General features: G+C 36.5%; 1 protein-coding gene across 1 annotated transcript; it reads left to right on the plus strand.

Moving 5' to 3' along the window:
* The first annotated feature begins 16,241 nt into the window (after positions 1 to 16,241).
* Positions 16,242 to 19,257, plus strand: LOC131060702 (beta-glucosidase 12). Its single transcript, XM_057994035.2, has 13 exons — positions 16,242 to 16,376; positions 16,574 to 16,640; positions 16,759 to 16,817; positions 16,951 to 17,026; positions 17,115 to 17,186; positions 17,379 to 17,466; positions 17,654 to 17,906; positions 17,997 to 18,112; positions 18,198 to 18,418; positions 18,565 to 18,596; positions 18,686 to 18,788; positions 18,888 to 18,996; positions 19,089 to 19,257. The coding sequence occupies exons 1-13, from the start codon at positions 16,242 to 16,244 to the stop codon at positions 19,255 to 19,257; spliced, it is 1,500 nt and encodes a 499-aa protein (XP_057850018.2).
* Positions 19,258 to 72,089: the final 52,832 nt, after the last annotated feature.

Raw genomic sequence — 72,089 nt, forward strand, 5'->3', positions numbered from 1 at the left:
ACAGTGGGAGCTAGGCATGAAAGAGGAGATGGACTCCTTGATGAAAAATAAGACTTGGGACTTAGTCCCTTTACCTGTAGAAAAAAGAGCCTTGCCTAACAAATGGGTTTATCGGCTAAAGGAGGAGGAAGGAGGTCAGAAAAGATATAAGGCCAGACTTGTGGTAAAAGGTTTTGCACAGAAAAAGGGTATAGATTATGATGAAATATTTTCTCCAGTTGTAAAAATGACTTCAATTAGAACTGTACTTAGTCTTGTGGCTGCAGATGATTTACATCTTGAACAATTAGATGTGAAAACAACTTTTCTCCATGGAGATTTGGAGAAGGAAATTTACATGCTGCAACCACAGGGATATGAGGTCAAAGGTAAGGAGAACTTGGTGTGCAGGTTGAAGAAAAGTTTGTATGGCCTAAAGCAAGCACCTCGACAATGGTACTTAAAATTTGATAGTTTCATGGCTGAACACGATTATCATAGATGTCATTCTGATCATTGTGTATATTTTAAGAGATTGGATAATGGCATTTATATTATCCTGTTGCTTTATGTTGATGACATGCTTGTTGCTGGGTCTAACATGGAACACATAAATGATCTTAAACAAAAATTAGCCAGGTCATTTGCTATGAAGGATTTGGGTGCAGCTAAGCAAATTCTCGGTATGAGGATTACACGGGACAGGAAAAATAGAACCTTGAATTTGTCCCAAAGTGAGTATATAAAGAAGGTGTTGAAAAGATTTAACATGCAGGATGCAAAAGCAGTTAGTACACCTTTGGCTAGTCATTTCAAATTGACTAAGGAGATGTGCCCAAAGGCACAGGAAGAGGTTAATAAAATGTCTAACATCCCGTATTCATCAACTGTTGGCAGTCTGATGTATGCAATGGTATACACAAGGCCAGATATTGCACATGCAGTAGGAGTTGTGAGCAGGTTTATGAGTAATCCGGGTATGGAACATTGGAATGCTGTGAAATGGATCCTTCGGTATTTGAAAGGAACCACTACGAAGGCATTATGTTTCAAAGGATCTAATGCTGCTCTGAGTGGATTTGTTGACTCTGATCTGGCAGGTGATATTGATTCATGGAGGAGCACTACAGGGTATGTTTTTACTATAGGGGGAACTGTGGTTAGTTGGATTTCTAGGCTGCAAAATGTTGTTGCACTTTCAACCACTGAAGCTGAGTATGTTGCTGCTACAGAAGCCAGCAGGGAGATGATTTGGTTACAATGTTTTCTGGAGGAATTGGGTCAGACACAGGAGGATCGCCCATTGTATACTGATAGCCAGAGTGCCATTCATCTTGCGAAGAACTCTACTTTTCATTCAAGGACAAAGCACATTCAGCTCAGGTACCACTTCATCTGGACTGTTTTGGAGGAGGGTTAGTTACGGCTTGAGAAGATTCACACAAGTTAGAATCCTGCTGATATGTTCACGAAGACAGTTCCACAGGAGAAGCTAATTTCTTCATCAGTTTCTATTGGTCTTCTTGATTGATAATTGTGGAATTTATACCAGTCGAGTCCTAGTGTTTTATCCAGCGGATGTTGCATGTACAGTGGTGTCGTGTAGTATCAGTCTCCAAGTGGGAGATTGTTGAGGTGTGGTGACTGATCAACAAAGTACTGTACACTCAACATGTATCCTTGCCGGGGTCCGGGGTCGGGCTGGGCCTCGGGCAGGGGCGCCCCTAACAAAATTTTTTTTGGGTATTTTTTTTTGATGAAAACCGACATTGTAATAAAACCCTAAAAAGGCCGACTTTTTTTTTACCCTAAAAACACATGTTATAAGCGGTTGGGATGCTTAAGGCATTGTAAGGTTGATGTACTATTTTTGCTGGATAATAAGAAAGATTGGACGACTGTGTATGGTGGATGTAACCCATTTTGGGTGAACCATGTTAAATCTCTGTATTATCTATGTCCTGTTTTATTTCTTTATCTTTTGTATTTAAATCTGCATATAATTGTTAGTTCATATTTGCTTCGGATATGCTTGAAACCCTAACAATAAGAGAATGGTGGATGATCTCAAGAAATACTTTACTTTTGTATCATTTCAGCAGATCCCTAGATCAACAAATAGAGCAGTGAATGCCATGGCCACCTTGGCGTCTATACCACAGCTATAGGAATCTAATTTTCGCTTTGAATTTTTGGTGGAAGAGTTACATTATCACGCCCATGATTCTCCTGAGTCCTAGATGGTCCATTCTATTATTGGACATGACTAATCTCGCTACAACCACATTTAATCTTACTTGTGTGACCAAGATATCCCTGCCAATCTTTCCCGTAATGAGAAAAGGAACCTAATCCGAAATGCTTCACTCTACGTTATCATCGCTAACGACCTATTTAGGCGAGGTTTGGATAGTAATTTGCTTAGGTGTCTATAAACTGAAGAGTCCCAACGCGCATTATCCAAGGTTCATGAAGATGTTTGTGGATCCCATTTGAATGATCTAACTTTAGCACATAAAATACTAAGGGATGGCTACTATTGGTCAGACATGGAGAAAGAGGCTATAAAATTTGCTAAAACTTGTGAGAAGTTTCAGTTACATGGGAACCTTATACACGCTCCAACAAGGGATCTCATACCCTTTGTTACACATTGGCCCTTTCAACAATGGGCGTTTGATCTCATTGGCCAAATATATCCTGCATCATCTAACAGACACAAGTTTATTCTAACTGCCACTGAGTACTTCAGTAACTGGGTAGAAGCGGTTTCGCTCATCAAAGAAACTGGTAAAAAAGTAGCTCTGTTCATCCTTAACTATATCATTTGCAGATATGGTATACCTTCATCCATTGTGACTGACAATGAAGGGCAGTTCAAGAACAAAGATCTAGATGAACTCTGTGAAAAATTCAAAATAAAACAACACTGGTCATCCATTTACTACCCTCAAGGTAATGGACAAGCCGAAGCATCTAACAATAATCTATTGACTATCTTACACAAAACAATAAATTAATCTGGAAAGGATTGGCATCTGCAGCTCAATCCTGCCCTGTGGGCTTATAGAACAAGTATTAGAACACCTACTTGGGCTACACCTTTTTCTTTGGTTTATGGGTCTGAAGCAGTCTTACCTATTGAGGTAGAGATACCATCTTTAAGAGTTTCTTTGCAAGGTCTTGTTACCATTGAAGACTACAAAATATCTAGATTGCAATAACTCGAGTTGTTGGATGAATGTCGGTAGGTGGCGTTTGGATGAAGGTTTGACAACGAGAATTTCAGGTCGGTGACCTTGTTCTGAGAGAAAATACTAGAAATCAATAGTTTCGAGACAAAAAAAGGAAGTTTGAACCCAACTGGCTAGCTCCCTACATCGTTATTGCAGTCTTTGGCTTTGGTGCCTATCAATTCTCAACATCGGAAGGAGAACAACTTTGTGAACCAATCAAAACCATCCACTTGAAGAAATTTTTCACTTAGTATTCTCTTCTCCAGCAACTTGTACAGCTAAAATATCCTGAAGAAATCCTAAAAATCATAAAATGTACAAAAAAATAAAAAAAATCCTTGCTAAGTAGGTGAAAACCTGGTAAATAGGCACCTCTTGTACTCAAGCGCTCCATCTATCAACGCTACATTGGCATTTTCCATTTTCATTCCCGCTTTCCTGCATCTTTGCTTTCGCTTGTACATATCTTTTAGTCACTTTCGTGACATCCTGGTTCTTTTGGAACCCTCATGGCTTGAAACCGATCAATGTCCTAGTCTTAGGGTAATCGATTGAGCAATTTACATGTCCTAAGCAGTATCAACCAAGTCATCTTTCAGTCAGTGGTACCTGGTCATCCACTCTGAGTCAGTCACCTGTCTCCTAACTACTGAAGAGTTTTATCACTGAGTACACAAGCAAAACAAGATTATTGAAAACAATCACTAAACTGTTTGAGATATGCATGAAATTCTTTGTGTGCTGTCTTTTACATTAGCTTTCATTTATTATTCCCTCTGAGTAACTCGAGGAAGTCTATCTTGACTAAGAGGAGCAAGGATTGGGGGCATAATACTTTTCTTTGTTTTCTTCTTGTAGGAATGAATCCGATGATCTGGAAACATCTAAATCAGCTGGGTGTCTGTGATAAGTGCCTTCACATCAAGGTGAAATCACCACACACACCTCGACTCCACTTATTTGTATGCTACAGGGAGGTTGGAGTCATTTCTTTGTCTTTTGAGGGAATTTCTTTAATGTGCAATCCAGATCCATGCATAATCTATCCAAGGATATGAATGAACAAAGGGTCATTGCAGACAAGATAGTTAATATTGCATATGAAAAGAAAGGAACTCTATTATGCTTGCTGTGTTTGTAAAACGCTCAGTGATGAAGATTAAGCACTCCAAATCCAATGAATAGATTTAGGTTGCATTCATTCTAAATTTTATGCATTTCGAGTGATTTCGACATAATAACAATGATCTCTTTATCTTCTGAATGATAGTTTGAAGGATCATCATTTCTCAGCTAAGTGGTCTCTTTTTCATCATCATTTCTCCAATCAAGTACTTGTGTATTGAGATGTTGGCTGCATACATGAGCATCTTTTATAGATCCATACATTTCATTATTACTTATTTGCATTCATATTATTGCATGAAGAAAAATAAACATTTGCATTACTCATTACTTATTTTCATCATTTATTTGCATATGAAAAAGAAACAAAAACAAACATCCATACACATCTCCATTGCATACATCCATACTGAAAAATATGCATACATATAGAATAAAGCATAGAGAAAGACATCTCATAATCAATCAACACAAGTACGATGAAATCAAATCAAGATCTCGTATATATTATCATAAAAGTCTCAGAGTACAAATGATATCCACTTCCATATACAATGTCTCATCGGAGCAAGCATCAAATAAGGCTACAAAAATAGGATATATAACAAAATCTAAGAGATGTAACAAGCTAGCTCTCTACCTCTTCCTCATCTCCAGGTGGTGGAGGAGGTGGTGCCGGATGACCGACGTCCTGTCTGGGTTCTCGAGCTCCCTCAGATTGAGCCACATACTGTGAATATTAAACAACCTGCTGTGCCACTAGGACTGCTATGCTATACGCGGCAACATAATAGGCTGCCCGACTTGTCAGATGCAAAACCTCTCGCTGGAGAGTATCTTGCTCTGCTTTGACCTCAGCAAGCTGTCGGTCCCGCTCTGGAAGCTATGTCTACATCATTGTCAACTATGACTGCGAATCTCCCAATCTAGACCTTAGAGACTGTGCTGCATGCACTTCCCCCTACTCTCCCCCCCTCTAACTCATCCTCCAACACCCTGCTCTCTCATAGGCTCTTTGCCTCCCTCTTCACCTCCTTGCTCATCTCTCCGCTGTCTCACCTACAGAGGAGCTACTCTCTCCTCCTCCCCTCCACCCTCTACTACCTTGGCACTACCAAGCTCAACTCCAACAACTCCTAACAATCCACCCTCCCCTCTCTGCCACTGTCTCCCTCCGGTTGGTATCCTACTGCTGCTAGCCCCAGGATCACCTCCTACTTGCCTAGGTGCATCTTCTCTCGGACCCTGCACTTGTCCTCACCCCTGTACCTGACTTGGTACATGTGCTTGGGCTGGTGCCTCATCCTCAGCCTCCTCTATAAGAGGTGCGTGCTTTGCAGGATCTGTGAATCTAGGAAATAGATGCCTTTGGAACCAATCCCTGTACTGGGGCAATACCCCTGCATCTGCAACATCCTCCAAGTAATCCCATCTCATTCACTGTAAACCGACGAGCTTCTACATGCTTAGCACATAGGATAACCTTGGAGCCCATCCTCATCTCTCCTCATCTCCATATCGGGCATAGGCTGTAAACTCCTATGACATACCCTGTAGTCTGCCATACTACCTCATAACCCTGGAAACTACGAACCGCTCAATAATGGACACTGACATACCAATAAGAGGACGCATCATAAACATATCCTTCATCTACCCTCTCCAATCATCCCATAGCTCCAAGCCCCTATATGGTCTCCATACTACCGAAAATAAAATCATCAAGATGTCTCCTCTAGTAATCTGTCTTGCCCAGATGGGGCTGAGTGACATAACCTGAATAGCAATATACAATAGGCTTGTGTGGCTCTCTAACATCATCTACTATTGGCCTGCATACTGGGATGTGCTCCCATGCCCATATCTGTAAAACTAAGACTCTCGCTACCATGATCTTCCCATCCCTAAATGCAACCTCGTGCATCTCATGATACATATGGGCTAACAAACAAGATCCCCACCCTAATCTCTTAGGATGAGTCAATAGTCTCTCGAGCATCCTATCCCAGCCACATAGAAAGCCCTATTGTCCCCTGTCTGGAATAACAAAACACCCAATGATACCTGCTAACACACATGCCAGGGGAAAAAACTCACTATATCTAGCCATCATAACATCCCATGTAATGGTCCGCTCAAGAACAGTCTCATCATGAAATATACATCTCAAAGCTAAAATACGAGGCCGTTGAGCAAAATCATAATTGACCTTGTTGCCAGCAAATGGGATCTTGAGAATCCGGTAAACATCCTTAGGTGTGATAGTCATCTCTCCTACAAGTAATGGAAAGTGTTATGCCCTGAATGAAACCGCTCTGCTAATGTGGTCAACATCCCGTTATTTACACAGATATCTGGCATCTGTAGAAGATGTCCAAAACTGCACAAATTGATATGATTCCTATTTGCGTCTGATAAAATGCGAACTAATCCCATCGTAGGTGGATACCCACATCAAAACAAGATATTTGGTAATCGAACTTGCAAAATCAGCCATAAACACTGTCAGCACACGATCCAAATTGCGCTACAATATGCTAAACATGCTCATGAAGCCAAAAATACAAAATGCAAAATCAAAATTTGATATTTTGACCCTAAAACATGCTTGTTTTTCATACAAGTTTTCACAGAAAGGTAGAATTTCGTACAAATCAGGATTACAGTTAGTACGGAAAACTAACTCCATACGAAAGAACATTAGATATCGCACAACAAAATAGGCACTAAAGCACAAGTTCGTACGAGACGTGGGCCCACTTCATACAACAAACCCTACATGCCCATATGATAAACCACAAAATAAACAATTTATCGTTCGATAAATATACTTAAACCGCACAATAAACTGTGAGACACAACCTTACACGACTCAAAAATGCAAAAAAAAAATGAAAATTCAAAATTTGAGAACTCAAATAGGCTTAAGATCGATCACTTACTGCCGGGTCGTAGTTCTGCGGTCGATTGTGACGTCTCTGGCACTCAAAACGGTGATCCTGGATTGGAATGGCCATTTTTCTTCGCAGAGGGCTTTTAAAATTTCAAACTTGGAGAGGTGAAAATGACTTGAAAATTACACATGGACCCCTTATATAGCCAAAACCCTAATTTTTCAACTTGCTCCGATAGACGTCAAACTTGCACCCTAAGCTAAATCGACGGTCCTGATTCCATTTTCAGGATCGAAATCAAAATCCGAGATCAACCTCCTAGTCAATTTTGCACAATTGAGACCACTTAGCGCTTTCATCACCTGCTCATTCTCTTCTTCAATTTGCGCTCAATTTCTCGTTAATCAATGCTAAAGCTCAATTTAATTCTCACATCAACTCTAATTTTAATCATCAACATTAATCTTTGTGCTCAAATAACTTATCATCGCTCAAATAATTATTTGAAATCACTGCACAACCCTCGCTATCTTTCGCTTTCGCTCCTGAGGGGGCATACTCATGATCTCAAAGTCAAGAATTTCTTTCAAAAATCTTCGTTACAAGTTGAGCAACTAAGCTTTATCAAATCAATCTTTAGGGGTATATTAGTTTCATCGCTTCAAATCAAGCTGACATTGTCTTTGTCTGAATCAATCTCTTAACGTTGATCAGTTGCATCATTTTTCATCAAGCTGATTATTCATTTAAACTCAATCAAGGGTTTAAAGAGTATCTTTGATCACACACTCAATCTAAGTAGGTGTTCAGTTTCATCGCATCGAATCAAGCTGGACAATTTATCTTCGCTTCTCATATCTTGATCCATCAAGTTCAAGATCGGTTTTATCTTCGCTCACTGTGTCTAGTTCAATCAAGTTCTAGATTAGTAAGATCCACTTCTTGATCAATCAAGTTCAAGTTTGGTATCTTTGCTCTTCATCGGTCCTAGTTCAATCGAGTTCGGGATCGGTTTTGCTTTCAATCACTCTGTTCAGTTTCATCGCTTCAAAACAAGTTGAATACCTCGCTCTTCATCTAGTTTGTGATCAATCAAGTTTAGAACTGGTATCTCCTAGACATCAACTATTCTTTGAACCAACGCGCTGCTCACACATTAATTCAAATAGGGGCAAATGTAATACCCTAAAAATGGTCATCTAAACCATGGGCCCCTAGTCTCGACAACATCACCAAGGTCCTAACCAAAGGCAATTAAAATTAATCTTGAGCACACAATTAATTTCTTAAATCACCAATGTCACATGGCAAATTAATCAACCAATATTAATTAAATATTTATTTAATGAATTGATCATTTCAAGTAAATCATTTTTAAACAATTAAACCTATTTATTTTATTAAATATCCTAGCATATTTAATTAAATAAATCAATTTGCCATTAAATCATCAAAAAAAGAATTAATTGGAAAAACAAATAATCTCAGAGAAAGCAATTAAAACAATTAAATATCAAAATTGAATGAAATAGAGAATAAATCAGTTTTTTCTGATTTTATCTTAATTTTAGTTCAATTTCCTTTAAAACTGAGAAAAACAACCAATCACATCAATTCACCTGGATTGTGTTTTCTCTTGGAAAATATTGACCGCTCATCATCATTTGATCTCAGCCGTTGGTTTCTTTCTGAATTCTCTATAAATTCAGGCTCTCATCTTTCATTAAAGGATCCTGGAGAATATATTGTTATTATGTTGTTTTTGCTCTAGGTTCATTGAGATTTTACATTGAGATATTACATATTAGTCATTGCATATTTATTAAATCATCTAGCTTAATATTGCTTAAATCATGTTAAATTAATCTTGCATATCTAGCTTAAATCTTGCATTCATCTAGCTTAAATCTTGCATTCATCTAGCTCAATTTCATGCTCATATAGATTAAATCCTTCGTTTAGGTGTCGTCTAGTCATTGGTGTTGCATATGAAATCTGAGAGCAAGACTAAAATCGCATCTACTAGAAGACAATAGGTCGCTTTGTAATGGTTTATTGTTCATTATTGATTATTGATTTACTAACCATGCATCTAATGACTTAATTGAAGTGTTGTGTATTCAGATACAGATACAGGTCCACTTTTCACACACACAGTGCACACTACAAGGTAGTTGTAAGTATAACATATAACAAAATCATTTTATGTGCTTTGATAGATGCTCATATCCCGTTTCAAACCTCCATAAGACACCATGAAACCACATTTCAATAATGCACATTTTATCTTGTTTGTTTGATTAGTCTTAAATAACCATATTAAATATAGAAAATGCCAGTCAATTCTAAATATTTAAGACTTTTAAACCTAGAAATCAAAACTTAATGTATATTCAACTTGTGTTCATGTACACCAAGACATTCACAAACACTATTTAATATCACCTCTTCATCATTCATTATTTGATAGATATCTATTTGTTGCTTTAGAAATTCTACTTTGGCACGGGATGATGCTGGCAAAAGACAAGGAACTTGGCATTGTAATTTTCATTACATTTTCTTGAAAACTTGTAAATCCTTTTCAATAATTTATTTTGTATGGAGCATGCAATTATCGTATCTCATTAGATTACATCTCTATGAGGCATTTTGTCCATGTCTTAACGCTGGTGAAGGCCACAAAAATCAGCCTTTATAGGCCTGTCGATTTATCCACGCGAGGGTTCCTAAATCTTTTTAACAAACCTATTGAATGGATATCCCGTGATATCTCATATCCTGAAGCCGCTTCTGTAACAAGGACTGCAAATCTGATTCATCAACCTGCAGGATTGTAGCAGGAAAAACAATATAGAGCTCATTTGAATTTGCATGCCCCGTTGCTTGACCATTTCCTTGAACTCGTAGTCTTGCGATGGGACCACCATATAGCATTTAATCAACATATATCTCAATAATAATTATAATAATGTTTAGAATGTATTCAAGAAAGCAACGTCTGACATGGGACGTGGCTAATGTGGCTTCAAAACAACTGACTAACCTTCGTGTTATACACAGTCGGAAATAAAAAACGTAGCTAGTTTTGCCAAGCACGACCAAGATCTGTAATTTTTGACTTACCCTCATGTTATGTGGAAATCGTGATATTTTTGGAGCCAGATTAGCTACAGCCACGGACATGAAGGTCAATCATGGACACTTATTGATCAATTATATATGTAGTGCAATCCTTGTGATCGGAGTATGTGCAACCTTCATCCATTAACCAGAAGTAAATAAAGCTCACAAAGTTAGGATGCATTCCAGAGTGCTTCAGTAATTCAAAAATTCTGAGAGCTTCCTTGCTCCCCAACATTTTGTATTCCTTGAGACACTCTATCACACAATTCATATTCGTTGTTTACTCTTTCATGTCCGCATGGATATCAACCAGAGCATTGTCAACAACATATAGAGTGTAGACAAAGGTTGGATAAATTAACTTTACAATGATCAATATCTTTTTAATAATTTGATTTTTGGAGTAGTTAACATAATTACTTTTGGTTACATTTTGATCATTCACAACTTTGAGTTGTGAAAATGCATTTCACAACTCATTCACATTTAAATTCTACAACTTACAGTCATACTCGCATTCTTTTTTCACCATTCACAACTTATTCAACATTCACTTTTCACCTTTCTAAACTTATGTGCATTCAATTTTATAACCCATTAATGTTCCCTTTTTACGATTGTGAGTTGTGAGTTTTGATTTCACAATCCACAACCTTTAGTCACAACCCCTGCATTTGAATTTTTTCAAAATCAAAACCTAGTTGTGGAACGACTTAAACCACACACACTAAGCTTACATTTCTAGGCTTAAAAGTGTTAAACACTCAGAGTTGACTGGCATTTTATAGGCTTAATATGTTGTTTAATGAGTGTTGTCACACTAAGAATACACTTCTAGGCTTAAAAGTGTTAAACACCCAGAGTTGACTAACATTGCCCAAGCTTAATATGTTGCCTAGTGTGTGTGGTTTAAAGCTGGCCCCTAGTTGTGGAACTTGAATTTAGAACTCACAACTTTTTGCATTCAGTTTTCAAAACCCATAATTCACAATCTCTAGTTGTGAGTTGTGATTTTTAGAACTTATTTTATTTAAATTTAAATTTAATTTTGTTTCTTCACTTCTTTTTGCCTCTTGCCCTTCTTTCACTTATTTTAGAGACCCTGCCATTACTTTTGATTGAAGAGGAGTTTAGACTTGAAATTTTGACCAAACACTAAGAGGGATGAGGTGACCATACCTCATAAGAATTTATTCATGATGAAGCATTAATAATGATATTTTAACATTTTTAAAAAATAGGCTCATAAAAATGTAAATGTTAAAATCTCATAGATGGTGAAGTGGGCCTTAATGGAAAATTGGTCCCATAACTCAAAATGGTATTAAAAACATGTCCATTGGATTTTTTTCCTTGACACGTTATAATTTTCAAAATTTTAATGTTTTCAAGTTTTGGCCAATAAATGACAGAGCTTGGAGCTGATGACTTTGAGTTGAAACCACATTATTAAATATCCCAAAAAATTTGGACAAGTACACACTTCAAGTAAGATAGATATTGGATTTAATGTAAAATTTTAAAATTTGAGTATTTAAACATTGGGGCCAACAAGATTGCAATGATGAGTAGAAGTGATCACTTGCATAGCATGAATCCAAGGTCTACCTAGAAGAAGGTTTTATGTGAGAGTATCAAGCATGGCATGAATAAGTGTGGGTATAATTGAAGGTCCTATTTTAATAGGCAATGTAATTATCCCTAATGATGACTACCAACATTATCAAAGCCACAAATAGATTTTTTGTTGTTGTGTAAAACAAGAGAAGTATCCACATTAATATTATGCAACAAGTCAATACCACACACATTAAGACTTGAACCATTATTATCTAGAGTACGTTGTGTGGTGATAACATTGATGATAATAATAATCATGAGAGGATCATATTGATTTTGAATCTCTACAAGAGGCAACTCATGTTGAGAGAACACATTGTCAACTTTAGTTGCATGCATACATTCCAACAAATAAGTCACATCATTAGGTCTTGCAGAAGGTTGAATATCTATCTTCTTTTAATATTATTGTATCATTTCATGATATGTGGGTGAGGTTTGAATCAAGTCCTAAAGGGAAATATTAGCTAGGGAGGGTGGCGAGAAGCTTCTCAACAAGATCATACTTCTTACTAGAACATGTTGTGAAAGACGAGGGGGTGGAGGAAGAAAAGGTTGGGAAGAGGGAAGAACATTAGAATCTTTCTTGTTGTTTCAAGTGTTATATGTGTGAGATACTACATGATAATAGGGTCATTGATTCACTCCATCTTAATAACAATGACTTGTATGTTTTGAGGTTGAGAGACATCTTGACAAAGGTGGACAACAATTTTAGGCTTCTCATAACTAGCAACATGAATAACATTGGCTTGATCTTAGTTAGGTTATTTATCCACTAAAGATTCATCTTTAGGAGAGAGAGCATCAAGGAAAGTGTTAATGATATCATCTTCTTGTTCCAAGATATCCTCATGAGTAGGACAAACTTTAGGAGAGGGACAAACATAAATCATTAATACTTCATCTCTAGAGAAAGGTCATAAAAATGAAAAGAAGATAAGGTATCATTAGGAAAATAAGCCAAAATATCATCCTCGTTCCCCAAATGATATCCATGAGGGAGGTAAATTTTAGGAGAAAGATCAATGCCATTGTTAAAAGCTTCATCCATAGGAGGGAGATCTTTGATTTTGAACAAAGTGCTAATAATCTCTTCTTGCACCAAAGTGTCTTCATGGGTTGGACCAATTCTAGGAGAGGGTAAATAATAACCATGAATGAAAGGAAGATCTAAGTTATCATCATATGCATAAAAGGGAACATCATTCAAACATCCTAAATAAAACTTGAAATTGAATTAGCAAAAGAAGATAACAACTCCATTCATCAAATGCACTTATAACCAAACACGATACTTATATGCTATATTAATCAACAATGATGTAATCAAAGCAATCTTCAAATAATGTATGCAATGATATTATGCAAAAATCAAAATATATATGCAAGTGTAGGATATGTTGGGTTCACCAAAATGTAATGTAGTGAAATAGGGATTCACTATTCTGAGTTACATGAAAATTAAAACTAGGAATCAACCTTAATCTCACCAATTACATTATAGAACAACCAATAGGCCCAACTATAAACCCTTGGGAGAGATGGGAACTTTGATTTGATTGAAGTTGGATACAAGAACTAAGCTAAAAGGTGCAAAATTGATAGTAAACAACATAAACAAACAAATACAAAACTAAAAATGAACTAACATTTATAGAATTGGAAAGGGGATGCAAAGAGGAACCTGAATCTAAAACTTGCAAAGTTGGAATTGGGTGGACACTGTTGTTAAGCACCCTAGTCCAGACAACTATCGAGGTGTAGACATGTATCAAATTGAACTCAAGAGTTTCCTACCTTTTGTCTGGTCAAATTTTACATTGAACCACCTAGTCTATGGCACTAGGTGCCCCAGTCTTGGTGGAAAGTGGTGCTAAGTGCCCTAGTATTTTTGTTTTCTAATGAACTAGCTCTTATTGGTCCTTTCTTAGTCTGCACTACACTCTTGTGTACTCCCTTTGAACTTGAAACCTATTTTTTAGCCCGAATCTTCACAAAGGAGGAGAAAAAATGGTGTTTGGGTTGTATAAGGGTTTTCCTTGGTCAAAACTTGGGTTGGAATTAACCCTACAATAATGATGAATAGGAAATAGAAGTCTAAATTAAAATATTTAAGTGAAAATGATTGATTGAAATTAATTATACCTTCAATTGATGAGGCAATTCTCTTCGGATAGTTCCTCCATCTGTGGATGCAATAACATGATGAAATCATCATAACATCCATTATAAATTCATTATGAAACATAATGGAATATGCCTTGCTATAGCTTGTTGCTCCTTGAGCTCAGATATGCTCTTGGAGAAGAATAGTTGCCTTTGAATTAGAATGACAACATAATGATGAGATGAAGAAATGAATTTGGGGTCATGTCTTATATAGTGATCTTAAGGTAAACTAAACAAGTTTGGTTGACTTAAATTAAACATTTTTTCACATTCAAGATAGATCCAAAAATGGTAAAAATGACATATTATCCTCTCAAAATTTTGGCCAAAAAACATTGGGCACTGTTCATCGATTGCTTGTTCAGACAAAATAGGTCCAAATTTTTAGGGTCACGAGATAATAGGGCCTTGATACTAGAACTGTAATTTATATGAAAAAGACAATATTTAAGTGGAAGAAAAAATGCATTGAACTTTAAAATGATATACGACCCATATAAGATTAAAATGATATAAGATAAAGGGTACAGTTAAAACAAGGGCCCAAATAACAAAGTATTGATTTATTAATGTAAAATATGACTCATAATATTGAATTAAATATTAATCTAATGTACTAAATGGTCCTATAATATATAAAGGAATGATAAAATTAAAATGCGTGCCAAGAGAGTGTGAAATCATACTCATAATTAAAGGAGTATAATCTAGGACACTACACAAATATTAATGCAATTCTTATTGATGCTTTCTAAATGATAATGTGATAATTGCATAAGAGATTGATATATTGCTATATTGAATTTATTGTTTTTTCCATTTATTTAACACCATAACAAACAATTTCATATTCAAGTTGACAAGTGACAACTAATCAAAACGGGGTCAACATGGATTCATTTTAAAATTTGAATTTGAATGTTCAAGGATAAAACTAGCTACTATTTTTAACCACGTTGAAAGCCACATTTACAAATTCAATCTAGTAAACTTAAAAAATACAAGATCTAAAGATTTGATTAGGATTGTTGAGATGTTTAAAATTAGATTCAATCAAGAATCATGTGAAATGTCAAATTTTATGTATAAATAGATGCCTTATAGATTAATTATTATATATGAAACAAATAAATCAAAATAAATAAAAAAATATAAAATATAAACATTTTGTCTTTATAATAATTTATAATCTTAGAATAAAAACCAAGTGACAAGTTTTCAATTTAACAAAACAAAATAATCATATATTAAATATATATATATTTAAAATTATCTCTATAAAGTAATAGAACCATGACACACGAGAGTTAAATATCTTAATACCAATGGATATTAATATTCTTATATTCTAGGTATGAAAGGGTTACCTTGGCCTTCAAAAGTCTTCAACCAATTAAATATTTGAAAATGGTAAACGGGAGAGTAATTTATCAAATGATTGAAGGGACAAATGATTGGTAGTTCATTTTAAAAACATATAAATCCATAAATAAAAATCACAATATTGTGAAAATCTTAATATTCTAGTTTATCTTCTTAGTACTTGCTTTCAACATACCAGATTAATCCACAAAGCAGCCATCAGATGTTTACTGCTAGTTTAAAATTAAAACATGTTTTATTAAAAAGAATAAAAGAACAAAAGAAATAGAATTAAAACAGCTTAGTTTTTTCCAATTGCACCATGTGGGTAATGGGTATCTTGATTATTTTGGTTTGTGCTTATCCTTCTTCAAAGAAGCTTTCTTCTTATAAAACTTTGATTGATGGGAATTCAAGCACGGCTTTCAAATTATTTTAAAATGCCATTTTGGAAGATTCGTTTCTGCAAGTTTAAAATACTCAAGTTCTGAGCTTCTGAGAAATAAAATATTGACAGGATGGGTGCACGTTAATCTTGCACTCTGAATATATAACTCCTATGATTTGAACATTCAAGTATTAAATACATATGAGATAAGATTTGCCAGACAATAAAATCTTGATCGATTTGACAACTTATTATTGAATATGGAAGTAATAGAGATTAGCTTGAAGAAAAAGATTGTATAAATTTATGCCAAGCTTAAACAGAAGATCACAGATCAAGATGAAGAGTGCTAGCAAATGGGTGCTTATGTTTTGCTGGCTAGGGGCATTATCCTTAGTCACAGGTTATACCAGATTTGGAAGAAAGGCCTTCCCACCAGACTTTGTTTTTGGTCTTGGATCTGCAGCCTATCAGGTTTGCTCATTCTCTTTATTCACTGTGTTTGCTTAATTGATAACAATGGTTTACTTTTATAGTAGTTGACGAGAGTTTATTATACTTATAAATTTGTGATCATGTTATTCTGAGATAAACTGTCTAAAAAGCTAGTTTTTGTAGTCTTCTTTTTTCATCAAGGGAAGGATTAACACAGTGAATGTTTTGGCATTTAGTATGAAGGAGCAGCTCGAGAGGATGGAAAGGGTCAAAGCATTTGGGATACATTTGCCCACACACCAGGTTTTATTTGAGGATGGGGACGACACCAGATATTACATTTACTATAAAATAATTAGTGGTAGCATTTGTTAGTATTATTTTTTATTTTATTTTCCCTTGAATGCTAATGCTTTTGCAGGGAAAATTGTTGACAATAGCAATGGAGATGTTGCTGATGATCAGTACCACCGTTATAAGGTTTGCATTATAGAATGACTCATCGGATTCAGAGGAAGGATATTGGCAATGTTGTACAATTGCTCTCTTTACTTCTTAGATAGTGGATTGGATTAAAGGACTGACTATTGATTGATGTAAATAAACTTCTCAGGACGATGTGAAACTTTTGGCCGATCTGGGAGTTGATTCATATAGATTTTCAATTGCCTGGACTCGCATATTCCCAAGTATGTCTTAGAATTTTCTCTCTACTTTGATGTTGTTATATGCTTTATCTTTAGAGGTTGACAATGGTCATCCATTTTGTTTGGGCAGATGGAAGAGGAAAGGTGAATACGAAGGGAATAGCTTATTACAACAATCTTATTGATGAACTTCTTAAGCATGGTATATTTATATTTAAGCTTATTTTGTTCGCAGTAGTTTGTGTTTCTGTACGTGGGGTTAGCTCTGATTATCTAACAGAGGAATAACGGTCATGTAAATGGTAGTATGGTAAAAATACATTAGAGATTGGAGAAATCCATCAGATAAAATCTATGCATATGTATGCTCAGATATTTTATGGCAAAATTGTAGGCATCCGTCCATTCGTGACTATATTCCATTGGGATCTTCCACAGGCTCTTCAAGACGAGTATGGAGGTTTCTTAAGCGAAAAAATTATGTAAGTTAACAATTTTATTTTGAATTTTAAGTTTTGACTCATGTCAAATCACAATAACTCTTCCAATAGAATCTATTTCAAAGTGGTTTCAGATGAACCACCTTAACCAGTCAAAAAGTAAAATTTACTGTTTAAGGTTGCCGACCTAATAAAATGTTCCATGCTTATGTTTTTCTTGTGTGTGCAGAAAAGATTTTGTCAACTATGCAGACGTATGCTTTAAAGCATTTGGTGATCGAGTGAAGAATTGGGTAACAATAAATGAGCTGATAAGCGTGAGCGTGTATGGATACAACTATGGAAGCCTTGCGCCTGGCCGCTGCTCCAAAGCAGTTGGAAATTGCAGCGCTGGAAATTCAGCCATTGAAACATATATTGTCAACCACAATTTGATTCTTTCACATGCTGCTACTGTAAAACTATACAGAGACAATTATCAAGTATGCCAATTATTCAGATTTCACACAATTTTATCTATTATTTTCCTTTAAATACAATAAATTGTTTATCACTTGTCTTCTTTAATGCAGAAAACACAGAAGGGAATCATTGGTATCACGCTTGTAACCCACTGGTTTTTACCTCACAGCAATACATTAGCCGACCAAAGAGCCAGTCGACGGGCTCTTGATTTTTTCTTTGGCTGGTCTGTAGAGATCCTTTATCAAGCATGGTTTTTTGTGCGTTTGAGTGATTGAATAATTATCATAATATTGTTATGGGTTAAACAGGTATATGGATCCTCTAACAAGAGGTGAATATCCAACTACAATGCGAGCTATATTGGGTGCCCGTCTGCCTCGTTTCACCGAAGAGCAGTCCAAGCTAGTGAAAGGTTCATTTGATTTCTTGGGCATTAATTATTATACTGGAATGTATGCCATAGATGACAGCTCTATTCAAAATCCCTTGAACAACAATTTCACACAGGATGCCCGGGCCACATTAGTCTGTGAGTGAAGCATATCATCAATAACCAGTTTTATACTTGGGAGATTTTTCTTTCTAGTGTCCAAAAGTTGGGCTGAGTAAAGTGGATTCCAATAAAACAGTAGATGATATTATTTTTTTGTTTAACACTCTTCTTTCTTTCTGCAGATGAACGTAATGGTGTTCTGATTGGACCCCAGGTAAGCTTGGAAAACTAGTTGTGAAAGTAATTCAGTATTTTCGAGGCAGTAATTTGATTCAAATTGGAATGAACTTTATGATTTATCAGGGGGGAGCAGATTGGCTGCATGTTTATCCAAGAGGAATCAGGGAGTTGCTCAACTATGTGAAAGACAAATACAACAATCCACCTGTTTACCTCACAGAGAATGGTATAATAAGACATATGAAGCCTCAATGACTATAATTTTTGTTCTTTTTATCTAGACTGTGGAAGCAACTAAGTGAGTTAAAATGTGTGCATTGTGCAGGGATCGATGATTCGTACAATTTAAGCATGACTATGCAGGAGAGACTGAATGATACATGGCGAATTAACTATCATTCAAAACATTTGTTATATCTTGCATTGGCAATAAAGTACTCCGCATGTCATCTCTTGCAATATATTATCATACAGTTTCCTTGCACTCTATTGTAGTTTAATATATTTTTTTTATGTGATTGAACAGGGACGGATGTAACGTGAAGGGTTATTATGGGTGGACATTTATGGATGATTTTGAATGGAGTGGAGGATTCCAAAGCAAGATGGGCTTTTATTATGTTGAACGTAATAACAACTTGACCAGACGTGCAAGAGCATCTGCTCACTGGTTCAAGGACTTTTTGCATAACTAGAAGATTGAAATCTATTATCATTATTACCTTATAATAATGGCGACGTATCGCTGTATTATAAAGCTGCTAGTACCCATTCTAAACAGGTTTTTCCATATATTATATATTATTATAATCTTTCACGTGAAATGACATACATGTGTGTATCTATCTATCTATATATATAAGAAAGGGATTGTTTTAAAGATTAAAAAAATAAATAAAAGTTTATGGAGTATAACAAATATGTATCTACTATTCAACAATGATGATATCATCTTTCGATGATCAAGATATACAAGTAGTCAAAATTATATCTCTCATCTATGATAAGAATATAATAGATCATGAGACCAATCAAACATATACAAGTGGTCTAAAAATAATATACACCACAATAGCATATGAAGAACTCCAATCTTAATCTACGAGTCAATCCTCCAAGACCCCTTTTCCCGTGTTACTAATTGAGGAAGGGTTTGAACCCACTATGTTGATGTCCCTTTCCTCCCCATCCATCAAGAAGGTGAAGAAGTACCAATCATAATTCAAAGGTGGGAGTACGGTATATTATTAATGTTTGGATCTTTATTAGTTCATCCCTTTAGTAACATACATCATACATACGAAAGAACATATACAAAACATTCAAAATACATGGAATAGATCTCACAATTAATATTATTAATAATAGGCACAACCAAATAATCAAATCAAGACAACAATTTCAAAACATATCCTTTCCAATGTATCTAATGCATATAAGAATTTAAGGATATGAACAAGCCAAAATATGGCTTTAAATGAAAACATAAGTCATTTCAACCTCATAATATTGTATGACTTAGTACAACACATCTAAGATCACACACAACATCCATATAAATAGTGACAAACACACATGGTCCTTAAAATCTATTTAGAAGGCATCTCACAACTGTACAGTGTATCCAACTACCATTACCTCATATAAGACAAGAATGTTAAGTATAGATACGAACCATAGAGCACAACAAGCGATGAGACTTATCTTCAAGATCTCCTAGCTTTAGTGGTACAAGATAGTCATAACATAAATTTCTTGTGGACCGTCTACCAATGAGATCCCTAGATCCTATGGTGATGTGGCACCTATATCAAAATTAAAAAGATCAAGTCTTTGCTAACTTTCTCAAGGGAAATAATGTATCAAGGTATTGAGACTCAAGTATAAAAATCATATATTAACCATCCTAAATCATATGAATTACATTCAATTCTTTCAAATAAAATCCATGAGTTAAAGCTCTCATACAAATCATGTTTCATCCTTTCAAATAAAATGTATGATATTAATAATTTGAGGTAAAATATCCTTAAAAATAGAACCTTACTCTCATGAGTAGAATCATGACACAAAAGATTTCATATATATACAATCAACCATGACAAAATAGAAGTCACACATAAAACATGAAGCAAAATACATTAGAAATCAAGTATGACATAAAATGGTACATATAAACATAAATCAATGATTACATTGAAGATGTGATATATTAACATAAATAAAACATGATGCAAAATATGTTACAACTTCAACATAGATAAACCCTAACAAGATGTCACAAATGAATAGGTTTATCTTGCCAAGAAAACAAAATAGCAACAAATTGAGTTGTATTTACATAAATACGAAAGGCCAAAAAATATTACACAATATAAAAATATAATCCATCAACCCTAGTCATTGATGTGATCAAAATATAGTCATACAAACACTTAGGTAGTGTATAAAATTCTAGAAACCTCTAAGAGGTAAGACTATATTCACTTATATTTATTCAACCTTTTTGATGAAGGACTTCTAGAGGTCATAACTTTTGACTCAGTTGTTTGATTGGGCTGAAATTTTACTTGGAGAAGTGTCTCAAAGAGTTCAAGAAAATACCAATAAAATTTATTTAATTGGACCAAATATTAACTTTGTTTGGGGGCTAAATTCCTTCATATGAGGCATCAAATTGGGCTTTTGTGTTTTTTCAATATTTTTTCTAATTTATGGTTTTGATTTATATTTTAATTCCTACATGTTATTAGTATTTGAAGTTGACAAATAGTGTTACTATAGTTATATTTTTATAATTAGTTACTTTTGTAGCCATGCAAATAAGCATGCATTATTAGCAACCATGAAAAAAAATCTAGTAAAAATCTACCAAAAAGGGTGATTTTTGGATTGTTGGTATAAAGTGTTTATTTTTAGTTGTAGAAGCAGAATGGAAGGAGAAAAATTGAATTTTAACATACCTTTGTAGAATTGTTAAAATATATATATATAATCATATACCCAACTTTTATCAATTAACTTGAGAATGGCAGATGTCTTGTGTAGGTGGCACTCCCCATGGGTAGCCAGACCAACCACCTAGTAGAAGCCATGGGCGCCTACCAAATGTTGGAAATTGCAAGGCATGTTAATTGCAGAATGGTATGTATTGAAGGTGATTCTAACAACATTATAAAATGTCTTAAAGGGGAGAATAAAGCCTCATGGACTATTGAAAATATTATAAAATCCTCAATTGAGATAATTCAATTCTTTGAAAGATGCTTCATTTCTCATGCCTATAGGGAAATAAATACCATGTCTGATTGTCTTGCTAATTTGGGGGTGAAATCTAAATCAAAATGCACTTGGTACGGGGAGGACACCCTGGCGGGAGACGTTAAAGCCCTTTTATCTTATGATCAAACACATGGTAATATTAGTAATTTGCCCACTTCTTTTGATGATGCAAATATTTGATTATGTGATCATTATTGTGAATGGAAATTGTTAGAAAGCCCTGGATATTAGTGTCTTCATATTGATTTCACATTATTTTTGGGTTATTCCTAGCTTTATTGGGTTTGCTGGCTCTTCAGAGACTGGTTTGGCTTTCTATCTTTTTCGGGTGTATCTTTCTCTATTCTAAAAGATGGGTGGCAATAGACGAAGAGTGGAGCCTGCGAACTGTGAAGAGTGGAAAAATAATGATACCATTTGGTATCGCCTGCAGCAAGGTGGGGTTATGCCTTTCCCGGAGAGGCTTCATGGAAACACCCAGAGTAGTGACAAAGATTTTTGTGAAGGATTGGAAGAATCGGAAGATCAATCTTTTTGGTAAGGCATTTGTGGTGGATGAGAGCCTTGTTGCAAAGGTTATTGGCATTTCTATGGAAGGAATTAAATTTTGCAGGGACGGGAAGCTTTTCGATGGTGCTATCAAGAAATTCCCTAAGAGGACAAAGGAGAAGGCGGATTTGGTTAAGGTTAACAAGTCCAACTTTGAGCCAAAGAAAATTAAGCCCATTTGGAGTGAACTTTTGAAAGCTATCATGAAGTTCTTTACTCTGGACGACAAGTTTACAAAGATTTATGGATACCACTTCGTTATGCTTAGCCACTTCAGGCATAAGGTGGATATTTCTTTCCCCTTTTACTTGCTATCTTCTCTGAATTCTACCATGAATGAACATAGAGAGAACCCCCACATTAATTTGGTTCTTCATCAAGGGTTAATTTTGCTAATGTATGAGCATTGTAAGGCTAAGACCTCTGAGAACACTAATAAGGCTCTCTCAATCTTTGATTTTGATGGGGAGGGCAGTGGTAGCTCTGAGAATGGGGGATGGGAGACTAAGGATGATGAAAAAGAGGCTTCCCCCCCCCCCAACCCAAGAAACCTAAAAGGGAGCAAAAGCATTTGTCTTCTGGGACTAGCAAGGGAAAGGGTTCTCCTTTAGCATGGGGAGATAAGTTTGCGAAGAAAACTAAATGGAAAGGTAAACACTCTACATTTGTGATTTTTGAAAGCTCCCTGGAGCATGACGATCCTGTATCCCCTTATGACTTTGAGGAATCTCTTTCTCCTCATGATAAGGAGGGGAATTCTCAGGAGTCTGTGGACTTGAGTTTTCAGGATTATCAACCCAAGCAAGAGATGGCTATTGGGGTTTTGGAGACTGCCAAAAACAACTTTTTTTATCTCTATTGACTCTTAAGATGAGATTTTCACGAGATTAAAATCCTCAATCTAAATTAGCGAGCCCTTTCCTCAAAATTTGAAGATTTACGGGTTAAGGAGGATTTGGGGGAGAAGCTATAGGGTACTGCTGAGTTGATGCAATCTGGTGGTGTGAAGGAGAAACATCAAGGGACCTTTGTTTGTGCCCTTTGGAATGAGAATGAGAAGAAAATGATGGCATATTGTTTAACCAAGAATGTGGAGGCTATTGAGAAAATGAAAGATAGGTATGATAACAAGTTCAGGGAAGCATAATAGAGGATTAACAAATGTGAAACTACCCTATGGAAAATTATGGAAGACAGTCATAAAATTGTTGTCTGCAGTGGATAATATGAAAACTGTGGTGGATAAGTTGGAAAACTTTCACTAGGATAGGATATTTGTTGACTTGGACCAGGATAAGGACCTGGGTACTGAGGACACTTCAGGTCCGAGCAAGAGAACTAGGGCTAGTACAAAAAAGAGGTCTGCTAAATTGCCCCAAGATATCTTGGATTTGAAGGATATGGTCCAGAAGATGGATCGATTCAAAGATGAAGTTGTTGAAACTTTAAAGAACCTAGGTTAGTGTTGTCCCTTTTGTTGGTGTTGTTCTCTCTGCTAGCTTTTTGTTGTTGTTGGTAGTGTGTTTCTTTGTTTCTCTCATTTTCCTATCTATCCTATTGTCTTTTTGGTCTGCTTTATTTTGAGGGGCTTAAATGATATATCACATGTAACTTTTGTGTAAAGGGTTTCGGGTCCCTTCAAAACCTGTTTTTGCCTTAATAAAAAACCTTTATCAATTAACTACAAAAATATAATCTAACTTTATACACAAAAATGTTAAGATACTTTGCATCTATAATAAGTCAATAAAACACTTGTAATTTTATCATAAAATTGAAACATCATAAAATTATAAAGGGAATATCTAAATGAGGGATGTTACATCCCCCCTTAGGGAATTAATATTGGCTTCAAACTTTATTTAATTTTAGAAATGCATAACACTGATAGAAAACTCCCAAGAAAGAAAAAATAACCAACCCCAATGATTACACCATCAAATATTTAAACCAAATAATGAGAATCCATATTTACACATGAACGTGAAAAGTTTTTAAAATTCTAAAAATAATCCCATTTAAAGAACTTTAATCAAGGAAAAAAAAAGAATAGTTTCAAAAAGGTACATCAACTCAATAGAATTTCATCAAAATATTGCTAGTGATGCAAATCTCAAGGCATCAACCAAATGGTCAAAGATTTTTTAAATAAATTTAATAAAATTTAACCATCATATAAAGTATAATGCATCTTAAGTAGTTATTTTTAGTCTTGTTGATGGTCAAATTGACACATGCAACATAGTACAAAGTATATTTACCTCACCTCTCCTAAGAAAGGTAGAAAATCCTAAGAACTACTATCTTCCAAGGTCCAAGGATTTAGATAATGATTGTGTTGTGCAAACTAGAGAACATTGTGTTTATTAAAGGGGCCTATAGATTATCTTTTTATTAAAACTAGAATGATCTTCTAAATCATCCTCTATTCTAATATGTTAGGGTTTCAAGCAGATCCGAAGCAAATATGAACTAACAATTATATGCAGATTTAAATACAAAAGATAAAGAAATAAAACAAGACATAGATAACACAGAGATTTAACGTGGTTCACCTAGAATGGGTTACATCCACCATACATAGTCGTCCAATCTTTCTTATTATCCAGCAAAAATAGTACATCAACCTTACAATGCCTTAAGCATCCCAGCCACTTATAACATGCATTTTTAGGGCAAAAACAAAGTCGGCCTTTTTAGGGTTTTATTACAATGTCAGTTTTCTTCAAAAAAAAATCCCCAAAAAATACCCCGACAAGGATACGTGCTGAGTGTACAATACTTTGCTGATCAGTCACCACATTTCAACAATATCCCACTTGGAGACTGATCAGGATCCACACCAAACAATCTCCCACTTGGAGACTGATACTACACAACACCACTGTACATGCAACATCCGCTGGATAAAACACTAGGACTCGACTGGTATAAATTTCACAATTATCAATCAAGAAGACCAATAGAAACTGATGAAGAAATTAGCTTCTCCTGTGGAACTGGCTTCGTGAATATATCGACAGGATTCTCACTTGTGTGAATCTTCTCAAGCCGTAACTGACCCTCCTCCAAAATAGTCCGGATGAAGTGGTACTTGAGCTGAATGTGCTTTGTCCTTGAATGAAAAGCAGAGTTCTTCGCAAGATGAATGTCACTCTAGCTATCAGTATACAATGGGCTATCCTCTTGTGTCTGACCCAATTCCTCCAAAAAACATTGCAACCAAATCATCTCTTTGCTGGCTTCTGTAGCAACAACATACTCAGCTTCAGTGGTTGAAAGTGGAACAACCTTTTGCAACCTAGAAATCCAACTGATTGTAGTTCCCCCTATAGTAAAAACATACCTTGTAGTGCTCTTTCGTGAATCAATATCACCTGCCAGATCAAAGTCAACAAATCCACCCAGAGCAGCATTAGATCCTTTGAAACATAATGCCTTCGTAGTAGTTCCTTTGAAATATCGAAGAATCCATTTCACAGCATTCCAATGTTCCATACCCGGATTACTCATAAACCTGCTCACAACTCCCACTGCATGTGCAATATCTGGCCTTGTGCATACCATTGCATACATCAGACTGCCAACAGTTGATGAGTATGGGATGTTAGACATTTTATTAACCTCTTCCTGTGCCTTTGGGCACATCTCCTTAGTCAATTTGAAATGACTAGCCAAAGGTGTACTAACTGCTTTTGCATCCTGCATGTTAAATCTTTTCAACACCTTCTTTATATACTCACTTTGGGACAAATTCAAGGTTCTATTTTTCCTGTCCCATGTAATCCTCATACCGAGAATTTGCTTAGCTGCACCCAAATCCTTCATAGCAAATGACCTGGCTAATTTCTGTTTAAGATCATTTATATGTTGCATGTTAGACCTAGCAACAAGCATGTCATCAACATAAAGCAACAGGATAATATAACTGCCATTATCAAATCTCTTAAAATATACACAATGATCAGAATGACATCTATGATAACCGTGTTCAGCCATGAAACTATCAAATTTTAAATACCATTGTGGGGGTGCTTGCTTTAGGCCATACAAACTTTTCTTCAACCTGCACAACAAGTTCTCCTTACCTTTGACCTCATATCCCTGTGGTTGCAACATGTAAATTTCTTCCTCCAAATCTCCATGGAGAAAAGCTGTTTTGACATCTAATTGTTCAAGATGTAAATCATCTGCAGCCACAAGACTAAGTACAGTTCTAATTGAAATCATTTTTACAACTGGAGAAAATATTTCATCATAATCTATACCCTTTTTCTATGCAAAACCTTTTACCACAAGTTTGGCCTTATATCTTTTCTGACCTCCTTCCTCCTCCTTCAGCCTATAAACCCATTTGTTAGGCAAAGCTCTTTTTTCTGCAGGTAAAGGGACTAAGTCCCAAGTCTTATTTTTCATCAAGGAGTCCATGTCCTCTTTCATGCCTAGCTCCCACTATTGTTTGACATCCACCTGCATTGCTTCTTCATATTCTTCGGGTTCACCAGGATCAGTTAATAAAATAGAATACAAAGAAGGAGAAAATATTTCAGGGGGTCTACTTGACCTCGTAGAACATCTAACACTTTTAGGTTTTTGTGGGACAATATGTTGTTGTTGAGCATCAGGTACCTATGACATTTCATTTTCAGGAATCTCATCCAACACTACATATTCTTGTTTGTCCTGTTCATGCTTCTTTTCTTGCATCTGTTCTTTATACATAACCTTCTCATTGAATATAACATCTCTACTTCTAGTTATTTTCTTATTTTCAAAATCCCATAACTGATAGCCATATTCATCTATCCCATATCCAATGAAGGTACATTTCTGAGATTTAGCATCAAGCTTGGTTATGTTTTCTTTATCAACATGGACAAAAGCTTCACAACCAAAGGTTTTCAGAAAAGAATAATTTACCTTTTTACCAGTCCATGCCTCCTCTGGAATACCACCATCCAAAGGGGTTGAAGGTCCTCTATTTATCAAATAGACAGCAGTATGTACAGCATCTGCCCAAAAATGTAAGGGCAATCTAGCATGCAATCTCATGCTCCTCGCGCGTTCCATGATAGTCCTATTCATTCTCTCTGACACACCATTTTCCTATGGAGTTCCTGGAACTATCTTTTGCTTTCTAATCCCATTTAAGGAGTAGTAATCTTCAAATGCTTTGCTGCAATACTCACCTCCATTATCCGATCTGAGACACTTCAACTTTTTTCCTGTCTCATTCTCAATCAAAGCTTTCCATTTCTTAAAACTTTCAAAAACATCTGATTTTTGTTTTAGGAAATATACCCATGTTTTTCTGGTTGAGTCATCAATAAAAATAACATAATAACAAGAGCCACCAAGGGATGATACCTAAGTTGGTCCCCATACATCTGAATGCACAAGCTCTAACTTCTCACTCTTCTTCTCTTTCCCAACCTTGAGAAATTTGACTCTTTTCTGTTTGCCATAAATGTAGTTTTCACAGAACTCTAAATCAATCTTCTTTAGTCCTGGCAATAGATTTTTGGAGTGAAGGATTTTCATCCCTTTCTCACTCATGTGCCCAAGCCTATGGTGCCACATTATCGAATCTGTTCTTGCAACATCTATTGTTGTTGTCCCTGCAGTAACTTTATCTGTAGCAGCTAGGGTAGAGTAAGTGTTACCAGTACACAGATATAATGTGCCTACCTTCGCACCTTTAGCTACTACTAATGATCCTTTATCTGACCGTCCAGATACTATCTGAGAAGGTAACTATGCAACCTTCACTACCTAGTTGCCCTGCAGAAATTAAATTTCTTCTTAAGTTAGGAACATGTCTTACCTCCTACAGAAACCAGTCATTTCCATTTTGCAACTTGATCTTTATCTTTCCTTTTCCAACAATTTGACAGGGCTCATCATCACCCAAATATACCTGTCCAAAATCACCTTGAACATAATCTAGAAAATATTTTCTATGGGGTGTAGCATGAAATGAAGCCCCATAATCTATTACCCAGGAATCATTAACATTATCCAAACATAAGATTAAAACATCTTGTAAAGTATTACTTGCAATATTAGCTTCCTTACTGTCATTTTCATTTTTGTCTCCTTCTTTGTTTTTCCGAGACCAACAGTCTTTCTTTAGATGACCAGGCTTTCCACAGTACCAGCAATCTTTCTTTCCTCTAGATTGAGAGTGTCCTTTCTTTGACTTCCCTTGTGACTTCTCATTCCCAGGGCCTTTTCCTCTTTCCTTTGATCTTCCTCTGTTCTCCACATTCAAAACACTACCCGATGATGTTGGAGTCTCACCTGTGCTTTTCCTTCACATTTCCTTGCTTAGGATAACACCAACAATATCATGAAATACCAAAGTATTTTTACCAGAGACAGAGTTACTTACAGCCATAACCAAGCTATTCCAGCTTTCTGGCAAAGAACATAAAATCAAGAGAGCCCTAACCTCTTCTGCAAAGGTAATTTTTACCGAAGACAATTGACTGGTAATTATATTAAATTCATTTAAGTGCTCTACTACAGATCCTTCCTCACTCATTTTCAAATTAAACAGACGATTCATAAGAAATACCTTATTCGAAGCCGAGGGTTTCTCATACAACTTAGCCAATGTTGCCATCAAATCTACAGTCATTTTTGCTTCTGTTATATTGAATGCTACAGACGGTGCAAGGCACAATCGAATGGATCCTAGTGCCTTTCTATCTAAAATGTCCCACTCTTCATCTGACATTGTGGTCGCTTTCTTTGCCTTTCCTTACAATGACCGCCACAAATCCTTTTGATACAGGTAATCCTCCATTTGCATTTTCCATAACTGATAATTCTGGCCGTTAAACTTTTCGACCTTGAATTTGGAATCCTCCATTGCTCCCACTAAAATCTGAAAGTCCTGCCAATTTACAGAAAACCTCTCTCTAATACCAATTGTTAGGGTTTCAAGTAGATTCGAAGCAAATATGAACTAACAATTATATGCAGATTTAAATACAAAAGATAAAAAAATAAAACAGGACACAAATAACACAGAGATTTAACGTGGTTCACCGAGAATGGGTTACGTCCACCATACACAGTCGTCCAATCTTTCTTATTATCCAGCAAAAATAGTACATCAACCTTACAATGCCTTAAGCATCCCAGCCGCTTATAACATGCATTTTTAGGGCAAAAACAAAGTCGGCCTTTTTAGGGTTTTATTACAATGTCAGTTTTCTTCAAAAAAATACCCTGGCAAGGATATGCGCTGAGTGTATAGTACTTTGTTGATCAGTCGCCACATTTCAACATAATAGGGGTGTAAATCAATACAAAAAAGATGAGAACAATAGTGAAAAATAAAGTAAGTAGCATTTAATTACCAAATCTATTCATTAATTACCAAAAAGATGATAAAACCTTTAATACTCAGATTTGTCTCACACAATCTAGAGAACTAATGATGCAAGATTCAAAGGATTTCATTCTAGATTTAGAGACATGTATCTATTTCAATTCCAATTAATATATTCATGCACAAATCAAAATTAAAATCGATAATATCGTTTATAAGAAGAGTCTATCTCTTTAATAACAATAAAATTGATTCAACTAGAAAATACCAAGTTACATGGAAGAAGCATCAATAGAGTTGTAGATTTGTAAAGCTTGTATCTTTATTAATGTTTCTAGAGTTCAATAGAAAATTGCAACTTAACTTCAATAGAAATTACAAGTCCATAAGATCCAAAACACTTATGAACTAAACTAGAATGCTTAAAACTAAAACTAAAAGGATTTGAAAAAGAAACTATGGAACTCTAGTTGCATATTCAATTTTTAAACCCCTACAAATGATTGATAATTTAAATTTTATAATGCTTATAGAAAGAAGGAAAATTTCCACCCATAAAACATTCAAATAGGGAGGGAGGTTAGCATGCAAATTGTCATCCTAGTGCAAGATCCTATTTTATCTCAAGTTCCTAAAAATTATTCGGCCAACTCAAGAGTTGACTCTCACTTAAGTAAAACAATTCAAAAGCGATTACTCTATTTAGAATTTCAAAAGAATATATAGTATTTGATTAAAAAATATTCTCTTCTAAATTTAAATTAATATCCACTTCAACTTCTTTTGGCATTTGTATTCTTTGAAACTATTGAAGTAAGAACCTATGATCATTAATCTACAACATCGAATAATCTCCACCTGAAAAGAGAGAAGCTATGAAAAAAGATTTTATTCCACTAATTTATCAAGAACACAATATTATGATCATGTACAAAGATGATCTATTTTACTATTCTAGAGGCACCTTCCTTATAAAGTCAAGGTGAGAGGTAAGATTAGAGAAGATTGTGATATGTGTCATAATCCTATGCAATGAGACAACAAAGGTGTTGACTTAGGTAACTAAAAGTAGTTTTCATGTGACAAGATAAGAACATCTGACAACTAATCAACCTTCTAGAAAGACACCTAGTACCTAATTAAATTTATGTCATGTGATTTGTCCCCTACTAGGAACCAGTAAAAATCACAAGTGAGAAGACTTTACTTATCCACAATAAAATAAACTAGCTACTTACATTAGTTCCATTAATCCACTTGAACTTGAATTAAATTCTTTTAAAATCCTATCCGAGTCTATAAATTATTTAAGCTCTTGGATATTCCTCATGATGCCTTTCTTAGCTAGTCTTGAGACTACATGTCTATCCAACAAATCCTCATTGATGCTTTGATCTACATTAAAATATTTATTCATTTTTATTTTCCAGGATACTTGGGACTTATGCAAGAATCTAATTTGTGTGGATCTCTTTACACTTATCAACAAAGTTGATATTGTCATCTCTAAGAATATCTATGATTTTTAACTATTTGGGGTCCATTTTCTCCCTTTTTTCAAGAGTTATAACTACTCATTGTGTCTTTCTTCTTCTACTACCCACTCATCGGTACATGAAATCAATTGTGTTTCTAAACTATTGACATCTATGAATATATTTTGTATCGATAACTCAAAATAGTTTTCATTTAATCAAGGAACTTGGTTTCCCAACTACCCATTATAATATCATTCTATTTCATTACATCAAGAGTTTCAATTTCTTGGCTGCTAACCTTGTGTAGCATTGTAAATTGTACACCCTTAATTGAATGGTACAATTCCATTAGTGTGTTTGCATCTTTCATCTTAATTTACCTTTAAGCATTTAATTAATTAATTAAATTAAATATTAAGTCTTCTTTCATCACTCTACACATCATAAATTTGGGCCCTTCATATTAAGTGTGCCCCTTGTTATTTTATTCTTTCAATAAATCATTTCATCAATTACCCTAATTATATCCTATTTTGACCTTCAAGGCCTGATTTCACATATCTAGACATCGTGAATTTACATACCTTCAAACTAGAATTCTTTTTAGAATCACATTATCTTGCTTCCCCAAAAATTTGATGAAAAGTTGGTCAGACCAAGAGGGGGGCTACCTGGTCCCAAAATTTTGGGAGCATGTTTTGGCGGTATTTTAATGTTTAAATCCAGAGAATTGTGAAATTATATTAATTCTAGGTCGGCCTAAGGTTGAAAATAAAGTTAGGGTTTCCTACATATAGTCTTCCCTTTCCTCATTTGAGGGATCCATCTACAAGCAATTTTAAAGGAGCCTCTTGCGAGGTTAAAGTGTAGGTTATGTGAAGTCTACAACAAAAAAACAAGCATCATTCAAGTCTACATCAATCATTTTTAACATCAATTAGGAGCTTTGAAGACATTGAAGAATAATAGGAGATCACTCACTATTGATTGGCTTGTACCTCTCCCCTAGGGTTTGGTATAATTTCATGTTATTTTCATGTCTTTGTATGAGCTTCATAGCATTCATTTTTAGATTTACATTCATACTTTAGATCCATTAGTTCATTTGTGATTTGAGGAATTTATGTTTACATTTACAAGCATTTAGGGTTTTCTCTCCAAAATGTAGTGTAGAACTCGTGATTTACTTTCTCATTCATTTAGGATCTTGCATACACACAAGATTCTTGCACACACATTTTTAGTACATTATCAACTATTTGTGGAGGTGGAAACCACCAAAGCAAGGGGTTTGAATAAGTCAAAACCCTACATAGCCACATAGACACCATTTTTCAAGTTACAGGTGCAAGTACAAGAATCCAGCGAATGCATGATTTTTGGGACCAACAAAAGATAGGTGCAAAACCAATCATAGAGTTAGGTCTCAAATTTTAGAGACTAGGGCGTGGCACCCTAGTCCAGGACCAAGGTGTTGGAATCAATGAATGCTGAGAGGGGGGGTGAATAAGTGTTCTACAATTTACAAACTTATTAAGTTGATTCTTAAACCACCAGATTCATAGAAATGAAAGCAAAGTGCAGAAACATAAAGCAATCAACCACACAACCATAACACCAAGATTTTTATGTGGAAACCTGGAAAGGGAAAAATCATGGTGGAATTTGAACCCACAATATGATTATACTATGGCCAAAATTATGATAATATTACATGAGGGGAATGCACTTGCATTTAGGCACACTGCCTAGAGCTCACTACTCAATTACATAACATGACAACAACCCCAAAGGAATCACTATCCTACAAATGAGATACATGAGTAATTACAATGTCTAAACTAGAATATAGCATCTACAAATGCCAAAGATCAGTTCCGGTTAAGCACAGTTTGACCATCAAATGCTACTCTGCCTTTCTGCCTTGTTCACTACATAGTCATCTACCGGAGCACCAATTTCTGCATTTTGATGCTCTTTCGCATACCACACATCCACATTCGCATATTCTATACCTAAAATGATCATCTGGATTGAAATTATATATCCACACAACCTAATAAGATCTCAAACAGGTTGGATTCTAATGCAGAGTGGGCAACAAGAAGGTAAGAAGACCCAATACACCCTTCTCTGTCAAATCAAGGCTTATTACAACCCCCAACTAGGGTTCTACACACATACCAATGTAATCAATTAACCACAACACTTCCTAAGGAGGGTTTAGGATATTTGGAAATCAAGGTCACTCATCCTATTCCTTTCACCCAATTTTGGTGACTTCCTACTACACCCGGGTCAAGGAACCCCAAACAAGCCTATTCCTTGTAGGCCTTTTTGACCAGTATTTCTCAACTAATTCCAATTTTCCTCAAATAATCCTAGGAAAAAATTACATTTTAGAGTACCCTTTTAGGGCTTACATTCAATTCCAAAAGATAGAGTTACGAGCTTTCTCTAGCACCCCTAATCACCTACTGGGTTTGCAGACCTAATAGGCCTAATTAGGTCTATTTTCCAAAGCAAATACTTAATAATGGGTTTGCAAAACCTAAATCACACCTTGAGAATGTTACTTAGGTATATAATGAACCAAAACCACCCTTAGAATAGTTCCCAAACTCTCCTTAGGTGACTGTTCTCTCATTCCCCTTGAAGGGTAGGCTAAACACATGGTTTTATTTAACCTAGGGTATGATGGAAACCACACCAAAACTCACTCCAATATTCCACCCTTTTGGAATCATAATATAGAAACCCTCAACTTGCATTTCCCAAAGGGATGACGAGTTTCTCAATAGAATCTGCATGTTAGGGCCATTCTTTTGGTGAAACCCTATGAACCGGATTTCCGAGTGACAATTTTTGGAAAAATTTCCACAACTTGCTCCAGACTCTACCAATTCAAGTCCGACCACTTGCATTCAAACCTGAACTCACACCACAATCCAACCAATTCAAAATTTCATATCAACCAATGCTCTGTCAGATAGTACAATATGGAAAACTAGTGAAAATGGGCAAAATCTAAGTTTTTTTGTTTATTCAAACCACCAACTTCTTACATCCATCTTCCAACCCACTCATAGATAATCTCTAAGGCACAAATGGGACTTCCCCCAATGGCTACAATTGAATTTCAACTAGTTAGGATCATTGGAACTTCTTTGCCAATCGATGGGGAAATGTTGCTTAACAACTTTGCAACTTTTTACATCTTTTGACAACTTTTCAAAATTGACATTCCAAAGTCCCTAATGGACTTGCAGACCAATCCTAACCCTAAAACAACTTAGGGAAACTTAAAAACATACCTTCTACCCTAGATGAACGCATGGTCAGAGTTGGTCACTAGGTGTATAAATGACCTAGAGCCAACTGACCTTACAAGAGGTTCTTTATTACATTCATAGGATCCAAAGATCCACATTGATCCAAAGCACCATCCTAGGGTGTAAGACCACCTACCAACACACAAACAACAAACAAACTCCAAAACCAAGAGGTTCCTTGCACCATACTCTTGGGGTTAGAAAGAACTCAAGTCTCTTGAGTTGGTAAAACTGGAACCTTGCATCCAATCTTCTCCGAAGCCTGCTCTGTCATCCAGGTTTCATCTTCTAAGGGTTTGTCCTTCCATTGGAGTAGGTACTCATAGTAAGTATGCCTCCTTGTTTTATTACTCACCCTCCTATCGAGTACATGCTCAAGTGCAAGCTTAGGCTTCCTGGGTAGGTCTTGTATCATCTCTTCCCTACTGGAAGCATCTAAACTTGCATCACACACATCACTAACATGACCTTTATATGCATAGATATTAGAAACATTGAAAGTGTTAGAGAGACCAATATCTAGTGGGAGATCAATCTTGTAGGCATTGCTGCCACATTTTTGAATGATGTTGAAAGGACCTATCTTCTTCATCATCAACTTGGTGCATTTTTCCTTAGGGAGTCTCTCCTTCTTGAGATGAATCATCACCATATCTCCAACCTTAAACTGCAAATATCTCCTTTTCTTATCTGCGACATGCTTGTACTTATCTGAGGTTTTCTCTAGCCTATCCTTGACTTGTTGATGAATATCCCTGATTACTTCTGCAAAGTCCTCTACTTGTGCACTTCTTTTGTCCAAATATTTCACATCTCTCAACTCGAATACACCTCTAGGGTTTGATCCATACACTATCTCAAAGGGACTGTGACCAGTGCTTCCATTCACTGAGTCATTATAAGCAAATTTTTCTTGAGGAAGTATTGAATCCCATGTAGTTCCTTGATCCTTATTCAGACACTTTAATAGGTTTTTGAGTGACCTATTGATGACCCCGGTCTCTCCATCAAATTGGGGATGATAGGATGATGTGAATGACAAATTGGTACCCAACCTTCTCCAAAGAGTTCACCAAAAATGTCCAAGAAACTTAGAATCCTTGTCTGAGATAATTGACAGTGGCAAACCATGTAACCTTACAACCTCCTTGAAGAATATACCTGCTATATGGGATGCATCATGTGTGGTTTTACAAGGTAGAAAGTGAGCCATTTTGGAAATTTTGTCAACAACTACATAGATGCTATCATGACCCTGTTTAGTCTTTGGAAGTCGTAATAAAAAGTCCATGCTGACTGAATCCCATGGCTTTCTTGGTATGGGAAAGGGAGTATATAAACTTGTATTTGAACAACTACCCTTGGCCTTTTGACAAATCATATAGCCTTCCACATACTTTCTGATCTCAGTCTGCATCTTAGGCCAGAAATAGAATCTCCTAACCAACTTAAGGGTCTTGTCAATCCCAAAATGACATGCCAATCCCCCACGATGCTTCTCTTTCACAATGTTTTCCCTCATGGAGCCTTTAGGGATGCAAAGTTGACTTCCCTTGAAAAGTAGACCTTCCCGCAAAATAAAATATGAGAACTCCTTGTGGTACTTGTCACTCATTTCCTGACACACTTGGTATGCTTCTTTGAAATCCTCATCTCCCTCATACATATCCTTCATGGAATTGATGCCTATGCTCTCCAACTGAATCTCTTTCACTATCAAGTTCCTCCTGCTAAGGGCATCAACTACCTTATTTTCTACTCCTTTTTTGTGCTTGATGGTGAAAGTGAACGCTTGAAGATATTCCATCCACTTCATATGTCGGTGATTCAACTTGCCCTACCTATTCAAGAAACTTAGAGCATGGTTATTAGTATAGACTATAAATTCCTTTGGCAACAAATAATGCCTCCATTTCCTCAAGGATTGGACCATTGCATACATTTCTAAGTCATAGGTTGAGTACTTTTGTTTAGCCTTATTCAATTTTTCACTAAAGAAGGCTACTGGTCTACCTTCTTGACTCAAGACTCCCCCTACTGCCTTGTTTCTTGCATCACATTCTATGGTGAAGACCTTATGAAAATCAGGTAAAAGCAATATAGGTTGCTCTGCTACTCTTCTTTTCAAATACTCAAAGGACTTATCTGCTTCACTAGTCCATACAAACTGACATTTTTTACCCCCCTTGATAGTATCAATCATAGGTGCACATACACCACTAAAATTCTTAATGAAATTCCTATAGAAGCTTGCAAGACCATGAAAAATCTTTACCTGAATTGCATTTCTAGGAGTAGGCCAATTGAGGATTGTTTCCACCTTGGATGGGTCCATCTTGAGGTTTCTCTTGGAGATTACAAAACCAAGAAATACCAACTCTTCCTGCAACAAGACACATTTCTCCAAATTGATCTTCAACTGTTCTTCATTCAACCTTTTCAATACCAAATCCAATTGTGTTAGATGCTCATCCCTATCCTTGCTAAAAATCAGAATATCATCTAAGTACACAACAACAAAATGATTGGTAAAAGGTTTCAAGACTTCATTCATGAGTCTCATGAATGTACTAGGGGCATTTGAGAGGCCAAATGGCATAACTATCCATTCATAAAATCCTTCATTTATTTTGAAGGCTGTCTTCCACTCATCTCCCTCACTTATCCTGATTTGATGGTATCTGCTCTTCAAATCCATGCTAGAGTCCTGCTAGACAATTTATCAAGTCCTCTATCCAAGGCATAGGGAACCTATACCTGATTGTGATCTTATTTATGGCTCTTGAGTCCATACATAACCTCCATGTAGCTTCTTTCTTAGGAGCCAATACTGCAGGGACAACACAAGGGCTAATGCTCTTCCTTATGAACCCTTTTTCTAGCAACTCATGTACTTGCCTTGCAAGTTCTTCATTTTGATCAGGGGTCAATTTATATGCTGCTTTGTTGGGCAACATTGAGCCTGGTATGAGGTCAATACAGTGACTCACATCTCTGAAAGGTGGCAGGGTCTCTGGTTTGCTTCCTGCAACTATACCCTTGTATCTTTCCAACAACTCCTTCACTTCTCTAGGACCTATAGTTCTTTCTTGCACCTTGTCTTCCTCTTTCTTTCCCACTTCTTCTCTTGACTTCACCACTATGGAAAAGCATGGGGTAACCTTCTCTCTGATTGTCTGCATAAAATCCTCTTTACCTACTAACATGACACTAGTCACAACATGACTGTCCTTACCATCATCCGATAGTGGAGTCATAGTGTATTGCACACCATCTTTGGTCAACTTGTAGACATTTTTCCTCCCATCATTTCTTGAGTCTACATCATATTGCCATGGTCTTCCAAGGAGTAAATGGCAAGCATCCATCTCTGCAACATCACACAAAATCTTGTCTTTATATTCTCCTATTTGGAAATCAACCCAAACTTGTTCACTTACCAAGGCTTGCTGCTCTTTGCTCAACTAGGAGACTTTGTAGGGGCAGGGATGAGGAAGTTTCTTCAATCCAAACTTGCTTACCATCTCAGTTGAAGCAAGATAATCAGTTGACCTTGAGTTCACAATGACTCTACATACCTTTCCACTTACCTTGCAAGTAGCTCTAAACAGTGTCTTCCTCTATGGTGGCTCCTTGATGGTTGGTACCTTCAAGAGGGTCCTTTGGAACATCAAACACTCCCCTTTCTCTAGATCTGCATGTCTTGAAGGTGAGTTCACACTTTGGGTGTCCTCCTCCTATGCCAAATAAACTCTCCTTTCTCCACCTTGATTGTGTTAGGTCCAACTAGGAAAGCTAATTTTTTGAGAGGGGAGGGGTGAATCAGTACTTCAATACTTTTCTTAAACAACAATTTTACTGTTAAACATAGACTACATAGACTGAATACTGCTGATCTCATAATACATAATGCTGAAACATAATCATAGAAATAACACTCATACAAATTTCACTCCATAATAAAATGATTTTGGTTACATAGAAACTCTTGGTTAGAGAGAAAAACTACGGTGGGGATGGCACCCACAACTTCACTACTGCAATAATCAAGATTGCTCGGTTAGAGCTACATGTTTAGCTATTTCTGATAGCTTACCCTGTTAAGAGTACAAAGATATTTAGATTTACCTTGCTAAAGGATTTTACAAACTCTTTTACAAAATGCTGTACCTGGTTAAAGGCTTTACAATTTTTAGACTTTGTTAGAGTCTTTTACCCTGTTAAAGGTTTCTAACTCAACTCAAAATAATTCATTCAAAAATCTTTAAAAAATATTTGCAACTTTACATCTGAAATGTTATAGCAGACTCTATGTGCTCAATATGAAATTACCTTGCTCATAGCATACCTCGGTAATTGATAAGTCAACTTGATGACCACTTCTGTAACCTCTGTCACTTAAATTGTTCTTTGAAAAAGCCTTCTCGGTGACCTCTAAATATCTCTGTTAATCTTCACACCTTATCTTTTCTCAAGATTTTCATATTCAACTCATCATTTTTCCCTCTCTTATTTAGATACTCAAATCATTCTATATATATAGATCTTTGAGAAGATGATCCATTCATGCATGGATCATACAAACATGTTTTATCGAATGAATAAACATAGAAATTATTTCATTGGATAAACTCCCTCTAAATCATACAAAATCCTTAAATGCAATTTCCTATGTAATAACGGTTCCATGTTCTCGAATCTTGTAAAACATTTCACATATGTGTCCAGGTTCATTGAATCTGGTAACACGTTTTCACTCGGTTCAGATTGACTCGGTATACCTTCTTTGCTGCTCGGTAGACATAGAACTTTACTCGGTAGACAAATCGGTATGTCTCATCTCGGTGACTAGCCTTTCTCTATAACTGACACCTTAGTAATTACTGACTGGACATTTTAGTGGTATTAACTGACTAGAGTATATAGGATGACTTTGGGCATACAACTAATGACAACTTTAGTAAATAGCAACATATTGTTAGATCCTTGTTTTTCCAGGCATCTAAATGATTAATGGCCAACTTGATTACATGTGAAACACCTTCTGGTCAACACATTGGCTCCTCTACCCCCAAATCTACCTCGGGCATTTGATCTCCTTCCTCTGAAACTACCCCTGTGACTTGGTTCTCCTTCTGATTCATGATTACTTGAATCTCCTTGTGGTTTAGGAGATGTTCCTCTTCCACCAAATCTGCCTCTTCCTCTAAAGTTACCTCCTCTTCCTCTACCTTGCTGGTCTCCCTTTCATCTAAACTTTTATTCAATCCTTAGTGCCATCTGATAGCATTTGTGAATTGTCTCAGGATTGAAGAGACTTAATTCATCTTGAATGGCATGCTTGAGGCCATTCACATATCTTTCCAACTTTTGCTTCTCATTCTTTGGCACCTTTTCTCTCAAGGACAATTTTTGAAACTCTTCTATGTAACCACTGACATCCAAATCCTTTTGTCTTAGGCTATGCAAATTCTTGTGTATTGTCACTTCATAGTCCTCAGTTTCAAATTGTATTTTCACCTCTGCAACTATCCTCTTCCATGATGAGATTGGGTTCTTTCCCTCTTCTACTCTCTCATTTTGTAAGAAGTTCCACCAACTAAGGGTAGATCCTTTCATCTTGGACTTAGTAGTCTTCATATTTTGGTTTTTAGGCACATATTCATACTCAAAGTGGTTCTCTAAGGCCTCCAACCAATCCATGATCTCCTTTAGGTTCACTTCCCAGTAAACACAGGTAGGCTTGCTTTGTCATCTCTACTACCTACTCTCCCAAGGGCTTCAAGGAAACTTCTCTGATCTGTAGGTATCCTTTCTCTTTCCTACAAAAGGGCTGCTTTAGCTGCTTCTTCTTCTTCTTCTTCTTCTCTTTGTTGGCTGTCGCTTGCTCTCTTACCAACTTGGCCAATTCAACGTTGGTCATCCTTCTCCCATCACTAGTGTCTTCTTCTTCTGACATCTTTCCAACCTACTTCTTCCACCCTCAATAACCTTTAAGGCTCTGATACCACCTGATGCAGAGTGGGCAACAAGAAGGTAAAAAGACCCAATAAACCCTTCTTTGTCAAATCAAGGCTTATTACAACCTCCAACTAGGGTTCTACACACATACCAATGTAATCAATCAACCACAACACTTCCTAAGGAGGGTTTAGTCTATTTTTCAATCAAGGTCACTCACCCTATTCCTTTCACCCAATTTTGGTGACTTCCTACTACACCTGGGTCAAGGAGCCCCAACATGCCTATTCCTTGTAGCCCTTTTTGACCGGTATTTCTCAACTAATTCAAATTTTCCTCAAAGAATCCTAGGAAAAAATTACATTTCAAAGTGCCCTTTTGGGGCTTACATTCAATTACAAAAGATAGAGTTATGACCTTGCTCCAGCACCCCTAAGCACCTACTAGGTTTGCAGACCTAATAGGCCTAATTAGGTCTATTTTCCAGAGAAACTACTTAAGAATGGGTTTGCAGAACCTAACTCACTCCCTGGGAATGTTCCTTAGGTATCTAATGAACCAAAACCACCCTTAGACCAGTTCCCAAACTCTCCTTAGGTGACTGTTCTCTCATTCTTCCTCAAGGCTAGGCTAAACACATGGTTTTGTTTAATCTAGGGTATGGTGGAAACCACACCAAAACTTACTCCTAGATTCCACCCTTTTGGAATCATAATATAAAAACCCTCAACCTTAATTTCCCAAAGGGCCAATGATCTCCTCAATAGGATCTGCAAGTTAGGGCCATTCTTTTGGTGAAACCCTATGGACTAGATTTCTGAGTGACAGTTTTTGGAAAACTGTCCACAACTTGCTCCAGACTCCACCAATTAGAGTCAGACCACTTGCATTCAAACCTACACTCACACCATAATCCAACTAATTCAAAATTTCATACCAACCAATGCTCTGTCAGATCATACAGTACGGTAAACTAGTGAAAATGGGCAAAATCTGAGTTTTTTTTGTTTATTCAAACCACCAAATTCTTACATCCATCATCCAACCCACTCAAAGATGATATATAAGGCACAAATAGGCCTTACCCTAATGGCTACAACTGATTTTCAAATATTTAGGACCATTGGAACTTCTTTGCCAATCAGTGGGGAAATGTTGCTTAGCAACTTTTGCAACTTTTTACATCTTTTGACAACTTTTCAAATTTGATATTTGAAAGTCCCTAATGGACTTGTAGACCAATCTTAAGCCTAAAAAAACTAAGGACAACTTAAAAACATACTTCCTACCCTAGATGAACCCATGGCTAGAGTTGGTCACTAGGTTTATAAATGACCTAGAGCCAACTAACCTTACAAGAGGTTCTTTATTACATTCGTAGGATCCAAAGATCCACACTGATCCAAAAAACCATTCTAGGGTGTAAGACCACCTACCAACACACAAAGAATAAACAAACTCCAAAACCAAGAGGTGCCCTGCACTAGCTTCACAAAAACTGCATAACATACAACATGAAATGTGTAACCTTAAGTCGGCTCAATCCGTCCACAAATACATATGCGAAACCAAACAAAATGATAACAAGATTCATACAAGTCAGGGTCAAACTCCTCAAACATGAAACCAATCACCAAAATCAACCCAACAATTTGTATCACACGTTACATAAGAATATCTCTATTCTAACTGATTTATCGGATACCAGATCTTTAATCTTGCTCATTAATCGACATCAGATATCAGGATCACAAGATAAGATGCATCGAACCTTGAATCATCCACATTTATCACCACAACAAAAATTACACCACCAAAATTAAGATGTGCATAATGATCTCATGCTCTATCGGTTACTGTGTTCCACCTTCCATACTTATGCCTTATGAACAATATGACTTCTGGTAAGTCAAATATATGTACATTGGATGTGATTTCCAAATTGGGTTTCCATCAATGAGAACTCCTAAGCATCTCTCATGCATCGATCTTCACCAAAACAATGTCTCTTTCCAAAAATCTCCCCCTTTGGCATTGATGGCAACACTGTTACAAATAAACTGTACACTCAAGAATGCAAAACTCCAAAACTCCAAACTCTCCAAGAATCTACAAGCTCCCCCTAAGAATTTATACCATTTTTCATCCCGCTCTCTCCCCCTTTGACAACAATGCCAAAGATAGGAATCCACCAAAACTTATATACAAGAATATGTAAAATTACTCACAAAAACTTGAAAATATCTACAAAAATTATCCTAAAAGAAAACAAATGGTTATCCCATGCCTTCTTCAGACTCTCCAAAATGCTGATCATCCCACTGAAGAGATAAGTGTGCATCTCAACTCCCCGTCTGTCTGCTGGAACACTCTTATTCAGAGAATCCTTAGCATCTTGCATGTTACTCATTAGAGAATCTATCTGAGGAGTGATAAGACTCCTCACTTCACCTACTCTACCCAAAATTTTTTCCTTTTTATGTTTTGGGCTCTTAATCTTATTTAAAATACTCAAAACTTGTGGTTCAAAATTGCTAATTGTGACTTATTGTGGTGCATATGATTGAGATATGCTAGCAAGCCACTCTTCACATTCTCTTATTTTCTTATCAATGTCTATATTAAACTCGGGCAAAATTAAACATGACTTGTATATATGACCACCTTTATCTACTGCATCTTGAATACCCTTTAATGCAGTTACTAAGATTACTCTATCATCCTCAATCATCTTCAAAAATATTTTCAATCGCATGTATTAAATTGATTCAAAACTCTAATATCTACTACCTTCTCCAAGGACTCAAAATGAGATTCTACAACATTCAACATACTCTTGTGAGATTTTGCCAAGATCAAGAGGCAATGGAAAGCACAAATAAGAGAGACAAAATAGATGATAGAAATAAACTGTATTCTATCAAGATGAAAATACTGGTCAACTAGATCATCAAGCGTTCAATTACATACAATGAATATGAGCCTACTTATATAGGCAAGGCTATATGGATATGTGAGCACACAAACATGACATGTGGCTCAATAAGAAACAAGGGTAGGTAGGAAATAGGTGTGGGTGGGTAGGAGAAACAATATATTATTCCACATGAGGTGGATCACCCACCAAAGGTGGAATTATCACTCCACAATAAGTGAATATGATAAAGTAATAACAAGATCAACACCATAAAAGGTGGAATTTCTCCTACACACACTATCCCAATGTGGCACAAACACCCAAGTGTCTCATACCCAAACTACTATGAAATGCATTTCCTAAGTAAACTTAAGTAAAGTGTAATAATATCCATGATGAATATTTATTTACACCAATGCCCCCCCTTAAGTGCAACTTAGGGGAATGCACTAAAGTCTACAATTCAACTAAGCAATGCAAGATGGGCCCCGACTACGAGGCCATGTTAGATACTCATGTACAAATGCAAATGCAATCTCCCATAAAGTGAGGAAAGAGAGAAAAACCTAATGGGAAAAACCCCTCCCCCAAAAGAGAGATGATGAAAGCACACAATGCTCTCAATGATGAATGAGAAGAACAAAACTATGTCCCCCCCATAAGAGAGAAGAAGAGACCATGAAGCCCCCCCTCAATGTCTAATCTTGTGCAAAGATGGTCCAATGATGATGACCAAAATACCTCCCCATAAGGAAGAAAGAGATCTAATGCTGCACCAATAATGTCAAAGTGTGACAAAACCAGGTACCAAGTCGATGATGATGAATCACTCGCTGCAACAAAATAAAGATTAGGTATGGAGACAACCTGCTGTGAGCATCATCTGGATACTTAGAAATAACAAAAATACCAGTACAATCCAAGTCTCATGGGAGCCATGCACAAATGTGTACAATCTAAGTCTCAACTGAAGCCATGCACCAAGTCTCACAAGATATTCCTAATCTATGTGTACAAGAGGATTACATCAAATATGTCAACAATGACAAGATACAAAGAGGTGTGGCACTTTATGATAGTGCGAGTACCAAATTTATCAAGAAAGAGCATACATCATGATAAAATATTTAAATGCGGAAACATGAAAATGATGCCACCAACAAAGAAGCCCTATAGAATACTGCAGATGAAGATGCCTCCGAATGGAATTTCACCAAGAGATATAAATGAACAACTGACCCCCCATAAAAAGATCATGTTGGCACTTGCAAATAATGGCAAAGTGGACTTCTGAAAAGGAATCCATATGAGCCCAAACAAAGCCTCGAAAGTTGTAAAAATTGAGATTTCATGATTTACAAAAAACTTGTATCTAAAAATCCGAAATATCCTGCACCATTGTACAGATCATGAAATTCTACCCTGAAACAAAAAAATTTCTCGAAAAAAGGAGTCCGGATGAGTGAGATATCACTATTTGAAAATTGCCTGCAAAATTATAATTTCTGGAAAATTTCCGTCGCGGCTTCAAACTTCAAATGCCTCTAGATTTGGCCTTTGAAGTCCAATTTGGATGAAACAAAAGGAAAAGTTGAATTTCTTGGACCTCCTCAATCCAATGGTGACCTCAGATTTAACCCATAAAGCTTCAATAATAACCTACAATAGAAAGCTCCAAAATGCGAACCCCAAAATTCTCTCAATTGGCAAACCAATGGCACTCTAATGGCTCTGATACCATGTGAGATTTTGCCAAGATCAAGAGGCAATGGAAAGCACAAATAAGAGAGACAAAATAGATGATAGAAATAAACTGTATTCTATCAAGATGAAAATACTGATCAACTGGATCATCAAGCATTCAATTACATACAATGAATATGAGCCTTCTTATATAGGCAAGGCTATATGGATATGTGAGCACACAAAAATGACATGTGGCTCAATAAGAAACAAGGGTAGGTAGGAGAAACAATATAATATTCCACAAGAGGTGGATCACCCATCGAAGGTGGAATTATAACTCCACAATAAGTGGATATGATAAAGTAGTAACAAGATCAACACCATAAAAGGTGGAATTTCTCCTACACACACTATCCAAATGTGACACAAACATCCAAGTGTCTCATACCCAACTACTGTGAAATGCATTTCCTAAGTAAACTTAAGTAAAGTGTAATAATATCCAAGATGAATATTTATTCACACCAACAACTCTTAAGGTTGTTGGATGGATTATTAGCTATGTCCGGTTTGAAAGATGGCAAAATTTTCTCCAATACATCTCCTGCCAATGTTATTAACTATTTGTTTACAGTATGTGACTTAAGTAAGTCATCACTAGCTTTTTCTTGTGTGAGAGTTTCTAACTTTAATGCTTGAATTGGAGATAGGGAACTCATATCAATAGGCCCTTGACCAAAATCATCTGAATCAGTAGCAATTAGCAACAGTGTCTCTTGCCACTGTCACCAGAGCTTGATCTTCCTTCTTCTCTCCTTTCTCCTTTCCTCCTACCTCTCCACTTGCATCTTTACCATCATACTTCTCTGCATCATCTGTCTCCTTACCTTCCTTCTCTAAAATAATTTCTATCACCAGAGGATCCTGTACAACTTCACCAGAGTTATCAACATTAACACTATTAGGATTATCTACTACTATAGTCTGTTCATTTGGTTGCCCTTCTAGAATGTCCTTCTTAGATGATTGATCTTCCTTCTTATTAGGAACGACTGCATGCACTTCCATAACAAATGTGTCCTATGATTTCTCTCCCAGATTCACATCAATTTTATGATCTATTAAAAATTGCCTCAAAATTACTTCTATCTCTTTGGTTACCCCATCTATTTTGCCAAGCATAACTTTATTGACCCTCTTCTTGCTTCATAATCTCTCCTTTTCAAGATTTAACTAAAAAATTCCTCTATATAAATGAAGAGGATAAGTTTACTAATACATACTCCTTTATTCTTTCATCCTCTAAACTTGTTGTATGCCTCCTTGCATCCAAAATGTCATACATGCTTTTGGGGATCATGGATGACAATTCTATTAATGCTTTGCTATAAACATCCATGTACAGAACAACTGCTTCCTCTATGGCTCTTTAATCTTTATCATCAACATGTTCATAGTATACATGCACATTTTTCAAGTTACCATCCTTGAGTACTTCATCAATTATTTCTTTCAAAGTTATTGGGGGTACAACTTCATATGTACCTTCAAATTTTCTGGATTTCAGAGATTCATCCAATTCTAACTTCTGCTTTTTTCTCACTCTAGCTCTACCAGATGGCTTAGCTTTAGCTCTTGGCTTTGTCAGCTAGGCTCCATTTGATTGTGGCTTCTTCACTACTCTGGCATATGTAGTTGTCTTCTTTACTTTTCTGACCTCTTCGTCTGATTCAGTTTCTTCATCTGCAACTATATATTTTTTTGCTAGCTTCTCTTTCTTTCTTTTCTCCGCTTCACCAGTTGATGTTGTTTGTGGCTAGGGTGGAGGAACAGGCTTCTGCACACTAGAGGTAGGTACATACTTACTCTGTCTTGGCTTGGTTTCCTTGGGAGGAGTGGAGACTAGTTTATTCTTGGAGTTCACCACGTCTTCCTCCTTTAGTATGTTTTGCTCCCTAGCCCATTGAACAACTTTTTTGGTTATTCCCATCTTCTTTGCAAGTTGTTCAACTTCCTTTCTGACTTTTCTCTTCCTTCCAAGCTCAGTAAATTTCTTATGCAAGTAAAGACCCTTCTCTTTGTATGTACCAAACCTTTCTTCTTTCTCATCTACCGACTAACTCAACAAGTGTTGAGCAAATGCATCAAGTGTATTTGCATCCACCTCATACCCCATGGGAATGATCCAAACAGTCCTAGGCTCAACTGCCTCCATATGACATTGCTCCTTGTCAACCATGAAGCAAATTATTTTCTCATATTTCTGTACAATCTCTTTTGGGATCCTCTCTCTGCTTTGCATTGTAGCTTGAAATGACTTGAAGTATCCCCACAAAGCATATTTTTGAGCTACTATGTCACCCAATCCTTATAAGCCTTCCTTTATTTGGACTTCCATTGGTTTATCATAAGCCCATTGAACCTTTCCAATATCGGGGATCTCATTTAAGAAATAAAGTGCTAAACAAATAATCAGAGAACTAAATTTGAAAACATTCTTCTTGTCCTATTTTATATTCTTTATGTTCCTCATCAACTCACTAAGAAGCACTCCACAAAGATCATACTTTTTGGTCTTCCTTCAACATTTGATGAGCTGCAAATATAGCAGTGCTAGATACTAAGTTCTATCTGTTGGAATGGTAGACTTTGTATCCTATGACCATTGAGGTAAATTATCTAACATCAAACTTAACAATATCACTAATAGTCATAGACCGATTGTCATGCTTGGATCCAATTACCTCCATTACACTTTTGTTCTTTACATGCCTAAGTCCAAGGATCTCATTGGTATCATTCAAACAAGTAACTGCTTGAATGGATTGCTTCATGATTTTGTGAGGTATATCCAACCATATAAATTCATTATGGATTAAACTCAAAACATATCTCATCCACTCGGGCTCATCAAATGCTGAGAAATGAACAAACTGAATAAAACCCTTATCCTATAATGACTTGAAATCAGGTTTCAAATTCCCAAAGTTATCCATCATGTGCTTAGTATAAAGTGACAACATATCCACATTACCCAATTCTTGAATGTTGTAATGAATGTATGCCCTAACATCTTCATTATGCAACACACCATAAGGTACAAAGGAAAAATGCTCCGTTCGGATCATCTTCAACCAACTTAAATGGGTGTTTCTTAAACATGGGCCTTGCTCTCTCAGTGTTTTCAATGACAAGTGGAGTTGCAATGCCAGAAGATGATTCCATTTCGAAAAGTAAGGTACAAACATATAGCTTGTAAATGAATAAATGCCTTTTCAATCTCAACTGGATGCAATGAGTCATTGTCAGATTGATTTTAAGCTTTGATTTTGTTGCAAGATCTCTTTCGCTTCGTTGCTCTACTCTCTCTTCATTCACATTGTGAAGAATGAATAGAAGAATGCCTTTTTATCTTCTGAAAACCTAACTTTTAGTTGTAATAAATACATAACCCTAAATGCTTTCTGGATACCTTGTTTTTCTTGTATTCATTCACCAGAATCTCAAACCACCATGAAATCTTCTGAATATCAACTGCACAACTGATCTTGATCTTCTACAACCTTCTGCAACTGATTACAAATCTTTGAGAGGGGTATTTTGGGGATGTGCATGATAAAATTTCACCCTAAGGCATTTGGCCTTAGTTATTGGGTGAGGTTCCAACACCGAAATCAGGTGTGGAGCCATTTTGCACATTTGAATCTTCCTTCTTAACCCACATCTTCTTATGTTGATCTCTGATCTCTTCCACTTTAGCTTTTCCCTTTTCATCTGATTTATTCTTGTTCACTGGACCATTATTGCTCATGTTCTTTCTTCTACAATATTTTGCAATGTGACATGATTTGTTGCACGCATAGCAAACACCATTTCTCTGCATAGGCCTGAAATTCATTTGATTTGGTCCCATCTTGCATTGGTTAGCAATGTGTCCAACCATTCCACAGACATAGCATCTCTTATTCTGAAAATTATTCACCATGTTGCACATATTTGACTTATGACCAAAGTTGTTGCATTTGAAACATTGATCGGTAAAGGAGCAACCATTATTCATCATCCTATTATTCATCTTATTTCTGCATTGACTTGACATATGATCAAATTTACCACAAACAAAACATTTCCATTGAATTTATAGGCATTAGGCTATCTTACTGAAGGTTTCTCGTTCTTTTGATGATTACTTTATCCAGAACTAGAGGATTCTCCCTTCTTATATCCAAGTCCTCACATGTCTTTCCCATGTCTTTGACTTTCCAACATCTCATCTAATCGGGCTGAGCTAGCTTTGATTTTTCTTTGTACTCATTAATAATAGAAATCTCATCTCTCAGAATTATGATCCGCCTTTCAAGTTCTTGTCCATCATTCTTGCATTGCACCAATTCAAGTTTCAATTGATCATTGTCATAGTTCAACCTACAACATTCATCAAATCTATCCTTCAATGGCTGAGTAATATTTTCTTCATTCTTCTCCATGTCTTCAATCTCCTTTGTTAGCTTCATCACAATGGATTGCATCTCATTTTTTAGGATTGCATTCTCTCTAGCAAGCTTATTGTAGGGCTTGATTATCAATGCTTTTCTCTTCTTTCTCCTTCAGTTTATCCATCAGTTCCTTTCTCTTCTCTCTTGATGTGTTGACTTGTTCCTTCAGAGATTCAATAAAATTTTCAGTTGCTTCCAAATTTCTCCTTAGGCTACTCTTCTCTTTCATAGTTACATCAAGATCTTCAAGTGTAATGGTAAGCTGCTTCTATAGACCAAAGTCCATTGATTCAATCTTTTGGTTCTTCCTCAAGTTGTTATGCTTCTTCTAAGGAACTAAGCTCTGATACCAATTGTTGGAATCAATGAACACTGAGAGGACAGGGGTTTCACTTAGTGAACCTGGGTTATAGCACACACATTCATGGCATACTAAAGAATCTCCCTATTTTCAAAAAATATTGCCCTAAACTCCTTTTTTGTCACCCCTGCCAATACACATCTTGAGTTAAAATCCCTCCTATTTTCACCAAATATTGTATTTTTTCATAGCCGGAATTAAAACCCCCCCATTTTCACTAATAGGCAATATATTGCACCCTCATTTTTGGGAGATTAAACCCCCCAATATGAATGCACATAATATAATATTGCCTAGCCAGTGAAGCCCCCATGACTAAGAGGGTGGGGGGTGTGAATCAATGTTCTACAATTTACAAACTTATTAAGCTAATTCTTAAACCACTAGATGCATATAAATGAAAGCAAAGTGCAAAAACATAAAGAAATCAACCACACAACCATAACACCAAGACTTTTATGTGGAAACCCAAAAAGAAAAAAAAAAACATAGTGGGATTTGAACCCACAATATCATTATACTATGGCTAGAAGTATGATAATATTACATAAGGGGAATGCACTTGCATTCAGGCACACTGCCTAGAACTCATTGCTTAATTACATAAGAGGGAAAGAACCCCAGAGGACTCACTATCCTACAAATGAGATACATGAGTAATTACAATGTCTGAACTAGAATATATCATCTACAAATGCTAAAGATCAGTTTCGGTTAAGCACAATTTGACTGTCAAATGCTACTCTGCCTTTCCTGTTCATTGCACAATCATCTATTGAGGCACCAATTTTGCATTATGATGTTCATTAGCATACCACACATCCACATTCTCATACCACACATACAAATTCTCATATTCCATACCTAAAATGATCATGGATTGACATTATATATCCGCACAACCTAATAAGATCTCAAACATGTTGGCTTCACAAAAACCACATAACATGCAACGTGAAATGTGTAACCTTAAGTCGACTCAATCCATCCACAAATCCATATGCGAGCCCAAAAAGAATGATAAAAAGATTCATACAAGTTAGCTTAAACTCCTCGAACACAAAACCAATCACCAAAATCAACCCAATAATTCTGCATCACCCATTACACAAGAATATCTCTATTCTAACTGAAATACTAGATACAAGACCTTTAATCTTGCTCATTAATCAACACTAGATATCAAGATCACAAGATAAGATGCCTTGAGCCTCGAATCATCTGCATTTATCACTGAAACTAAAATTACACCACCAAAATCAAGATGTGCATAATAATCTCATGCTCTACCGGTTATTGTGTTCCACCTTCCAAACTTATGCCTTGTGAACAATATGAATTTCAATAAGTCAAATCTATTTATACTGGGTGTGATTTACAAACTAGGTTTCCATCAATTATAAGGAATTCAAGTAGCAGAACAACTTCCTACACTAACTTTGAGAGGAGGGTAGTGCAAAAAAATTGCAGATCGTCACAACAATTACAAAAAACATAAATAGATATAATAACATTCAAACCATAACACAGTGATTTACGTGGGGAAAACCCTTTCGAGAGAAAAACCCCACACTCCAAATCCGCCCAAAATGTTATTCAACAATAAGAAAATAGATTACAATATGCTTGCAGAGCAAGCTCTTCACAGGAATACCACTAATCATAGATTCAGAGCTAACTCAATAGCCATAAGACTCTTACACACAACCTCTGATGCTCTACAAAATGGGAGATGTTAGACAAAACCTGTGGTGGTATAACACATATGAGAAACAACAAGAAACAAAGAGTAGTTAGTGTTAATCAACCAAAGACTATTATAAGCAGGCATACCAAGAGAGACACTAAAAACATAATAAAGCATTTGACAATGAAAGCAAATACAGTAAGGCATCTCCAAATGCCTTCCACCATGCTTGTAGCTCCTCCTCCCTTGTTCCTCTCCTCTCCAAGTTCCAAATTAGTGTAGCTCTCAGAATTCTTTTGCACTATGGATGCCTTATGGAGGTTCAAGATTGAAAAATGACTAATCTAATGCTATGCAAGTGTGAACAAAAGCTAAAAAAAGATATTATCTAATTAGCTAGTGTTGATTTTAAACCAAAAGAGTGAATATGATTTATTTATACTAAATGCTCTCTAAAAATTACTATAATGTAAATGCATACAAGTTTTTAGGATCTGGATTATGAAGAAATGGGCTCTATTTATAGGAAAAATGGAGCAATGGATGGTTAAGATTGAGTAATCTCAACGAGGGTTAGGATTGAATGGTTTATGATCTATGTGAGGACTTTCAACCCAATCCCAGGATGACAAGTGTCGACATGAGATGGGTTGAGAGGGGAGGGAAGAAGAATTAAATGCTTGACATGACCTAAGGGTTAACTTGAGAGGTCGGATTAAGGTTGAGTTGAGTGAATAAATTCATTATTCAAAGAATAATGCTTTTATCCATTGGATAAACTCTTGTGCAAGAGTTAGTGAGGATAACCATGGTCAAAGCAATAAATTCTTGAGGAGACACATGGGTCACATGAGGGTTGAGTTAGGGGTCAAAGTCCCTAACCATGCGTGCAAGTGGATTTAACCATAAATGGTCATGTAAGAGCCATTAGTGGTTTAGAAGACTTTAAAGGTTAGCTTGTTGAACACATCAAGCCTTAAATGCTTTTCAAAGACTTTGAGGGCTTTGAGAAGTGACTCCAAGTTGCTTAAGAATGTGACAATAATTAGGGGATGGATTAGGCTAATTAGGAAGGGGTTAGAAGAATCTAGAAGGGGTTTAGGATTGCAAGTGGGTTTCGTGGGTGAGGGAAAATATAATTTTTATTAAAATAAAATTCATTTATTTCAACAAATAGGTGCAAGTTGCATTTTTAGGAGAATGCAAGTGGGGGGGATTTAGTGATTTAAATAAATGTTTTATTTAATTTATTAAATTGAATAAATAGGATTTATTCATTTAATTGATTGCGAATTTAGTTTAATGTATTAATTAAAATAAATTAAATAATTTATTTAATTAATAGGAGAATGATTTGAAGATGAATTAATTAAATATTAATTTAATTAACTGATGGTTAGTGGATTTTTAATCAAATAATTAGCAAATATTCATTCAATTAAATTGGACAGATTTATGTGACTACAACCTCTATCTCACACACCTCATATATAGGAGATACAATACAAGAAACCATCAAACGGTATTACAAAACCATGAGCTAAAACTACCCAATAAGGTGTAGCCGACCTTATCTCCCTCCTGGATGCCCCATGACATGTCCTTCCCTTTTTACAACTCATTTATGTGTTCGATGTATTTTATATTTCCTATTTTAGGAGTACAAACTTTCGAAGGCCATAACTTGAGAACCATGTGTCCTATTGACGAGCCGTTTGAAGCACCGGAAAGCTCGTGAAGTGCTCTATTGCCTTGTAAGCATATACACCATTTATGACCACTTTTTAGGGAATTTTGGGGCCACTAAAATCCTCAAAATTAGATTTAAACTTTTCCTTGGACCCCTCCAAATGAAAAAATTTAATATCTTCAAAACTAGCTATGATCTTGCAATGTAACTTTACCAGAATGCTTATCTAGCCAACTCAAAGCTTTAGGGAGAATTTTGCACCATTCTGTGCTCAAATAAAAACTTACTATAAATAGTAACCTCATGTAAATGCAAGGTTGAGACACCATTTTCCCAACATCAATGGAAACTCCTAAGCATCTCTCATGCATCGATCTTCACTGGAACAATGTCTCTTGCCAACATAGGGCATGGTTCCCTAGTCCAGGAATAAGGCATAGTGCCTTGGTCCCTTGAGTTTTGCATCATTTCTTGGTAGTTCAGCATTTTTGGCCTTCAGAGTCTTAGATGTAGGTTTTTCAGTTCTCTGTTCTGACAGGGAGCAGGGCATGGCACCCCAGTCTTGCCCGGTCTGCACCAAATTTCAATGATATGTGCACCTTCATTTTCTAGTTTTTCTTTCAGTTTCTTAATTTCAGTTCAATCAAATTCTGTATTTTTAATTTATGTTTGCTTCAATGTTCATCTCCTAGCATAATTGGTTATTGAATCATATTTTGCACATCTCCTCTACATTACGACAAAGGAATAGAAACCCTAAGAGATATTCATTGACTCTCTCTTTCTCTCACAAGAAGTAGTCAAAGTGAAATATCTCTTATATATACATAAAAATTGCTATGAGCGATTAAATAAATATAATAATTATTCTTCTATTAAATAGTTAATTTGAAAAGATTAATTTATTTCATGTCCTTCTATTAATTAATTTAATTGAAATGTTTTATTAATTATTCTTCTATCCTATAGTCTCAAATATTAAATAATTTCTTCAATTATTTAATCTCTTTTCCAACGCACCTTTCATCTCCACTTCATCTTTCCTTTGCCAACTCACCCATCCCGTGGCTAAATTAATTCAACAAAATTAAAATAAATAAATCATTTATTAGCCACTTATCTTCAACTTCCAAAATAAATGAAATATTGTGTACGTACACATATTTCTTAACCTTCTTCTATATTCTCTCTAACATCCATATATCTTAGGAAGGACTTGAGTCCACTTGTCCTCTCATGCCTAAATCTTCTCCAACCATCCCTAGATTCCCTCAGTCAACAACCCAGTCAAGGTGAGATGAGTGACACTTGTCTTCTCCTTCCCCCTTTCTCTCAACCTTCACCTTTGCTCACAACCATCCAAATTTGCAGATTTGATCATGACCGTTGATCTAAGACACCTCATCTTATCCTCTCAAAAGTCTATAAAAGTAGGAATTTGAGTTGAGAAAGAGTTAGTCTTCAAGTTAACAATTTTGATTAAAAATTATGCATCTGTGAGTTTTATCTTGAAGCAATTTAGCATTTATCATTTAGCATAATCATTTAGCTTTAAATCATTTGCATTGCAAATCATAGTATCGGTTAACTATCAGTTATCAGTCCATTCTTCACATGCCATCTTGGAAGCTATCAGTGCTTGTCTGAGAGCAAATCATCTGCAACCAGGAACAGTGGAATTAAGACACAATGAGACTTAAATCATGAAGGTAATAATATGGTTTTTATTTTAATATCAATTTCATGTAGTTTCATTTGTTGAGTTTGGATTTCCTGTAGCATTTCCTTTGTATTTTGTGAAACTAATATGTTGCACGTAGTATTCTGAAGATGAAATTCAAGTCGACACATCTCCCTAGGCTCTTTTGTAGTCCAATGTGTGTATGAGAATGGGACTAGGTCTTAGCTACTTGGCTCCATTTTTATACATCACATTTTGGTGAACCCGACATGAACCCAATCTTCTTATATTTGCATTTCTTACTTAGATCTAGTCATTGCATGTTCCTTTTCATCAAAAACATAAAAATCTCATCAATATTGTTATGATATGATCTTTCTTGCTAACACTACACCTTCTTTGAATAATCTTCCTGAACTAAGGATGAAACATTAATGACTAATGGTAATCCTTTTCCCTACATTGATACTATTCATGATAACATTTTTGTTTAAGAAGAGACTATCAACACTTCTTTCAATAATTCTTATCATAAGAGTAATGTTGATCCTTCTCCTAAAATGCACACCCCTTGTAAGGATACTTTGGAACAAGAGAATTTTCTTCGGTTACAAGGACTTACTATCATTAATAATCCCCTCTATGAGGATATCCAAAGAAACTCCTACTCATGAAGAAACCTTTAAGGTTGATAATCCTCTTTATGAACCACCTAATGGTTTCAACTCCACAAGACCTTCCTCACATGTTCCTAAACCATCTTCAATCAATATGATACATGTGAATGGAACACCTAAAAAACCCCTCTTCAAAATTCGAGGTGCTAGTTGTTGGGAAAAATGGTGTCTCAACCTTGCATTTATGCGAGGTTACTATTTATAGTAAGTTTTCATTTGAGCACGAAATGGTGCGAAACTCTCCCTGAAGCTTCTGGTTGGTTAGATAAGCATTCCGATAAAGTTGCGTCGCAAGGTCACAACTAGTTTTGAAGATATTAATGTTTTCGTCTTGGAGGGGTGCAATAAAATATTTAAACTTAATTTTGGGGACTTTAGAGGCTCCTAAATGCCCTAAAAAGTGGCCGTAATTGGCAAAGTGGGTTATGAGGTGATAGAGCACTTCGCGAGCTTTCCGGCGCTTCAAACGGTTTGTCAATCGGACACCCGGTTCTCAAGTTATGGCCTCCGGAAGTTTGTACTCCTGAAATAGGAAAAATAATTTGTATCGGATACATAAATGAGCTGTAAAAGGGAGTGACACATGTTGATGTGTGCTTTAACATGTCATAGGGCGTCTAGAAGGGAGATAAGGTCGGCTACACCTTATTGGGTGGTTTTAGCCCATGGTTTTGTAATACTGTTTGACGGTTTCTTGTATTGTATCTCCTATTTATGAGGTGTGTGAGATAGAGGTTGGGTGTAAGAGTCTTATGGCTATTGAGTTGCCTCTAAATCTTTGATTAATGGTACTCCTGCGAAGAGATTTCTCTGCAAGTATGTTGTAATCTATTTTTGATTGCTGAATAAAATATTGAGCTGCTTTTGGAGTGTGGGGTTTTTCTCCCGAAAGGGTTTTCCCCACGTAAATCATTGTGTTGTGGTATGAATGCTATTATATCTATTTCTATTTTCTGTAACTGTTTTAATGATCTGAAAAAGTTTTGCATTACCCTCCTCTCAAGGTTAGTGTAGGAAGTTGTTTCTGCTACTTAACTTCCTTACAAGTGGTATCAGAGCCTGATCACCTTTGGTTTCAATTGTGGGCAGTTGGGTTTTTTGAACTAATTTAGATTTGAGTGGGAGCTTGTGCAGAAGACACTTTTTGATCTTGTTGCAGGAATATTCAGATGGCGAGTTCGTCAGGGAGAATAGAGGTGGAAAAATTTAATGGAAGTAATTTTGAGATGTGGAAGCTGAAGATGGAAGATCTACTAATAGATTGAGATCTTTGGGATGCTGTTGATGCGAATGTCCAAAGGCCCTCAGATCCTACTGTGGCAGCTCAGTATGATGTTATGGACCGAAAAGCCAAGGGTCTAATCAGACTGTGCCTGGCAGACTCTGTTCTAATCAATGTCCATGAAGAGAACTCTGCAAAGAAGCTATGGACTAAGCTTGGTGAGATGTATCAAGTGAAATCTTTATTAAATCAAATTTTCTTAAGAAAGAAATTGTATTCCTTGAAGATGGAAGAGGGTGGACGAATTGTAGACCACCTGGAAGCATTCAATATGTTGGTGGCTCAATTAGTATCCGTCGATGTTAAGATGGACAAGGAGGAGAAATGTAAGATCTTGCTTTGTTCTTTGCCTGATTCATGGGATTCTCTTGTTATGGCTATCGGTAGCACTTCTATTGTTTTGAAATCTGAAGACGTGGTGGGTGCCCTACTCGGTGAAGAGATGCGAAGGAAGGTATCCATCAGTTTAAAGGAAGCCCTAACCGTTCGTGGAAGACCTAAGGAGAAAGGCAAGAAGAATGAGAAGCGCGACAAGTCCAAATCGAAAGGGAGATCAAAATCTCCTGGAAAGTCCAAAGTCATTTGCTGGAATTGCGGTAAACTGGGTCACATCCATAAGGACTGCAAAGAAGAAAAGAAGAAGAAGAAAAAGAAAAAGTTTGATTTTGATTCTGAGTCCGACAAGGAAGATGGCGATGCATTTATTGTGGCTTTGGCGACTCATGCAGGTAATGATGCCTGGCTAATTGGCTCAGGTGCATCTTTTCATATGACTTCCAATAGAGATTGGTTTTCTGAATATGAAGGATTTAATGGAGGTAAGGTGTACTTGGGTGATGATTCACATCTAGACATTGTTGGTCGAGGTAAAGTTAGAATCAAGTTTTCTGATGGTAGAATAAAAAGGATTAATGGTGTGCTGCATATCCCTGGATTAAAATGAAACCTGTTATCTGTGAGCAAACTGATAGATGCAGGTGTGCAGGTAGTCTTTTCTGAAGCAGGATGTAAGATGATTAAGGGTGCTATGGTAGTAGCTAGAGGTGTCAGGTTTGGCACTTTGTATAAGCTTGAAGCATACACTGTTGAGTGTAATAGCACTTCTATAAAAAGTAATTCTGCAGATACTTCATTGGAAGATTTGAAGGTTTCACCTTCAGCAGATGGAAATGGTTTTTGGGTACCTAAGGGTGCTCTTTCGTCTGAAGCAAAGTTACCTGCAGAGAAGACTATGTTATGGCACCAGAGACTTGGCCACATTGGAGAAAAGGGTCTAAGGACCTTGAAAAATAAAAACCTTGTTGAAGGTTTGAATGATTGTAATTTTGACTTTGATTTCTGTGAGCATTGCATTTATGGAAAACAAAACTGCGTTCAGTTTTACTCGAGTTCTCATAAAACTTGTGGTGTTTTGGATCTTATCCATTCTGATGTGTTTGGTCCAGTAGATGTCTCTTCAATTGGAAAATCCACATATTATGTTTCGTTTATTGATGATTTTAGTAGAAGGACATGGGTATATTTTCTAAAGAGTAAATCTGAAGTTTTTAGTCGTTTTAAAGAATTTAAAGCAATGGTTGAGTTGCAGACTGGAAAGAAAATAAAATGTTTGAGAACTGATAATGGCGGTGAGTTTTGCTCTAATGATTTTGATAGATTTTGTAAAGACTGTGGAATTAACAGGCAGAAGAAAACTCCGTATTCTCCATAGCAGAATGGAGTTGCAGAAAGAATGAACAGGACACTGATGGAGAAGGCTAGGAGTATGTTGAGTGGTGCTGGTCTCGAACAAAAGTTTTGGGCTGAAGCTGTTGCCACTGCTTGCTACCTGATTAACAGGTCTCCTACATCAACTCTTGTTGATAAAACACCTATGGAAGCATGGTCAGGTCATAAGCCTTCATTGAGACATCTTAGAGTTTTTGGTTGCGAGGCATATGCACATGTGCCAAAGGAGAAGCAAACAAAGCTGGAAAACAAGGCTGTGAAATGTATCTTCATCGGGTATAGTTATGGTGTGAAAGGATACAAGCTTTGGGACCCTGTTGCACAAAAGGTAATTCACAGTAGAAGTGTTATTTTTAGAGAAATTAAGTCTCCTTCTATTACATTGCAGCCAGAACAGACTAAAAAAGAAGATGTGATTCAACTTCCTTCTACACCTAAAAGAATTGAATCGAGACCCCTAGATAGGCAAGAATTTGAGGAGAGCTCGTCTAGCTCTAAATCTTCAGAAGAGGAGGAAGAACCTCCAACTCAGCTTGTTCGAAGGTCTACAAGACATAGACAACCACCTGAAAGGTATTCACCTAATGATTGGAGATGTATTTTTGCTCTGAATACTAGTGTGGATGAACTGAAATCTGTAGAAGAGGCATTAGGTATGAATGATGCAGAATCCTGGAAGATTGCTATGGAGGAAGAAATGGCAGCTTTGAAAAAGAATGATACATGGGATCTTGTACCATTGCCTAAAGGATGAAAACCTATTGGTTGTAAATGGGTGTTCAAGAAAAAAATTGGTTCAGATGGAAGCATTGAGAAGTATAAAGCAAGGTTGGTTGCAAAAGGCTACTCTCAGGTTGAGGGTGTTGATTACAGTGAGATATTTTCTCCTGTTGCAAAAATGACGTCCATTAGATTTTTGCTTTCTATTGCTACTGCTTATGATTTAGAGGTTGAGCAAATGGATGTGAAAACTGTTTCCTTCATGGTGATTTGGAAGAAGATATTTATATGACACAGCCAGAGCACTATGTGGTGAAAGGCAAAAGTAATTTGGTTTGTAAATTGAAGAAATCTTTGTATGGCCTCAAACAAAGTCCTAGGATGTGGTACCAGAAATTTGATACATATGTGTTGAGTTTGAGATTTGAACGTTCTAAATCAGATCACTGTGTTTATTATAAATCTGATGGTGATCATTTCTTATTCATTGCATTGTATGTTGATGATATGTTATTCATTGGTAAAGGGAAAGGTATGATTTCAGAACTGAAGTCTCAGCTCGCTGCTAAATTTGAAATGAAAGATCTTGGTGCAGCAAAGCACATTCTTGGGATGGAAATTAGAAGAGATAGGGTAAACAGAAAGCTATGGCTAGGTTAGAGTAAGTATGTGAATTCAGTGTTACAGAGGTTCAACATGCAGAATTGTAGACCATTGAGTGTTCCTTTTACAGTTGGAACGAAACTATCTGTTTCAGATTGTCCTACATCCCCATTGGAGATGGAAGACATGAGAAGAGTGCCTTACCAGAGTACGGTTGGAAGCTTGATGTATGCTATGGTCTGTACTAGACCAGACATTGCCCAAGCAGTGGGAGTACTTTCTAGATATATGTCTAATCCTGTTAGAGTTCATTGGGATGCAGTCAAAAGAGTCTTCAGATATTTGAAGGGTACTTCAGAGTATTCTTTGTGTTATCATGGTAATTCAGTTGGAGACATGACTTCCCTTGATATCCATGGTTATGGGGATTCAGATTGGGCAGGTGATATTGATAGCAGAAGATCCACCAGTGCTTATGTGTTTACTTTGTTTGGTGGTGCAATTAGTTGGATGAGTAAGCGACAGGCTATGGTTGCTTTATCCACTACTGAAGCGGAGTATATGGCAGCTACTCATGCTTGTAAAGAGGCCATTTGGCTTAAGAGACTGTGTTCGGATATTGGAATAAAACAAGGTACAGTGACAGTTTACTGTGACAGTCAGAGTGCAATTAGCCTAGCTAAGAACCCGACATTTCATGCCCGGACCAAACATATTGATGTTCAGTATCATTTTGTTAGAGATATGGTCGAAGATGGTAGGGTGAAGCTGGTTAAGGTGGAAACTTTGATGAATGTTGCAGATGCTTTAACTAAGGTTGTGAGCACAGAGAAGTTCAGATGGTGTTCAGAGTCTATGGGCCTTATGGCCCCTAGCAATTGATTCATTGTGTTGACATTCCCTTCCGCTCTTGCAAGGTGTTCGACAAGTGGGAGATTTGTTGGGAAAAATGGTGTCTCAACCTTGCATTTATGCGAGGTTACTATTTATAGTAAGTTTTCATTTGAGCACGAAATGGTGCGAAACTCTCCCTGAAGCTTCTGGTTGGTTAGATAAGCATTCCGGTAAAGTTGCGTCGCAAGGTCATAGCTAGTTTTGAAGATATTAATGTTTTCGTCTTGGAGGGGTGCAATAAAATATTTAAACTTAATTTTGGGGAATTTAGAGGCTCCAAAATGCCCTGAAAAGTGGCTGTAACCAGTGAAGCGGGTTACGAGGTGATAGAGCACTTTGCGAGCTTTCTGGCGCTTCAAACGGTTCGTCAATCGGACACCCGGTTCTCAAGTTATGGCCTCCAGAAGTTTGTACTCCTGAAATAGGAAAAATAATTTGTATCGGATACATAAATGAGCTATAAAAGGAAGCGACACATGTTGATGTGTGCTTTAACATGTCATAGGGCGTCTAGAAGGGAGATAAGGTCGGCTACACCTTATTGGGTGGTTTTAGCCCATGGTTTTGTAATACCGTTTGACGGTTTCTTGTATTGTATCTCCTATTTATGAGGTGTGTGAGATAGAGGTTGGGTGTAAGAGTCTTATGGCTATTGAGTTGCCTCTGAATCTCTGATTAATGGTACTCCTGTGAAGAGCTTGCTCTGCAAGTATGTTGTAATCTATTTTTGATTACTGAATAAAATATTGAGCTGCTTTTGGAGTGTGGGGTTTTTCTCCCGAAAGGGTTTTCCCCACGTAAATCATTGTGTTGTGGTATGAATGCTATTATATCTATTTCTATTTTCTGTAACTGTTTTAATGATCTGAAATTTTTTTGCATTACCCTCCTCTCAAGGTTAGTGTAGGAAGTTGTTTCCGCTACTTAACTTCCTTACACTAGTCCTCTTCCAAATTCTCAACCTCTTAACAAGCCTCTCTTTGTGGTTCAAGGTGGTTATAGTAATGATTCCTTTTGCACCCCTAACAAACCAATTATTACTATGCAAGGGGGATATCCCCTAAGAGTTATTATGAGTATGCTAAATAGATGACCTGAGAGAATTACAATTTAGTTGCTCACACATATAATACACAGAACAATAGGCAACCTATTCCTCCTCTGGTTATTCCTTCTTCACTTTCTCCTTCCCAACCTATTCTTCCACAAGCATCTCATATATCACAAACTCTTAGTAAATAGTATGACCTTATTTAACAACTTAAAGCTACTCCTTCCAAGACCTCTCTTTGGGATTTGATTCAAATTTCATCCACATATCATGGAATGCTACAATATGCTTTAAAGAACTTAGATGTCCCACCTATAGTTACATCTAATAATATGGCTTCTTTGATTGATCCTTATATAAACACTCCTAAAGCTCAAATTTTATTCACACAAGATGAGTTGCCTTCTCATGATATCCAACACCAATATGGTCCTCTTATGATTGTTGTCCTTATCAATGGTAATGTTATAAGAAGAACCCTTGTTGACAATGGCTTTGGCCTTAATGTTTGTAGCATTAGTCTATTACATAAGATCAAGGTGGATACATCTCTTATTAAACCATATTCTCTTACTATTTGTGGCTTTGATAATATTCCTAGATCTTCTTTAGGTATTATAGCCTTGCCTATTAAGGTGAGACCTATTATTTTACCTACACCTATCCATGTCATGCCCGATGATCTTAATTATAATATTCTATTAGGATGACCTTGGATTCATTGTATGCAATCCACCCCTTCTACTTTGAATAGGCAACTTAAGTTCATCTACAACAATAAGATGTATACTTTGTATGTTGATACCAATTTACAAGTCCCATTGCAAACCTCATCTTCTTGTTCAACTACTTCTAATAGTTCTTCAAATTCTCCTACATCTTCAAATATGTATACTTCTTTGAGTAATCTTGGTTCTTCTTCCACTCACACTGAATCACCATCTCCTCCTAAAGATTCTTTTTCACCAAAACAAGTGCTCTTGGAGGATGATTGGGTATCTCTAGACTTTAACCCTACTTTTGTGGGAGACTATAGGGTTTCTTTGAAAGGATCTAAGATTGAGAAGGAGAAAGATAAGGATGAACCTAAAAATAAATCCACTCTCTAAAGAACTTAGTAACAATTTTGTGGCTGCTTCTAATTCAAACAATTCTTCAAAATTTTCTTCTTCTTCATCTAATTATGGCACTGAGACCTATGAGGCCCCACCATCTCTTTCTGATATGTCATCCCTTTATGGTCCAGATTTTCACATTTGAGCTAAGAGTGGATATAAAGATAATGGTTGTGGCACAAATGAATAAGGAATTAAGGTTCCTTTAGAAAATAACATACGCGAAGCTTCATTTGGACTTGGATATAATCCCTTAAAGCCCACCAAAGCATCTAGAAGACCATCTCTCAGTGTGAATTCTATATTTAGTAGTGATGATGACTTCACCTCAATCGGTTCATCCTCTATATTTCTCAACACTCATCCCCTCATAAGGAAATTATGGTGATTGAAAAGCCTCTTTATGAATCTCCCTAGGATATTTCCTATCCCACTTATGAGGCCTTATTTTCTATTCATTCTAATATCCTCTCTTCTAGAAATAAGGCCCCAATGAATTATGCTTGTGCTTCTCCTAAGGTTTCTTGTGTTTAAGAGGAGCATGACTTAGCGGCCTATGCTTCTCCTAGAGACTACTTTCTTGATCAATACTTTTCAACATTTATCATCTTATGCATGTTTTTAATCTCACAGATGGTAGAGAATTTAACATGTCATATTCAAATTCCTAATCCAATCTGTGATATCTTAAAATAACATTAGTGGCTATTATGTTGCTCATCATTATGTGATATTGGTAGCTCACTTATTGGGGGCTCATTGCCATTCATGATAGTAAAATTTCACATGCAATCATACTTTGGAAGCAACATAATAGCCCATTTTTGTCCCATCTCTTGTCTTTATGTATTGGGGGCAGGAGTGATTTCAAACATCTCTCCTTCTTAAGGTTAAAACTTTCCCCTTTGTGAAGTAGTGTCTTCTATAAGAATTTCTTATCGATTATAGAGGTGTATATTCCTATTGTTGGAAATATGCCTCGAATTATCCTGACCAATGTTTAGGTTGATCAGAGTAACCTATCCCATTAGAAAAACTATCAGTTTGAATCTTGCAAATGGACCAGTGGAATCCTCTTCTTGTGATCAACTATCAGGTGAGAAAGTTGAGTAGATCTGATGATTGGGCAAAAAGATCCAATGACTGTCGCTAGGTCGTGATGGGAAATTGCTAGTTTGAATATCCCTCGTGACATGGTGACTAAGTGATGGGTCCCAACAAGAGAGCACTCAAGTGAAGTTAACTAGTGAGCAAGTCTAGGATGATCAGACAGTGATCAAGGTTGATCCAACGGTGACCGCTAGGTCATGATGGGAAACTACTCATTGAAATATCCCTCGCGACATGGTGACCAAGTGGTGGGACCCAATAGGTGAGTGGCTTAGGCGAGTTAAAGACCAAGTAGATCGCAGATAATCGGACGACGATCGTAGAAGATCTGACGATGGTCGCTAGGTCGCGATGGGAAATTGCTCATGAGAATTTCCATCGTGATCCAATGACAAAGAAGAATTTCGGGTGGATAGTGAGGCTGTGCAAGATGTAAGAGAAGGGAACCAGAACCAATCAGGGGGTGCCACATGGTGGAGCCCAGAGAGAAAGATCAGACGTTCAGGATAGCTGATTGTTTGTCTTCCTAATACCCGATGGAATCACCTTCGGTGATCGGGTTGATGTCGCCTGGACCGAAGACTAGTAGGCGGACACTTGGAATGTTTCTATCAATGTATTTGAATACGAATCAACCCATCTTCTGGATGAATGTGGGATAATATGTTTTCTACAAATTTATGAATGAACAGGATGTTACTGAACGATTATGGTCCAAGGCTGATTGGTTTGGCAGATAGTGGTTGCCAGAGATGTAACCGACGAGCAGATGGGTGTGCATAAATACTATGGTGGTAGCCAAAGAGAAATGGGGGAAGTTGTAGAAGATGAGCCGAGTAGAGGTGTCTACATGTTGTGAGAACATAGTTCATGAAATATGATCTGAGTACTTTATTGTAACCGTGTTGTTTACTAAATAAAGGGTTCTCTTTTTGGTGGTGGGTTTTTTATCCATAAGGCTTTTCCCACGTATATCTGATGTCTTTCTCTAGTGCTATTGTGTCTGGTTAATCTTAATCTTTTGTCTGAGTTTTATCTTAATGAATTCCAAACTAAAATTAAAATACTTCCTTGCTTGCAAATCCCCTTAGAATTGACGTTAGGAGAGCATTTTTCGTGCACTGCTTTCCTTACAAGTGGTATCAGAGCCATTTAGTTGTGTTATCCTTGTCAGGTAGGGCTGTTTGGTGTCAATTTGTTTTTAGTGGGAGTCTGGAAGAGTATTTTGTTTGCAGGTTGAGAAGGCAAAAAACTCTGGATGAGTGGAGATTGAGAAGTTTAATGGTTCAAACTTTGAGTTGTGGAAACTCAAGATGAAATATTTGCTAGTTGATTGAGATCTGTGGGTTGCTGTGTCTAGACAAAAAACTTTAGGCATGAAGCAAGAAGAATGGGATCTTGTAGATAGAAAAACCAGAGGATTGATCAGAATTTGTTTGGCAGACTTTGTTCTGTTAAATGTTCATGAGGAAAAGACTGCTCATTTTATGTGGAAGAAACTTGGAGATATTTATCAAGGGAAATCTCTGGTAAACAAGTTGTTCCTGAGGAAGAAGTTGTATTCCTTGAAGATGGATGAGGGTACATCTGTTGGAGATCATCTGAATATTTTCAACATGATGGTTGCTCAGCTAACCTCTATGGGAGTCAAGATTGATGACGAGGATTGATGTATGCTTATGTTGTGTTCTCTGCCTGACACATGGGGCCATCTGGTAATGGCCATTGGAAGCACAACAACCACTTTCAAGATGGAAGAAGTGGTTGCTTCATTGCTATCAGAAGAAAAATGAAGGAAATCTTTTGAGATGGTCAAGGAGGCCCTTGCTGTTCATGGCAAGACATATGACAAGAAGTCTAAATCCAAGTCAGATGATAGTTCTGCTCTTGGAAAGAAGTCCAAAGTGAAGTGCTAGAACTATGGGTAGGTTGGTCACATTTGGAAGGATTGCAAAGAGAAGAAGAAGAAAGGAAACAAGAGTTGTTCACATTCTTCATCTTGTGCATCCTCACAGAATGAGGATGGAGATGCCTTCTAAGCTGTTTTGGCAAGACAAACATCTAGTAGTGTCTAGTTCTGTCACGATGCCATGTAAGACCAGGTACCATGGGTCTTTGGAAGTGATGCATATTCATCATTTGATGGTGGATGATCTTCATGTGATTGAAGATGCTAACATCTTGAGGATTCATAAGTCCTTGGTAGAGATGTTGTTTATGTCATATTTTGACATGTTTTACTTAGTTAGGATGTGTTATATTATGTCTGGGTACACTCTTGAGATGTATTTAGAGTTTTTTGACATAATATAGTTATGTTCATACAGAGCATGTAATCTCTTTGTATGAGATGTTTTAGATCATGTGTGCCATGTTTATGTTCTTGATTCTGCAGTTGGAACTTTGATATTGATCTTCGTTTTGTTTCTATATTTTGAGTACATTGATCATATTGTTTGATACTTCATGATAATGTGGTTATGCATTTGGAGGTTGGCATGTGTTGATCAGTTACAGGGTGCTCATGGATACATGGAAACAGAGATGGTGCTATCTTTCTCTTGTGGCTAGAGATGTATGTGTTGGAATGATTAATAGGTCCAACTGAGATGCATTCATCTGTTATAACACAGTTGACATTTTAGAGGTGGTTGTAGAAGGGCATGATAGAGGGTGCTGTGAAGACTTGTTTGCAACAGTATTGGGAAAGCTCTTGGTACAAAGATTTATTCACTTCTATGTGATGTTGTAAATGGTTATTTTTCAACTTTGACATTATTTGTGCAGTGGAAGACTCTTGGTGTATATTGGATGTGAAGCTTGAGTAACAAGTTGTACATGTTAATGTTCTAAAATTTAGTTTGTTATATCTTAAGGGTATGTGTAGTTGGATGTGCTAGCACTTGCTGTGGGTGCTATTCTAGCTATGTTTGTGACAAATGTTGGTACATTCGGTTAGTTTTTGGATCATGAGTTTTGTGTGCTCGAGAGACAGTTGAAATTTTCTCAGTGGTTAGCTTCTATGTATGTCTAGTTGCAGTGGCATGGTAGAAAGTGGAAGTGTTCATGAATGAGATGAGACTACTCTGCATTGGTGCACATGTTTTTTTTTTTGATTGAGTGGTATATCAACATTTATGGGCTTTAGAGTCCATGGTTCTTAGTGTAATCCGTATGTGTTCGACATGGTAGACAAGTCCAGTGAATTCCTTGACAAGTGGGAGATTGTTGGAAATATGCCTTGAATTATCTTGACCAATGTTCGGGTTGATCGGAGTAAGCTATCCCATTAGAACAACTGTGGGTTTGACTCTTGCAAATGGACCAGTGGAATCCTCTTCTTGTGATGGCTATCGAGTGAGCAAGTTGACTAGATCTGATGGTCAGGCGAAAAGATCCAATGGCTGTGCTAGGTCGCGATGGGAAACTGCTCGTTGGAATATGCCTCACGACATGGTGACTAAGTGATGGGTCCCAACAAGAGAGCACTCAAGTGAAGTTAATTGGTGAGCAAGTCCAAGATGATCGGACGGTGATCAAGGTTGATCCAACAGTGATGGCTACGTTGCGATGGGAAACTACTCATTGGAATACCCCTTGCGACATGGCAACCAAGTGGTGGAACTCAACAGGTGAGCGACTCAGGCGATTTAAAGGCCGAGTAGATTGCAGATGATCGGACGATGATCGTAGAAGATCCGATGGTGGTTGCTAGGTTGCAATGGGAAATTGCTCATGAGACATTCCATTGCGACCCAACAACAAAGAAGAATTCTTGGCAGATAGTGAGGCTATGCTAAGATGTTAGAGCAGGGACCCAGAACCAATCAGGGGGTGCCACGTGGTAGAGTGTAGAGAGAAAGATCGGACATTTGGGATAGCTGATTGTTTGTCTTCCTGATACTTGATGGAATAGCCTTCGGTGATCAGGTTGATGTCACCTGGACCAAAGACTAGTAGGCAAACACTTGGAATGTTTCTGTCAGTGTAGTTGAATACAAACCGACCCATCTTTTAGATGAATGTGGGATAATATGTTTTCCATGAATTCATGAATGAACAGGTTGCTATTGGACAATTATGCTCCAAGGCTGATTGGTTTGGCAGATGGCGGTTGCTAGAGATGTAACCAATGAGAAGATGGGTGTGCATAAATACTGTGGTGGTAGCCCAAGAGAAATGGGGGAAGTTGTAGAAGTTGAGCCGAGTAGAGGTGTCTGCATGTTGTGAGAATAGAGTCCATAAAAGAGGATCTGAGTACTTTATTGTAACTGTGTTGTTTACTGAATAAAGGGTTCTCTTTTTGGTGGTGGGTTTTTTACCCGTAAGGGTTTTCCCACGTATATTTGATGTCTTTCTCTGGTGCTATTCTGTCTAGTTAATCTTAATCTTCTATTTGAGTTTTATCTTAATGTATTACAAACTAAAATTAAAATACTTCCTTGCTTGCAAATCCCCTTAGAATTGACATTAGGAGAGCGTTTTTCGCGTGATGCTTTCCTTACACCTATTGGGAACTCCCTCTCTCATATTGGAACAAGTATCCCTAATGAGGATCTTAAGTACATATGCTTAATTGGACCTCTTCCTTAGTGTTGGAAGTCTATAATCATTCATCAAATTTTTTTCTTCATTGAGTAGTATCTTTTATAAGGAACACTTCTATGACATGAATTTTCATATCCTTGATGACGATCTCTTTCCTTCTTTTAGAAGAGTGTTTCTTTTATAAATGATCTCTCTTTGATGTCCTTGCCTCTATACTTTGGGGGGCAAGGGTGATATTTCAATCCTCTATTCTTTTCTCCAATGATCCACCTTTCCTTTGTTGAGTTGCATTTTCATTTGATGTCATTTCTTGCATAGAATATGTTTCTTCATTATCTAGGACCTATTCTTTGTTTGAAATAATACATCTATCTTGAACAATCTCTCCTTAGTGATAGTGTGCGATCCTTCACTAAGAATCATCTTTTCCTAAATATTGGTGATGGTGTGTATTCTTATTTTTATTCTCCTATTTTTCAAGATATTATCTTTGTCAAAGATCCCCTCTACTCTAGAAGGTGGATGTGTTTGATAATGACCTCTTCCTCCTTTTTCAAAATTTAAAAAGAAATTCTTTTCTAACCCCTAATTTTAAATTTATTTTCCACTTAATCTTTCATCTAATGTTAGAGAGCTCCAATATTCATACTCTTGAATGTGTTGGAATTATGGTTTAGTTATCTTTCTTACCAAATGATTCTCCACTAGTTTTTATCTTGTATCAAATCTTGTTGTGAGCATTTGTCATCAAATTTCCTTCACAATTCGATGTGATAAACATGATACCCTGTTTCAACTCACTAATTAGCAAGCCAAAACGGGGGGAGCATATAGCTAGCCAAAATTTTTATCAATTCCCTAGTAAGCATTTAGGTGATTTTGTGATTTTATCTAACAATGTGGTTTTGTAGGGTGCGATTCCTAAAAGTGTACTATAGATATCGCTAGGGGCTTCGTTCGACACCTTATGGATATATCATTTTTCATGAAATGTTTACTTTTATGTACTTTAGCTTTCATATGCACATAGTGTCATATGACCACTAAAGTGGGGGCTAATAGTAGCATCGTAAATTGTACACCCTTAATTGGGTGGTACAATTCCACGCTTAGGTTAGCACCCGCCTTAGTGTGTTTGCATCTTGCATCTTAATTTCCCTCTAAGAATTTACTTAGTTAATTTAATTAAATCTAAAGTCTTCTTTCATCACTCTACACATCATAAATTTGGGCCCTTTATATTAAGTGTGCCCCTTTTTATTTTATCCTTTCAATAAATCATTTCATCAATTATCCTAATTATGTCGTATTTCGACCTTCAAGGCCTGATTTTGCATATCTAGACACTGTGAATTTACATATCCTTCTGGAATTCGCTTTAGAATCACATTATCTTGCATCCTAAAAAATTTGACAAAATATTGGTCGGAACAAGAGAGGGGCTACCTAGTCCCGAACTTTTTTTCTAAAATTTCAGGAGCAAGTTTTGGCGGTATTTTAATGTTTAAATCTAGAGAACATTGTGAAATTATATTAGTTCTAGGTCAGCCTAAGGTTGAAAACAAAGTTAGGGTTTCCTACATATAGTCTTCCCTTTCCTCATTTGAGGGATCCATCAACAAGAAATTTTGAAGGAGCCTCTTGTGAAGTGAAAGTGCAGGTTATGTGAAGTCTACAACAACAAATCAATCATCATTCAAGTCTACATGAATCATTTTCAACATCAATTAGGATCTTTAAAGACATTTAAGAATAATAGGAGATCACTGACTATTGATTGGCTTGTACTTCTCCCCTAGGGTTTGATATGATTTCATGTTATTTTCATGTCCTTGTATGAGCTTCATAGCATTCATTTTTAGATTTACATTCATTATTTAGATCCATTTATTCATTTTTGATTTATGGTATTTACATTTATATTTACAAGCATTTAGGGTTTACTCTCCAAAGTGTAGGGTAGAAATCTTGATTTACTTTCTCATTCATTTAGGATCTTGTATACACACAAGATTCTTGCACACTCATTTTCAGTGCATTATCGACTATTTGTGGAGGTGGAAAACACAAAAACAAGGGGTTTGACTAAGGCAAAACCTTATATAGCCACCTAGACACCATTTTTTAAGTTGCAGGTGCAGGTACAGGAATCCAGTGAACACATGATTTTCGGGACTGGTGGAAGAAATAGGTGCAACCCTAATCACAGAGTTAGGTCTCAGTTTTTAGAGACTAGGGCATGGCACTCTGGTCCCCTAATTTTTGCATCATTTCTTGGCAATTCAACATTTCTGGCCTTGGAGTCTCAGATCTAGGTTTTCAGCTCTCTATTTTGATAGGGACTAGGGTGTGGTGCCCTAGTCCTGCCCAGCTTGCACCAAATTTTAGTGAAGGGTGCACCTCTGAGTTCATTTTCCAATTTTTCTTTCAGTTTCTCAGTTTCAGTTCAATCAAATTCTTCATTTTTAATTTATGTTTGCTTCATTGGTCATCTCCTAGCATAGTAAGTTATTGCATCATATTTTGCACATCTCCTCTACATTACAACAAATAAATAGAAACCCTATGAGATATTCTTTGACTCTCTCTTTCTCTCACAAGAAGTAGTCAAAGTGAAATATCTTCCTAGGCTCTTTCATATTCCAATGTGTGTTTGAGAGCAGGATTAGGTCCTAGCTACTCGGTTCCATTTTTTATACATCACACCTTGGTGCATCTAGAATTCCAATATGTTGGGCCTATGGTGTAACAAGTTCTTTTATAATCTATTTAAGATTTTCCATAGTTTATTAATCCATATAAATTCTTGTCACTATAGTTCCAATAGTTGAGTTAAAATAAGCAATATCATCCCTCCTGGATTTCTTCCCCAAATCGATTTGTGTCGACTGATAATAATGGGCAAAATTTCTCTACCATCTTTTTCTACTATGGAACTTGTTATCTTATCCATATTCTCCCCAATCTCATTGATTCTTGTGGAGTATAGAGTTCTCTCTTGTTAGTGAATAGATTTGTCCTTCAAAGATAACTATACAAATAAACTCAAAATGTTTATAAATATCTTTTGAAGCTTGGTTTTACTAACAATTGGATAGATTATCATTGAAGTGATAATCTTCCTCTGAATTGAGAGGTACAACTTCCTCTTAGAAGATTTACAAGGAATTAAATTACTGATTTGCTTTTAACCAAAAAACAATAAAGGAAAATAACATTCATCCATAGCCATGAAAATGAATGCCAAAGACTTACAAAACAGATATAAATGAAAACCTTTAAATCAAAGTTTAATTTTCTGCACTTATGGATAGCATTTGGACTAAAAACTAATAGAGAA

Source organism: Cryptomeria japonica, chromosome 6, assembly GCF_030272615.1.
Source record: "Cryptomeria japonica chromosome 6, Sugi_1.0, whole genome shotgun sequence".
NCBI lineage: Eukaryota > Viridiplantae > Streptophyta > Pinopsida > Cupressales > Cupressaceae > Cryptomeria > Cryptomeria japonica.

Excerpts from the sequence above, each read along its gene's own strand:
- LOC131060702 (XM_057994035.2), top strand. The coding sequence starts at position 16,242 with ATGAAGAGTGCTAGCAAATGGGTGCTTATGTTTTGCTGGCTAGGGGCA. Across the intron at positions 18,419-18,564 it reads TGCCCGGGCCACATTAGTCT|ATGAACGTAATGGTGTTCTG; the intron begins GTGAGTGAAGCA and ends TTCTTTCTGCAG. Across the intron at positions 18,597-18,685 it reads GTGTTCTGATTGGACCCCAG|GGGGGAGCAGATTGGCTGCA; the intron begins GTAAGCTTGGAA and ends ATGATTTATCAG.